Source organism: Xenia sp. Carnegie-2017, unplaced genomic scaffold (assembly GCF_021976095.1).
Source record: "Xenia sp. Carnegie-2017 unplaced genomic scaffold, XeniaSp_v1 HiC_scaffold_23, whole genome shotgun sequence".
Lineage (NCBI taxonomy): Eukaryota > Metazoa > Cnidaria > Anthozoa > Malacalcyonacea > Xeniidae > Xenia > Xenia sp. Carnegie-2017.
Window position 1 is genome coordinate 14,726,997 of NW_025813486.1, and position 72,089 is coordinate 14,799,085.

Consider the following 72,089-nt stretch of genomic DNA (forward strand, 5'->3'; position numbering starts at 1 on the left):
ATAAACTTCCTATATATATATATATATATATATATATATATATATATATATATATATATAGTAAAAGCTGTGAATAGAAAATTGTGTTTTTCATACTTCTCTCCTTTTTCTCTTTTTTATGTCTTTCTTTTTGGGGATGAAAGTGCACATTTTTAATGTTAGCTATATAAAATTTTCACCTGAATAATAAAATCATACCTTAATTAACATCAGTTGTCATTTGCTTTTTTTCCTTAGAGTATCCAAAATCTGACTTAAAGTTTTTATTCCTGCATCTTTATACGACATTTATAGACCATATTAGAAATTACACTCAATAATTTGCACATGTTGAAGTTACGCATTTGGTGTGTGGCATCATTAGTCCCAGTACCAATATTCGCATAAATACAAACTTTCTGACCATTCCATTTTATATATTTATGAATTGACATTACATCACGGCTAGGTTCTCCATCAAGCCTCAATGATCAAGCCTCCATGTACACGCAATACCCTTGCCATCTCTTTTTGTCGCTTGAAAGTAATCAGGCCATCTTTAGTGAATCCAATTTCTCTATCCATAGAATTAGACCATAATCAAAAAAGTCTTGGAGAGGTAATTCTATGTATAAAGTTCGATAATAAATTACCTTTATGTTCAGCTTAACATTTTGTTATAAGACATTTTCTGGTCAATAGACATTTTCTGGTCATTTTCTGGACATTTTCTGGTCAAAGTCTTGGAGAAGTAAATTCTATGTATAAAGTTCGATAATAAATTACCTTTATGTTCAGCTTAACATTTTGTTATAAGACATTTTCTGGTCAATAGCATCTTCAAAATGTCTTTATAGTTGCATATAAGTAGTCTTGGTACTTCTATTTCAGGTATACTTCGATACCTGATCTTTTCTTCACAGTACCAGAAAATAAATCAAAACAAAACTCCACTTTGTAGCTACTGTTTTGGGTGAACGCTTCTTTGCGTTGTGTATTAACCGAGTAGAATGTGGAGGGTGTTTTGCGTCGGAAATTTATTTTGCGAATAGATGAGTAATTGTACCATTTTCTACATCGACAGTTAAGCAGAAAAAATTGATGGGTTCTGGAAACAAAAACTGGAGACCTGTTTTTGTTTCTGGAAAACTGTTTTTTTTAGTTAATGAAACAGAGACTTTGTCGTGGTGACAAACTTAAAGATGGATTTCAAGATAGCAAATACCATGGTGAATGGTGATAATAACAATGTAATAATTCTTAAAAGAACTGTTTTAACCAGAACACTAACCCAACAATTCAAAGGAACCGTTATTTACAGCTAGAAAGAGACACTATGCATTTCGGCAGACATATCGTCAGGTGTCAACGTCTGCTAAATGAGAACCTCCAAACCATGCTATATTTATAACGTTACAAAAGGTCAATGTCATCCCTATTTTTAGAGATGACATTTAAAACAGAGACAGATTAAACACGTAATCCTTTTGTCGGACATGTCTGAGAATGCCTTTAGAGAATTAATGATGGCTGCCACAAAGGCGTAGAGTTTAGTTTTGATGTCAACATGTATAAACAAATTGACGGGGTGGCTATGGGTTCTCCACTTAGACCGGTTCTTGCGAATATTTTTGTTGGCTATCATGAATGCAAAATGCTTGCATCTTCAGATTGTCCGGATGTGCTGTGGTATAAGCGTTATGTGGATGACACCTTTTCTTTGTTTCATAACGATAAAAATCGTGAACTTTTTGTTAATAAACTTTGCTCTCTTCATCCTGCACTAAATTACACATCTCAACTAGAGTCAAGCAATCAATTAGCTTTCTTAGATGTTCTTGTACACAAACGCAATGGTCAGTTCTTAACAAGCATTCATCCCAAGGCAACTTTCACTGGTTTGTACACACGCTTTGCCTCTTTCTCTTCGCATAGAGAAAAGATTTCTTTAGTGAAGTATTTGATAAAGCGAACGCATAGATTGTCCTCAAAAGAGTTTATTGATAGTGATCTTATCTCACTGTAGAATATTTTTGTGTTAGATATACGGAGAAGTTGAATTGAATTGTTGCGTTAGTGTTCTGGTTAAAACAGTTCTTTTAAGAACTATTATATTGTTATTATCACCATTCACCATGGTATTTGCTATTTTGGAATCCATCTTTATGTTTTTTAGTATTCAAATCATTCTTTTATAATGCGGTCTTACGGATTTTATGGCTTTTTAAGATTGATTGCTTTCAATCAAAACAAAACGAGCAATTATCTCATATTACTCAAGCTGATATTCAACAGTTGAGCAACTGAAGTGTAGAACTTATCGTAGAAATCCCAAAACTTCATCTTCTTTGTTTTTTAAGAAGATCTTTACATAACTAACTAGACTTCAATAGACATAGACACCGGAGGGACATCGAGAATATTATTTTTTCTGCAAAGCAGTAATTTCAGCGTTTTTAGTCATTTCTCTAAAGCATGCATTGAAAAATGTGTTAAGGTATCTTCCTTATTGATTGTTCTTCGTGTACCACCTGTTTTGAAGCGTTCTATTCAATTTGAGCGTAATGTCGTAGAGCCCTTGTTTGCAAGAATACTTTTTGCTCTAGCAAACTTTATTTTATGGAATAAATTCTCTCATGTTGTTTCGTACTATAAGCGTTCTGCCACTGTAAGCACATAGTTGCAATAAAAGTAAAATCAAAAACAATCAGTATTCCATAGCAAGCTTAATAAATGAGTCGCATTTGTACAATAATTTTATAAATTGTATAACAAAGGAAATTTTGAATTTTTTAGCACACGGAAAACTGGTGGAACTTCGCTTATTCAACAAACCATCGAGGTAAGTCAAAATTTTAATTATTATATAACCAAATATCAATAATTAAATTGGAAAAGATCAAAATGAATTATGTCTAATCACCACTTTGCGAATAGGAAGCACGTGTAGTATTTTGCATGTCACGAGATACAAACTGTAAGCAGTACGTACATTGTAGTTAACTCCACATTATAACAGCTTCATCATATATTCCTATACGGCGTTACTGTCTGTGTTTGAAAAATTTCGAACTTTTTAAGTGTTCTTTTGGAAGTTTTATGATGCAATTGATTGATTGATTGATTAAACTTTATTAAAAAGAGGGTAACACGTGACACAACAAGTGTGAAAAACTTGTGGCCCTCAAGTTTCTAAATCATTTATAAATAACAGTGGTTCTGTTAGTGATATATGTGGTTTCTATAGTCAATGAAATCGACGGTAAAAATGTGAACAGACGAATCAATTGTCCGAAACTATGGCTCAAGCCTGATGTGTTTGTTGTATTTGTTTCAACGATTCTCGCTATCCAAACTTGATAAAAAAGAACGAAAATGCTATCGAGTTAATTTTCATTGGTTCTCAGCGGCAAAGTGCGTGTCATCGTGGGATAACTTTATATGGTGAAAAGACAGCTACATTTTCCATTTGCAATTTGGAGTCAATGCATTACAAACATTTGTATGGCAAACTCTTTGGCGTTGAGAACTAATAAAAATATACTGAATCAGTATTTTGATATTATTTCTTCAGATTTGGAGTGCAATTATTCGTTTTACGAGTACCCGAATCGCATTGCTTTATATACACAATTCAGACACCGTTACACCATACCGGATTGCTTTCGTACCGGATTGTTTTATTATCTGAAAAAAATTATATAATTTTGTGTTCACACTGTACGGTCACTTGGCTTTTTCCAATGCTTTTGATTTTGGGTAACAGATAGTTTCGGTTTGAGTCTTGCGCCAAAATGGATAGACTCTGAGATAAAACTACCTCTCCCAGCAGTTTCGAATTTTCAAACATAAAAACTCAAACCTCGCACCAAATCAAAGTTTCTATCTGATTGCACTGTTTACACAAGCTACGCCGTCTGCCGTCACATAGCTAATCCAATGCTTTCCATGTTACTTCAAGATCATTCTCTACGAAATAACTAGAAAGTACTTATGAATCTTACGGAATCACCATTATTAACAGCCGATTTAAAAACATAAATATCTTTTCAGCACATGATCCAACGCAAACATTTCTTTCGCAAGCGTTTTGGCGTTGACAAATGATGAAAATAAGCTTGATCCACATTTTCCTTCTTTTTTATCAAGTTTGGATAGCGAGAATCGTTGTTACAAACACAATACTATAGAAGCAACACATATTACAAACAGAACTACTGTTATTTACATAAGATTTTTAAACATATTTGCATCATAAAACTGCCAAAAGAACACATTTATTGTCAATATTTTTCAAGTGAAAACAGTCAACACGGTATAAGAATATATGATAAAGCTGTTGCAATGTACGAAATGCTTACAGTTTGTATCACGTGGCATGCCAAAATACTACACGTACATACATATTGGTGAAGTGGTGGATTGAGTTTACAATATTTTGTGGCAAACTCACTTTGATCGATGTTATTGATTAATGTTAATGTGGATTATTGCAAATGAAAATTTGTTAATTGATCATTGAAAATGTCGTTTTTGGACGCTTTAGCGTCCTTGACAATCAGAAGCAAGTAAGCAGCAACTCGCAAAAGGGTAGTTTATTTTATTAAACAATCGAAGAGACGAAACTTTGTTAGGCTACATATTTACCTTCAGAAGATTTTATTTAACGATTTCAAGGACTTAAACAGAAAAATGGAATCTTGTGCAAAACAACGTTATGCAAATCTCAGATGAAAATTTCATTACAACTGATTACTGTCTGCTAAAATAAGATTAATCTAAAACAACTGTGCTGCCAGCACGCACATTGGTTTCTGCTATGCAAAATTTTCGTGCGCAATCACTCCAAAAACAAATGGGTCATGGGCCAAGTGTTAAAAATATCCATAGAATTTGATTTTGAATACGCACCCCGGGGAACTAGATGAGTTTTATAAAGTAGTAAGTCTATATATTGTTTACTATATGTATACAATATTTTATGTCCGAAACCAGCACATTAAGTCATAAATCGACTAAATGCGTGGCATATATTTTCAGCCTTTGGTGGCCATCTTGGATTGTGCAATTTGACAATCAACCCCTCTTCTGAATTCAATACAACGTAAATCAATCTGGGATACCATTTATTTACGATGTTACTTGATAAAAACTAAACTTGTCAATATTCTATTGTTCCATTGTCCTTTAACCACTTGGTCTCCACAAATTGCACTGAGTAGATCATGCATTGTGCGCTTTGAACAGTAATACAGGTTTTGAGATAATATTGCGTTTTTTTATGGATAAGTTTGTAATAACTGATTGTTGACGGCTACTAAATGTCATTACACAACACCAGAATCGAGGATTACGAAAAAAATGAAAGAAATGCCTTTACGTGGAACTTACGAAATTTGATTCCGTATGGTGATTGTTGTGCTGAACTGCTTTTGATATAAGGTTCAATCAACTGACTCAAGTAGAAAACCATTTTTGGTCCAAATAACATTGCAAAGTTCGTGCTAATACAGTTTCAACAGTTTTCTTACTCCAAAGCTTGTTTTTTAATCGAAGATGATTTCTCATTATGTTCTGAAGTTGGTCAATCTACAAACCTCTCAATTCTCAGCCACTTCCACACTAAAACAAACAAATACACCAAATCACAGAAACTCTTATGATTTTCTATGTTGTATTTTGTATTTTTAGTTAATAATTTTAAAATGAAGTAATTATAATTAAGATATTCACTGAAACAGCTGAGTACAATATATTTTTTGTAATGAATTGTACAAATGTACCCTACTTCTGTAGCTCAAAGTAGAACACTACTTCTCTTCTAGACTTGTCAATGATGTTTTAATTCTAGGTTTTGGTTTATAAGATCACAGAGGCATATCTCCATAATTTCAGCAATTTGGGCTCTTTAATGTATATTACAACTGTTGCTGCCTTTCTCATATATATTAAAATATTGCAGGCTTTCTGATATACATTCAAGTGCTGCTAGTTTTTGATATATATATTTCACTGGCAATACAAGGCATAGAATTTGAACAAACGGGGCTGAGCCCCCTCCAACACACCGCTGTTTGATCAATCAACACATACAGAAGTTATGTCATTCCTCAACTAATAAATTTAACTCTTTGCTAAATTAAAGATTGGATCAGACTCATATGCTGTATAAAAGACTACAGACAGTAGCACTTATAGCAAACAGACTGTTTTTCAACAACAGAAATGTTTCATGTTATAGAAATAATATATTAATTTTAAAGAAATGCTTCACCTAAATTTCAGCAGAAACATTAACAAACTTTATTAGAAATAAACTTTAATACTTTATAAAGTGTTAAAGGCGAAATAAATTCATATAAAGGAATAAAACGTTTAACGCCAGATGCATCTTGGTCAAATCATTGCATATTTCAATAACTAAAAAGTAAAAAAGTCTGTCATTTTCTGCTGAGCAAGAAAATTTTCTTATCTTTCAGAATAAAAAATGTCATGCTTGGATGATATTGGAGGGCATAAACAAGTCACTACCATTAATTTGTTACAAATCTTGAACAAAAATCTCTCAGGACCAAAACTGCATGATTACTATGATTCGAAGTTTCGAACAAAGTCTTGTCCAACTATTTGATAACACTAATGCCAGGATAGCATTGCCGCTTGCCATCAAGCTTTAAGATCTTGAAAACTTGTTACAAAGTCAGAACATAAGCCGAGAAAACACGTTCACGTACGAAAAATACTTCTTACAATGGGTCACGATCAATTTGAAGCACGAACTAGTAAACCGCAAACGAAGCTCAAACCAATGAAATTAAATCATTAAAAAAACGCAAAGAGCTTGCTATCATTTCTAATATATTTGATACTACTATGGAATAAGCTTAAATTGCTTTCTTCTTTTGCATATAAACCCAATTTCCAATAGTCTTATTATAGTTTCACTTTGCAAGTAGAAACCAAAATGGCGGCTCCGCGCTTGCCCCAGACCGTTTGTCCAAACTCTTACGAATAGAGGGCTCTGCTCAACACAACACTCAACATATATTTGAGTGAATTCGTTGACAAGTCGGGAAAATATCCGCCGATAACAGTTTGAGTAAAATGGTCACTTGGTCAATCTGGTCAATTTTTGGATCATACTAATTTTAATGTTTACTCCACGATATAGATGGATCAATAATAGGAATGTATTTTCTTCTATTCTTTCAAGCGCTACACCTCAGCTGTACTTAGATGTTTTCTTCAGTTACAGGAAATCATTCGAGAGACAAATATTAACATAGCACAATATTTCTGACCAAGTGACCGTTTCACGAAACCATTTATCGGTGAATAAATTCGCGACTTTTCATCGATATCACTCAAATATAAGCTCAAAATGATCGCTGTATGTTTCTCCTTCTTATAAAACTTGATTAGATACATTACAAAACAATATGTTGGCAAGAACTGCGAAAAACCTCATTTTTCTAATAAAAACCCCATATCTTTTGACCTCTTGTTCCGCCACCTTGGATTATTCACGATGGCGCCAGCCGCTATTCATACGTCAGCAATCTAGGTTTAATATATCTATGGTAATAACCAAGGTAAGAGACAAGGAGCGGCGCGCAGACCTGAGCACAAGTCTCCCTGCGGTTGGCACGTAGTATTAGAAAATAAGAGACAGTAAGGTGCGCGTCAGTAGCGAAAAACGTTTGCAGAGTAAACAGCATTATTTTTTTCGTCGTTGTTTGATAAACAATAGAAATACAAAAGAATAACTCCTGGCAAAATATTGATGAAAATCTCGACCACGAACACATTGAAACCCTTCCTGCGGATTGGACACAAGCGTTTCAATCAAATGAGTTTTGTGCTGGAATTCAATCTATCGTGGCCGAGGTTCTGGAAAAGGCGTTGGCTGTAAGTAAAGACAGCAATCAAAGAGCAACGCTTTCAAGATTAGATTTTCTGGCCTACATGGCTTTGATTATTCGCATTGCTAAGCAAATTCCTAGACGGTACGGGCACAATTACGATTGCGCTTTTCGTCTTGAGGTGGCCATCACAGGTTTAAGCAATTGGAGTCATATCAACTCCGACCTCTGTCATTATCATACCGCATCTTCTGGGCAAGCAATTTTACATCGTGAGTCTCCGTGCGGGGGCTTATAGGAGTAATCCAGAGGCATCAATTATATGTAAATAATGGAATAACGAGCGTTGTATTAGTCCATACGAAAACGGTCGATTTCGCCATACATGCGACAAATTCGGATGTGAAGGTATGCACAGGAGAATCAACCGTCGCGAATTCCTACAAAAGCGTGGGAGAAGTCCTGCCATCAAACCAGATCTCCAGAGAGAAAAACGCAATTAATCATGTTTGTGACAGTTCTGAGGACAACTTGTTCCTGAGAGCGACAACTAATAAAAATAGATTTCCTGTTATTTTTGGTATTTCGCCTGTCAATGTAAATAAGTTTGCATTTTATTTATATAACCATCCCGACTAGAAAAATGTTATTATGCTCTGACAGGTTTTTTGGAGAGGTTTCGGCTTGGTTTTAGAAAACCACGCCAAATTCTTAAATCTGCGCAAAGCAATTGTCAATCTACTGCTGGCCATTCGACTCTTATAGACAAATATTTAGTAAAAGAAGTTAAGTTGGGGAGGATCTACAGTCCAACTCAGCAACCTGTGTTGGATAATTTGCACGTGAGCCGTTTTGGCGTTATGCCATAAAAGGATGGCGGTTGGTTGACGTCTTATCCTTAATTTATTATTTCCAAACGATTGCAGCATTAACAATGGATTAAGTAAAGACGACTTTTCTTTTACCTATAGTAAAGTGCCTGATTTAATATCGTTAATTATAAAAATTTGGCTATCAGGGGAAAGGTTGATATAAAAAGCGCTTATCGCATCATCCATGTGCATCCGAGTGAGCGCCATCTTCTTGGCATGCATTTTCGTGACAAATTTTACGTTGACCTCCCTTTTCCCTTCGGTCTACTCTCCACCCCGCATTTTTTAAAGTGCGGCAGAACTTTTTCACTGGTGTTTAGGGCACAACTGTGATGTCGGCGATTTACTTCATTATCTCGACGACATTTTCACCTTGGGTCCCACAAATACGAATGTGTGCTCTTCACGGCTTCCTGATATACATCAAGCGGCTGCTGAGAAATGTGTGGGTCCTAAAAAGTGTTGAGCTTCTTGGGAATCGAATTGGACTCCAGCGTGATTTTTCTTCGGGTAAAGTGATCCAAGACAGAACCGTTTCATAAAGGCCGCATTGTACAGCTGGAAAATTCTGGTCGAAAGGTTTGTGCCATGCAGGCGTTGTTGTAATATTTGCATATGCTAGGTGGAAAAACCGGCTCCCTATTTTGTCATCGTAATGAGAAGCCTTTGAGAAAAACTACGTTGACTAGCTCTTTGCGCAGTGCAGCGGCGAGAGCGGGATTATGTGGTAACTTTTCAGGCCATAGCTTTTGGATTGGAGCGGAGACATCAGCTGCAGCTGCTGGCATACCAGACCACGTGATCGAGACGATGGGAAGGTTGCTAAGCAACGCTTATCAGCTACATTTACGTACACCAGTGGCTATTCTGGATGCCATTCCGCAACGCATCACATACCAGATAAATGAAGTTATAGAAAGCCTTGGGTTTGGCCCCATTCATGTTTTCTCTTAATGCAAGATAAGCGATGGCAAAAAAACCATTGGGTGCCGACCGCAGTGCTGTCTACCGATGCCAAATAAATGAAGGCAAGCAACTGGTTTCAAGCATTAAGGTTTGGACCAATTGCTGTTCTCGTTTATTTGAGAAATTTAACAGCAAAGAAGGCATTGGGTTCTGAACTAATTCCAGCCTTTTACTTTTATATGTATACATGCCAGAGAAATGACGGATATGGCGAGAGATATATGACCGCAAAGAAAGCCTTTGTTTTGGCCCCATTGCTGGTTTTTACCTTGATTTAAAATTCTCTCTGACTTCATCAAACGAAACACTTACAAACACAATGAACTCAACGACAATAGCAACGATACCTTACATTAAAGGTACGTCTGAGACTATCTCACGTATCTTACGACCATACAAGATACGTGTCGCGCGTAAACCAATCACAACGTTACGACAACTACTAACAAACAAAGAGGACAAAGAACAACCAAACGAACGACAGGATGCAGTTTACAAAATAAACTGCTCCAACTGCCACGCCTCCTATATCGGGGAAACTGGAAGGAACTCAAACATAAGACTTACTGAACACAAACGAGCTACTAAGAAACAAAACAAAACTAATCACATTACCGAGCATCACCGACTGATAAAGCAAAACATTGACTGGGATTCGGCAAAATGCAATACTCACAGCACTGACTATAGACAACGGCTTGCCTTAGAATGTTGGTATACCAACTTGGAACTAAACCCTCTTAATAGATCATAGCAGTTACCGGCACCTTACAAACGACTTACGAACAATGCGGACAAACCATCGAGTTCTATAATAACTGGAGCGGCTATCACAAGCGCGGCTTTAGATATCTGATGACGCCAAAAAAATGGCGGATTTCGTCCTTTGCCGCTGAGATTTACCGAAATTGACCGCTTGTCCGAAAATTTCACAATATTCCACTCCCTCCTTAGGAAAGAGTGAGGAAAATGTATGTGTGTATTTGGTAATTCGGCAAGCAATTTTTTGATGAAAATCAAAGTAAAAACCTTAAATTCATAACAGCGACTCAACTGTGGTTGTCAGTTATCTGCTCCTACGAGGATGCATTTATAACTATCGACGAAAGACCTATATGTCGGCTACACATGTATGAATGCAGATGTGCGTCGTTTTCTTACCATCGTCAAACTTGTTTGATCGATTAAACTCTTTAGTCTATACAAAAAAGTATATCATAGTTCATCTCCACGGTTCATGAGAGAGGAGTTAGCTTATTTGTTATCATTGCTATTTTGCTTCTTTTCATGCAATGGGCAATGGCGTTTTTCGCCACAATTGTAGGATTTTTACTTGTTTCTTTAAAAAAGTACATATTAAATCTCTGGATATTTACGGATTTTCTGTAATTGAGTTTCATATGAAATTTCAAAAAGACTCAAGTCTGCATAGGTTTGGTAAATGAAAACAAACAATATTGTATAGAAATTACTTTAAGTAACCTTTTTGTGATGTTCTGAAGTGCAACTGCATCAAATACTTGTAAAGTTGTAGCACATTTTGATTTTGTTGTATTGATATATGAATTGGGCAAAATGCAAATAATCATCGAAACACTTAAGCTTCCTATGGTGTTTATAATTCATTTGTAGTTTTAATACTTCTACCTTTCTTTTTCACTTTGTTTTGTTTTTCCTATACTTGCAATAAAAGTGCACTATAATTTGTATGATTAACACAGTTTTCACCTCAATAATACATTTCATAAGCAGTTGGTAGTGCATTTTGTTCTCTGAGTACCCGCATCTGGTGTTTTGTTCATACAAGAATGATGAAGTGCAAGTAGATATGTCATAGCAAGGCAATAAAACCAAATGAATTGCATACCTATAGTGTACTTTTATGCTAGAAGCTTAAAAGCTCTTTAGAAATTAGAAAGTTATTGGATTATATTACCTCTATATGATCAATCTCATGATAAGAAATAAGAAGCAAAAAATTTGTTGAAAAGTTATGAAAAGTGAAAAACTTCTCTTTAAAAAAGCTGCAATAATACATATGATAAATCTCCATTCTGTACTCTAGTAGGTAAATAAGCTCAAATTTTTCTTAAAGAAATATAAGAAATATATAAGAAATATACAGTACAGTAACTTTAAAGGTTTCATCATTGAATCTTTAATGCTTCAGTATAGTGCATTAGATATTAGTAACATTCAAACAACACTTAACTAAAATATTTTGATAAAGATATGACATGATTTAAACATTAAGTTACATAAAACCCAATGGCTTATACAGTTTGAAGCTTCAGATATGCATCGAGTCATCATCAATCTCAGTACAAATGTTTACATAGACACAAACTTTATGGCCTTCGATTTTACATGTTTGTGAATTGTCATTTCATTAAGCATCAAAACACACACAACCTTCTTGCCATTTTCTTTGGATCATGAACTTTAACTCAAAGCATTCAAGGCATCCATAGTGAATCCATTGTCTCCATCCATGGAATTTGACCACGTTCAAATTGAATAACTCTGGATAGGGCAGGCAATAAATCAATTATCTTTACAGCATTATCATTTTTTAAGACTCTGCCTGGTCAATAATATCTTCCAGTCATCTTTACTCCTTGATCTTCCCTGCATGTTGTCAGCAAATAGAACATAACAAGCTCTGCTCCAAATCATGGGTACCGTTGGGGCTGATCATTTCTTTCTGATACTTCCTCACAGAGCAAAATGTGTGCAGGGTCTTTTTTGCTTTAGGGAAACTATTTTGCAAATAAATGGGTAAATTTACGATTTCATGCATTAGCAATTGACAGAAAAGTATGCAGAATTTTATAAACAAAAACAGGAAAACATCAGTATATTTGGCGTTCAAGTCAGTCTTAAAAGATACGATCTTTAATATGTATTTTATGGCTTTTCAAGTGCATGTATAATTGCTTTTCAATCGTTGACGGACTAACAAAACAAACAACTACCGCTCCTGTGAGAAGCGATATGTTCCTTTTTGTGGAAACTACGACATCCAACAATTGAACGATTGAAGTGTTGGCATTATAAAAGAAATGCCAAAAAAGAATCTTCGTAGAATATGGAACTAACGATATCCATATTCTGTGATATCGTGTTTGTTTTTGAAAAATTCTTTATAATTTACTATAGACACCAGGGGGAGGTCGAGAATATTATTTTTCTGCAAAGCGATCATTTCAGCGGAAATACGTCCTTTGGCCGCCATTTTTTTGGCGTCCTCGCCCCAGTAAAGTTAGCCGCTCTAGTTATTATAGAACTCAATGGGACAAACGACAATACGAACAAACGAGCAACTAAAAACATTGCACTTTACACTAATCACGATGTTCATATACAATTTACATATACACCCACATATACACCCACATATACACCCACACATTTCCTGTACACACAATACAATGACGTAATAATCAGATAGCAAATACGGCTAATAACCTGACGTTTACTCCTCATTGACGATGAAGATGACTAAGTTTGTCGAAACGTCAGTCAACAACAACAAAAACAGTCCTTCTCATGACTCTACTAATCTGGACGATCTAAATCTACAAACATGTAATGATACTACCGGGTTCAAACCTTTTACTTTAAACGTTAGCTGTGTGTCAGATATGTGTTCCAATGACTTCAATGAGATTAAACAGGGTCTTTCTTGATGAGTTTTTCTGCTAATGTAGTGTGTTGTGTTAAGATTGGGACCATTCAGTGAGATTATAGTCAAGGGTTTCAGAAAATCTTTTTCTTTGACTCATTGAACTTGACTTCTCCGTCTTTACTGAAATAAATTCAGAATTATTTTCTGCGAGTAAAGAAGGATTCTTCTCAACACGTGCATTAAAAAAATCGTACAAACGAACCAACCACGAAGTAATCTTTTTATCATACGAGTATTGAAATTTATAGATTATAGTGAAATTTTCGCCCAAGATATAGCACAATTTCAAACGCTTCAAAAATATCACATAATTTACATAAAAAATACAATAACACAAATAAATTGTTGATCAGGAGTAACTAGTTTTTTCGCCGTTTCTGTCTTAACATTATTAAAGGCAATTCCTTTGTTACGAAGAAAATAGGTTTGTTTTTATTCTTTTATTCTTTGGGAAGGGATTGTTATAGACTTACTTAGATATTTATTAAGTTGCTTGACGGGAATATTGTCCATGCTTTGAAAGTCATGTTTCGACGATGAACAGAAAATCACCGAAGAAATCAAAGATTCTGCTGTTTGTATGATTTTCGTAACATTTATATTGAATAAGCTCGCGGATAGTGTCTTGGCAAACTGCAAAACATTGATATATGAAGTCAAAAAGATTCTTTTTGTTTTCTTTAATTTTCAAACTGTTCACTGTTCGTGATAAAGCTTGATAGGCATTTTGTCACTAGTGAAAAAAACCCGATTTAACCAATCAGAATGCAGATACGACGTTTATCACAAGTGAAGGAATAATAAGCTTGAATTCAATTAATCTTGCTCTTTTTCCTCTTGCTCGTTTTGTTATGAGTAATGATAAGTAAAATAAGAAATTTAATGATTGTTACTGAAAATATCAAAAAAAGGAGGAGGACCAATGAAAAAACAGAAAATTAGGTACAACAATGAAATTGATATGAAAAATGAATATACGCGTGATCGGTTAATATTTAACAGTGATACAAATAATATTAAGAGACAGTTTTCTATCCACTCTTTTGTTGATTATTCAAGAATAATTTACTGAATAGCCTTTAAAACCGACTTTTGTTGAATTTTGGTGTATTTTAAAGCCCACGCATCACATAAATTTTGAAGATATAACACGCAAGGCAAATGTCCCTCTTTTCTTTTGCTGTCAACAAACTAAAGTAAAACAAAATTTAGACCATGTTTGCAAAATTTGCAAAACAAACCCAAAAACATAAGTCTATGTTAGCTTTCTAAGCCAAACCATAATTTTAAATTGGAAGTACTGCAGTAGTTCACTTTGACGTACCCTAAATCCGCCACTCAGTACCAAAGAAAAACAATTATTCAAAGATTAGTTCTCTCAGCGTAATAAAACATATATTTACTTGGACTTTCAAGTATCTTTCATGTTATGCATGCTAATTTATCTCAGAAAACAGCTAAATAAGTAAAATAATATCGAATAAGTTTTCCACAAGCTCATTTGAACTGTAGTAGTGAACTTAACAATTCCCCATCTTAAATCTAAAACGCTGCTGCTCAAGAGTAGTCGGATAGTTTATGTGAAAATAATCTTAATTGCAAAGTGTTTAAGACAAATTTAAAAGCATAAAAAAAGAATATTTTTAATATCAGTTATGTTAGCGTATCCTGTTCACAAACATAATTCTTTCTGTACAGGTTAGTCCAGGCGATTATGTAAAAGTACGCCCAGAAGATCCTAAAATCCCACCATACATCTGCAAAGTTATCTCAACTTGGAAAAATGACAAAGAAGAAAAGTACTTCCATGGAAGATGGCTAAGGTTTTTATCCATAAATTAAATAATAAAGGACTCGATAGGAGTACTAATATGTCGTAAGTCTGTAAAAATTCCTGTAGCTTGTCGTTTTCGATTAGATTTTCCATAACCCCAACTTTAACCATATCCCGAACCCTAACACTAACTTCATTGAAACCCTCAATAATAGCTGGGTAGTAAGTAAGCAGTCTTAAGTAGTTTATTATGTATATGGATATAGATCGTGATAATGAAAGGCACACTTATAGTAGCAAAGTTTAATCAATAAACTTTATTCTTCTTCCACCAACTTAACTTACATGGTAGGAAGAGTGATGGCTCACGTTTCATTCGATAGAAACGTTGCACAAAATTTAGAAAAAATTACTCAAGATTATGACATACTTACAGCAACGGCACACATTGGGAAATCAAAGAAAGTGCAAGCATATATCTTTTAAAATATCGCGGGAAACAAAGCAATTGAAAAAAGGTCGTGACGGTAAGAATAAAGAAGATCCCTAACGCCTCAAAGCTAAATATCTTGGGATATGCAGCCTGCAGACAAATATCACTATAGAAAGACACAAATTAAATATAACAGTTAAAAACGGGCAGTCCTTTTAAGAGTTCTTGGCAGACTTGAAACGAAAAGCAAGTACGTGTTAATTTGGTAGTTAAAAAGAGGAAATTAGTTTCTGGAATAACAAATAACGTCATTGGAAAATTGCTTTTGCAGCTTTGCTTGAAGAAAAATTATTATTTGTAAAAGCTATTTAAATTGATACATTAAAGAATCAGAAAACTTTCAAGCCAGTTGGAATGAGCCGACTCGGAAATACTAGTCTTATTACCACCCCGTTTGCACGAGCCCGGATTGATATTTATCCCTGGTCAGACTGCAATAGGCATTTATGTTTACAAGGACCCGGGATAGATCTGATTTTTTTCAATTTGTTGGCAATTTTCATCCTTGGCTGGCTTGAAAATATAATACAGTAACAGCAGGATTTACGTGACCTTAATAGAAGCCAATCTAGGTATACACGAAGAAATAGACTAAATTTTAACACCCTAACACTTTGTCGAATTGGGTCAACCCCGATCTCGAGAAGTGTCCCCCGGGTTGGTAAATTGATCCAACTATTGGGTAGACGTTAATAGGAATTTGTTAGTAAACGGGCTGACCCAGGCTGGCTGTCAACACAGGCTTATTTAATCAGAAACTAGGAAAAGACAACGATGTTTCAAAAGAAGAGAAGCAAGCCAAACGAAGCAGAACACAATTAAATGTTCTAACAGCGGTAAAGTGCATGCTAGTCAACAATGCCAAGTTTATGGTTTGAACCCGGAGTATCGTTACATGTTTGTAAATGTAGATCGTCTAGGTTGGTATAGTCCGGAGAAAGACTGTTTTTGTTGTTGTTGACTGACGTTTGCTGTTGACACCAATTCACAATGACAATACTCAATTGACACCCACACATTACAACTGAAATCATCACACATAAATCACACATCACAACTAAAAACATTACACTTCACACTAATTCACAATAACAATATACATTTCCTGTACACACAATACAATGACGTAAGAACCAGATAACAAATACGGCTAACCTGACTTTTACTCCTCATTTGACTCTGAAGATGACTACCGCTAAGGTTGTCGAAACGTCAACAACAACAAAAACAGTCCTTTTCAGGACTATACCAACCTGGACGATCTACATTTACAAACATATAATGCCAAGTTTATTATAAATAGTGGTGAAAATGTGAAAAGCTTGTGTGAAAACCCAATCTACTAGATTTCTGAGTCCGCCGAAATTCTATAGTAATGAGTAAGGCAAGCAACCATCTTGCCAAATCTGACTGTGGCAAAACTGACGATATTTACCACTAATATCTGCTTTTGCCGAGTTGATTTAGAGTGGAAAAATTTATAGTCTAGGTTTGATTCTGAAAATATTTGATAGGATGGGCTTTTCATTTTGAGTTTTGCTTTTTGCCCCTTTTAAGATGACGTCTTTGCCACAGCTTAAGACGATACTTAGACGTATAGAGGATTAGGTTCTAAATCATTGGTTAAAAGTGGTATCATTTTCAGCAAGTATGGAAGTATTCAAAAAAATCTTCACAAGACCAAGACAAAAACAATCAGTTATCAAGGTCACAGACATTGATGACAGTTACAAAGGATCACATAAGCTAGACCAATATTTTAATTAAAATCAACATCACATGACTAATGAGAAGCAGGCAGTCGTCTTTGGTCTAGTAGCTTGAGCAAAACGCCAGTAATTAAAGAAATTAAATTCTACTATTCCAATAAGTGATTATAATGTAAAATTTGAATTGGACACAGCTGCTCATTATAAGTTAAGACGCTAAACTTTTTAAAAAAAATTTCAATGCATGTAAAACATTGATAATAGTCGTGCAGTGCCGTTAGTGATTGTGATTTTATTGAAAGATTAGGAGAAACATTGTTTAGTTGGAACAACCAAAGTTTGAAATTTCATGTCATCGAGAAAGAGCAAAGCCCTTCTTTTGCAAGATAGTTTCAAATTTTATTTAAATTAAGTTAATTCTATACAAAAAGTTAAGACAGTTAACAAAGCAGAGCACAGACATCAAAGTTTAACGTGGAATCTATATGTGGAAGTTATTTTTTCAAACGCTTGCCCTATAGAACTATGTCGGCTCCAGAAAGCTATGGATCAGATGTTTAGTGATTGTCCTTGCAAAATCATAGTTGACAATATCCTTGTTTGGGCAAAGACAGAAGAACATGATCGTAATTTTTCTTCAAGTTTTGATTGAGCCCAAGAGGCCAACTATAGTTTAAGAAGAAAAAGTTTCAATTTAAGATAGTGTAGCTGATTTATGTTGGTCACTTTGTTATAAGAAGTGGCATGAAAACGGATCCTGATAAAGTTCGTGCTGTAGTGGAGATTCATACATCAGATGAGCCGAACGCCTTTCGACGTTTCCTGTGTATGGTCACACATTTAAGAAAGTTTTTTTCCACAATTGAGTGAAATGTCGGCACCATTACGTAAATTAATTAATATTGATGTAATTTAGGTTTGGAATGATCAGCAACATGAAGCGTTTGGTTTGTTTTAAGTTGCTATTACTTCCGCCCAATTCTTCCAATTTTACGATATAAATAAACAAGTTACTGTGACGTGTGATGGTTAAAGTCTAGGTGTAGCATGTTAACAAGATGGTAAGCCACACAGTGCCTGAAACGATATTATGATAGCTGGTTTGCTCTGCTTTATTTCAAAATAAAAACTTGTTGCAACGTGATACGTGTAACATTGGAGGATGCTCAATGGTGAATACAAATACAAAATTTTAAAATGTACAATTTTCTCTCTGTTTAATCATTGAAGTATATACATATTGCACTGGGTAAAAGTATTATGCCAATGATTTAAATTTGCATATGCAGGTAAACGTAGAGTTTGAAATGTAATTGGTGAAGGAATACTGAATAAAAAGGGTAGAAGTCGCTCTATAAAAGAAAATGAGAAGGCAAAATTTGTAAAAATGTTAGCTGTAAATGTTGAAACTGTGGATAAAGCGCAAAAGTTAAAAAGAGAGCACAGAACTATATAAAATTTTTAATGATATCAATGCCAAAAGGTAGAGGAGGTCAGATGCAGGAAAAGCAAGACAACTTCAAGGAAAATGAGGAAACTTAAGTTTGCACTTGCTAAAATTCCATTGGCATCCGGTTAAACAGTCTTCGAAAAAGCTGGCATTCTCCCATTTCCTCGTTTTATTCATTTCCGATGCAGGTAAACCAGCTGCAATATTCTCAATAGCATTGACAGAGGTACTAACCCAATTATACGCTCCACTATCTGAAAAAAAAACAAGGCAAAACGAATGAAATGGGCAACAGACTACTTAGATTGTGATTTTTCAAAAGTAGTCTTCACCGAGGAATGCAAGCAACACTGGATGGTCCAGATGGATTTAGCAGAGGATGGATTGGTCATGAGAATTGATTCAGGCTAAGAAGACAGCAAGGAGTTTGATGGATAATGTTTTGTGAAGGCATCTATAAAGAAACAATATTTGGACCCATTATTGTCGAGGAAAGGGTCAAGATGAATACTGAAGCTTGTGCTGATTTCCTTGCACAACTTCTCTTTAACTGATACAAGCATCAACCACGTTCCTTGTATTTAAATGAATGATAATGCTCATCACATGCTTTAAAATACACAAGAGATTTTTTTTACTTTAAAAGGGATCAAAGAGGCTAAGCTTACGGTATGGCCACTATCGTCGCCTGACATCAGCCCAATTGAAAACAATATCATAGCAAACATGAAAGTAAGGAGGCTGTAAAATACTGCTGTAAGACTAATGCATCAGAAATAGTAAAGAAATTAACAACCTCCATCGATGAGAGGCTTGTAAAGATCCTTGAAGGAAAGAGAAGATATAATAATAAGAAACTCTTGTTTCGATGTCTTTCTATGCTATTTACGTTCATCTGAACCATGTCAACGTTGTGTCTGTGTTGTTGCATATCATCGTTACACGCAGTGTAGCTTATGCATCTCCAACGTTTTCGGAGTATCAGAAAAGATATGCTCAAATGGAAAAGGAACTATTTGCAGAAGTGTTTGTTTATATTTCATATTTATATTTATGAAACACAAGTAGCATAGAAGCACATCACTAGACGTTTTCAAGCATCTCCATTCTACAATTTCTCAACGAGTGCAGAAAATGGTGATACAACTTGAATGCTATGATCTGAATGTTGTTAATAAAAAATGGAAGGAATCATACATCGCTGATGCGTTTTCCAGTGCTCGTTTGAAAGAAAGTTTGGCCGATGAGAAAGAAGAATATAAACTACTGATTTATACGACAACTGCACCTAGAAAAATGGATAAATTAAAAAATGAAACAGTATCTGATAGGAAATTTGTAAAATTGACTAACATCATTTACAATGGGCTTAACTAAATCATTAAAAGAGACAAATTTAGATTTAAAGCTATAGTTCTACTTCAGGGAGTAACTGAATGTGCAAAATGATATGGTTTTTGAAGGCGAAAAGATAGTGATTCCACGTCCTTTGTGACTGGACTGTCTTAATCAAATTCACCACAGACGTCCTGGGGTAAAAGCAATGAAAGGCAGAGTGTAAAACATATTATATTGGCCATCATTATCCAGAGAAGATGAATACCTTTGCTGGCAACGTTTAAGTTTTAATGCCTTACCACGACATCAACAAAAACAGCTTGGATTTCACCTTGATACATAATGTTTGGGTTTTACCTTGGTTTATGTTGCATTTTATTGACTCACTTTGAATAAAATAGATTATCTTATAACTGATCATTTATAAGATAAATGGTTTGAACCCGGGAGCATCAGTACATGTTTGTAAATGTATATCGTCCAGGTTGGTATAGTCCTGAGAAGGACTGTTTTTGTTGTTGCTGACAGACGTTTCGACAACCTTAGCGGTAGTCAACAACAACAAAAACAGTCCTTCTCAGGACTACACCAACCTGGACGATCTACGTCTACAAACATGTTCATTTATAGTCCAGCTTGTTTGAGCTGAATAATTTGGGCACAGAAAATAATCATAGATCTTAATGCGGAAATAAAGGCGCATTTTTCAAGATTGGTAATGCCAGAAAAATGTTTACAGAGAATGTTACATTCGAGTTCAGAACTCAACACTTTTTTAAAGAATGGGGTTTTATACATAAAACCAGCAGCCCTGGATATTCTCAAAGCAATGGCCTTAACGAGAGAGCTGTTGAAACCGCAAAGAGAATGCTGGAGTAATGCAAATGGATGGAAATGAGCCTTATATGCCGTAGTTCTTAACTTTAGAAGTACACCTCTTAATCTAATTCTTAATTCATCAGCGCAAAATGCCAACGAAGAAGATTTAATCCAAGTTACCTAAATTCATCTTCTTCTTTATTGGTTCTTAATGTCACTAAGCTCCACTCAGTAAGTTAGCAGTTGCGATAATTTTACTATAAAAATATTAGAAAATTATATTAAAATATAGGTAGTTATGGGCTTAAGTTTTTGTTATATATAAATCGATGGGAAAAAGGGATAAAACAGATAATAGTAGTAAGTAGTTTATTAACATGTATTTAAGTATGGTAATGATGCATCCTTATAAATAACCAAAATTATTCAATAAAGTTCATTGTTCTTTAAGAAAAATAATTTACATCTTGGACGTTTGCTTTAAGGTTTCTGATTATGTTGTCTTTAGTCATTGCTGGGATACAGTCCTTGGAACTCACGGTGATCCCTTTGAGCTTTACCCAATTGATGCGTGTGATGACAATCCTGTCGGTTGTGTTATTGAAAAATGTAAGGTATGAGCATTGTATCCTTGCACGGAATGAGAGTTCTGTAATCAGTACTGGGCGTATAAACGTACATGCGTTCTTCTTATTATTCAATTACAAATTGTATTATGCGTCGTTTCGATGCAATTTCATGATTCAATTTTTAATCACACGTTTATCTGGTTGTTTAAGATCAAAAAAACTATTTCAAAATCATAGTTGAACAACATATGTAAAGTTTTTTTTGTAATTAATTACAAATTAATTAATTTCAATTAGTCATAAACATATAATGTATTTTACATTAAAATATTTACAACCGAGAACATTGAAAAGATTTTACCCACTCTTCTTTTGTAAATGGTGTTAAATGATAGGCATTCCGAAGTATGAATGTTGAAGAAGCATGCGACAAACACGCTGGCTGCTTCAAAATTCACTGGTCTTACTAAATTGACACAATCTCAAAATGTTCAAAATGTTGTTGAATATGTTATTTAAAATTTTATTGAAATGGTATTGATGTTTCCTATCGACAAATGTTTCAATAGAAAAATGGAGACTTTATAAACTTATATGCTTATGTTAATGAATATAATGGGAAGGACTGGAGTTTGTTTCCAATGAAAAACGGTTTCTTAATTAACGTTAAAATAATTGTTATTACGTAGGTTGAATATCAAGATCCTTTCAAAAAGGACTACTCTGGTAATATCCACCCAAACAGCCCAATAAAGAAGAACAAATATTTCTTTCAAATGTGGTATGAAAGCACATCCTACAGAAATAAGCCAAAACTTAGTTTCAGTAGAACAATCAGTGTGTAAAATGTATGACTCAGTAAGCACGTGCTAATTATTTGAAAGTGCTCGCAGCAATTGATTAGAAGAAATACCAAGTCATAACCAGTTGGTAAACACTACACCTTTTTGCGGTGATAGATTACTCGGTTAGATCAAAGACAGAAGCACACATTCCTTCCATTTATCATAATTGTAAAATAGAGACTTTGTCATGGTAACGCAAATACCATGGGGAATAGCAAAAGTAATAATTTAATGGTTCTTAAAAGAACTGTTTTAAGCACAGAACACTAACCCAATAGTTACAAAAGAACTGTTTTGAAACTAACAGACACAATGCATTACGGCAGACTATTCCTCGGGTGTCAATATCTCCCAAGTGAAAATTTAAAATCTACCGATATTTAAAATGTCAAGAAGAGTGTATGTCATCTCCAAATGGGAAGATGACGCTAAAAACAGGGATAAATTGAAAACATAGTCCTTATGTCGGCAGAGGACGGGATTAGTTAACTTAATTAAAACAAACTCCATGATGCGTAACTGATAGAATGAATGGCATTGCTTAATGATTCTAAAGTTATCTTCCGAATAAGAATCAGCACAATGAGAGATGTTACTCAAGAGATGTTTGCCTATCGCAGAGTAATATGAAACTAAAGTATTTGCTTACAATCACGATTTGGCTGTTGTCGTAAAGGAGCCGTTCTGTTTCTGATGGAAGTTGGTATATGCTGTTTGATCGTATCACTTAAACTTCGAGACGTTCTACCTACATAGGGAGCATCACACTCTCATTTACATTCTATAATATAAACTATATTGCTTAAAAGTTCCGCCGGTAGATATTTACTGGTGGTAGAAATTCTTTTGGGGTGGGTGGACTGTTTAGCTTACACGTCACGTGTTTACAACTCCGTTATTTAAGTCGCCAAACTTTACTGTTGCACTGAGTTGTATAGTAATTTTGATCTGTGTATGATTTATGTCAAACTTTTTTGATTTTAAACGTTTTTATTGATAGTAGTACGCAAAGGGCTCTTTTTTATCAGGCATTTGTCTTTAAAATGCAGACAAAAATGTCTGATCGCCATCAATGCAGATGACCTTACAGACAAATATAAGTTTGGAACAGAACTGATAATAAGAGATTTATCTACTGTGAATCAGAAACCCACAGGTACAAAGCAGAAACACAAACACAATTACAGTGAACACCAGTAAGGATACTAAAAAGTACGAATAGAGCTTCACAAGTCTCCATGGAATTGGAAACACATAAAACACCCAAAAGCTTGTGGATAAATTAGCGCTCATTAACAAAACATGTATTAAAATAGGCAAAATTCATTCACTTACTTTCACAAAATGCCTTATGTGATATCATTATTGAAAAGACGACTTTGTTGGCGGCATTTCTTCATTGAATAATAAATCATAGAAAAAGGACAAAAAACAGCTTTCTTTAACAACTAAAAATATTTACATCACGAAGCTGATAGAAGTTTACTGTGGTGGATTTTTTGTGCTTTTCGAGTTTGCGTAGCGACTAAATTTCGGATGCTTTGTACACAATGGGGATGCGCAAGGTGAATATTTTTCAGCACAAGTGGAAAACGGGGTTTTGTTTTCCTTCAAATCACTCTTGAAGCAAATATTGAAAAAATATAAGAAAGTCATTGAATCGAGGACATCACGATACCATATTGTGGCAGACAAGCCAAAGCAAGTATCATTTTTGAATATTGCCTAAAATCGTTTAAAAAAGGTTTAAAAGAGTGCTCGATAAATAAACCTATTATTGATCATTGCATTTACCAGGAGTACATTTTATACAGTTATTGTATATGGAGACAAGCTGTTGCTCAGAAGCGTCAGGTGCTTTATCTTTTTTATGAGTAGTACTTGCCAGTACACAGCTTAAGCAAGACCTTTCGCTGGCAAAACGGAGTTGTTTTCATAAAAGAAGCTGAGTTTACAGAAATAAATCATCGCTATCTGTAGTTTTCTTTGCGTTGTCCTTCTTTGCAATTAACGACTTTATTCTTATAGTAATAATAATAATGGACTCCGTCGATTTCGACGTATGAGGGTTCCACAAAGTGGAACATCTGGTTACTGAAATTATAGTGAAGGCAGCTGACCAGACTACAATCACTCGTACCTTTCACGCAACTACAACGCTGATATCAGCGTGACACAGTGTGATAAGGCTGCAACATTGCAGATGCAGATACAGTCCATCCGAGGACATAGTTTCCTCTACCAAATTTCCCTCACATGGCTTTGGTCAACCCGGGCTAGGTTTACAGACACATTGCCAGATGTGCCACGAGCCGGGATTGAACCTGCGCCGTCTGGCTTACAGCTCACGCAATTAGCCATTCAGCCACCCGCCCCGTCCCATTCAAATATCAGTTAAATTCAGTTAATAATTTTACCAAACAAATTCATCATGTCAGTACTATCTTAAATTGTGTTAGATGTCTATTCTTATAGTACAGAATAGACATCTAACAGAAGGCCCACTCGGCTAAAATCGTGGCGTATTTTTTCACTACGCATGCGTGACTTCCCAGCAAGATACTTTCGCGAAATAAATATGGAATAGTAATTCACAAAATGTTGTTCTACTAATAATTCACGTTTCAAGCAAAAGTTTGTAGAATTTTTGCCAAGAGTTATCATCTTAGGAAGGAGATAAGCAAAACGCTATATTTGTAAAAATATCTATATTTTCTTTTGCAATCTTGCTGAAGTATCTTGCTTGAAGGCATGTCTGCTTAGAATTTGCTTTAGAAAAGTGGGGGACACAAACATCAAACGTTCCGACACAAGTGGACCATCTGTTAAGATATCTATTCTGTGCTTATAGTTTTCACATGATTGCGAGTTAGCATATGCTTGTTCGTATAAAATTGTTTGTTTAAATTTTGTTTATTATGTGTTATTGGTACAACTAAGTCGTGACAGTGTTTATATAATTTTTTCAGGTACGATTTTGATAATGCTCGTTTTGAACATCAGTCGGAGTATTGTGGCAATGTCAGAGAACCAGTGTGTATTAGTTGCATCAGACAAGAAAGAAACAGAAAAGTACGTTGCATCCAGTAAAGCACATGTACCGTGCAGTTTATTATGAATAAATATCTTAGAATTTAAGTACTATTTGTAGATTTCGAATGTTCTGTGATTATTGAAAATAGACAAACTATGTTTTTACAAAATCGCTAAAATCAGATTTAAGAATGACGTCTGGAACAAATCTTTCCACAATCATCAACACTTTGAGCAATTTACTATAAGCTTGCGTTTGTGTCAGTTGGATGTTTTCTAATGATATTTTTTACTTATTTTCATGATTACTCAAGTTAATATGTTCTTTAAAATAATTACTACATGTGTAAAACTTTCAAAAGAAAATTTAAGTAGTTTGTTGGCTTGATCCCGCATTAAAGTTTTCCTCAACATATTTTATTATAAAAGTATTTATTTTAGTTTGAAACACCAACGGCAGAAAGTCCTGTGATGACGGATTTTAATACTTTTAGTCGAAAAGTTCAGGTATTTTTAAAGACAAAAAATGAAAAAGACAGCAAATCGATGAAAATCTTCCCAGTGGGCGCACGACGTGTTTTGACGTCGAAAAGGCATCGTAATTGCTTGAATTGTCGTCGCGACAATAATCGACGTTATTTTGACGTTTATTCTGACGTCGAAGTTACATTATCAAATGAACGCCTATATTTCGACATTATTTCGACGTTCTTTGACGTTGAAGTTACAACGCTGAATCAAGGTCGTGGTTTCGACTTTGTTTTGACGTCCATAATTCAATGTCAATATGATTTGCGTTTTCGACCTTTTTCCCCACTGAGTTATTTATGATACTTCTTTCAATGTAGTTCTAATCATGTTCGAAACATACATATTTATACAAGCTTTTATTGCAAATACTCGCTCACAACACGCTCACTGAGAGGGCCGGATTCAAAAGTACGCTATATGTATTCCAAGACGGTTAGGTCTGGTCAAGCCAAATCTCAAAAATGCTTTAATATCTATTAAATTCGTTTAGCCCAATTTATGAAAACAAATTTTATAGATCAACAACCGCTAATTAACGCCATAGATACCTACGTTGAACTGTTGAATTACGGTGACATGGCATTAATTTAATGCCGTTTATACGCACCTTCTACTTTTACTATGAGAGTGAAGGGATTGTCGTTCAAAAGCATATTAAAAAAGTCATTAAAAAAATCAACAACACACAGACAGGCTATCAACGCAACCTAAACGAATTTATTGACATTCTAAAACGTAACACATACTCCTTGGATTTCATAAGCTAAGTAATAAAAACATATAACAATGACACTAAATCTAACACAACTGAGAATGAACAAGACTACACACAAGCCAAACCCCAAATTCATTACTTCTTACATTGGCCACTACTCACAAACCACAAAACGAGAACTACATAAACTACATAACTTGGTCAGACGTTACTGCACAAATTTAGACATGAAACTAGTATTCTCTTCTTATAAAATCAAACTTATTCCGCTTCTAAGACCCCATTCCTTTCCCTTAAAATCCAATGTGGTTTACGAATTCTCTTGTGCGGGATGTAATTCTCGCTGCATTGGCGAAACCAGCCGCCACCTCTCCACACGGATTAAAGAGTGCACCATTTCCGATGAAAACTCTCACATATTCAAACACCTCCTCTTATCACCTCATTGCAAATCTAAATACTCACAATCCTGCTTTCGTATATTAGACAGTACCCACACTCCTTCTTCTTTAAAAGTAAAAGAAGCACTGTAAATCAAAAAACTCAAGCCTAATTTTAACAAACAAATTCATCATGTCAATACTATCTTTAATTTGTAAATACTTAACACCTCTAATCACAACATAATTGTAAATAGCTTCCACTTCATCCCCTTTTTCAATGCAGATGTCTAGTATCATATTTCTTTATATATTAACTGCATTCTACTATTCATTTATTATACGCACTGAATATGGCATAAGTTTGCCGAAACATGTTTGCAGTAAAAATTTTTAAAAAAGTTGTCGTTTACGTTAAATGTTATCTATTTGTTAAATATATTATGCACCAAATGTCGTGGGACTTTAATGTTATGCTGCGTTCTAAGTTTATGATTTAAAGCCCGATATCCCAAGCATTTACCAGGACCCTTCACTTCTTTAGAAACTACATCGGTTACATCTTTCAAATAAGTTTCATAATTGATATACTTAATACCAAAGTGCTTAAGCCGTCGACTAAGCGTTGCCATGCCACATGGATATTGGGGATAGTCACGTTTAACGAAGTCCAGAATTTCACATTTTTTAAACTCTCGTTGTTTTCCCATTTGAAACTGCACGCCATTGATACCGATATTCAAAATATCCGCCTTTACATATCGCAAAGGACTATGTGACGGTTTTATGATACTGATATCCATGGGCCACGTTAAAGTTTCACTATTGTTTTCTTGTCCGCATTGAAACAAAATAAAAATTTCAAAATTTAACTGATATCAGAATGGAAATATAAATTAAAATCAATTTTAAGTAGGATCTGAACTAGACCTTGTTTCGTACGATTAAATATAATTAAGTTGAAGTTAACATTGAGAACAATGTGATCTTTAAATAAAAGCAATATTAGCGATATTAGCAATATTAGTGCTAGGTTTTACGCTTCTGCTAAAATTTGTAGTTGACCTAATATGACACGACTTATTATATGAGAGTGAAGTCCCTAAATGATGCAATGCATGCCTTCCGTGTTCACTTAAGCACCGACATTTTTAAAATTGCCTTATGTCTAAGGCACATTTTGTAATTAGGCCACAATATGTTTCAAATTTTTTTGCATCTTAGCTTGTATATTAAAAACATGCGTTGCTTTGTTACAATAGAAGATAAGCTTTTAATCTATTCTCGTCATCCTACGTGCAAAATTAGAATATCGCTCAAAGGGGCCTAAAATGTAAATAAATCGTCGGACAGTTTACGTAAAAGTATTTGGATAGCACAGGCCCTATTTGCACTGTGTTTTGTTTCATTATCGCTTTGTTATGTTCGTTTGTTGGCAGTTACCATTTGATCAACTCTAATAATTCTGATATCTTTTTTGCAAGCTCAGGCTGCTCCATGTTTAGACCGAATGCACTAGCTCCCGATCCCGTCTTAGGGTTAAATGCAGCAAAACTGCCACTAGGGGTAATGGGAACCGACTGCGACACAACAAAAATTTATCTGTAACTCGGCTATAAAATGTACTCTTAATATTACCGCTACACGCAACAAATATAACGATATGCCACAACACAATGATATTAATACAAGATAAGCAAACGCAGTAATAACTATTACCTTTAGAAAAGTTGCTACTTACAGGGGGGAAAAAAAGGGACACGAGACGCTAGTTCTTCGTCTGTTTAATTTCGATGAAAATAGGGTAGAAAATATGGTACAGTTTAACGTCTTCGGCTAATAATCCTTCTTAGTTTTTGCGTTCCCCAACAGTCTGCTGCCTCTCTCCACTGGATGAATTTCTGCCTTCGTCTATAAGTTTGCCTGTGTTCTCCATCAAAGTTCCCTTGCCGTACTGTAAACGCAGTGGGATCGTTGCGTCGTGAGGGAATAAGATCACGTTTATTCTTAATTATAATATTATAATCTTGAATAACACAAAATGATAACTTTTTCTAATTACAATCGTGAATCTATCTTATAGCGTGTCTTCGTCTTCCCTTTGTCAAACTTCTGCACATATGTTTCTCTACTCATCTTTCCTGTATTTATATTCATATGATAATTAGTGAAAATTAGGTGTTTATCACGTGGAATACTCGTGAAGAGCTTATAAAGTTCTATTGTGTATCACCAATTTACAGCTACATAACAGTACTTTGGTGGGGCCATTTCATTGAAGCCAGTTCAATCCTGCGAAGTTAGGGGTTTTACTCACTTTACACATGAATAAATGCACCCCCCCCTCTCTCTCTCTTTTCATTAAACGTTTTTAACTAAAATGTTGTTTCTGGGGTACAAAATATTTTTGAAACCTCTTCCGTGAGCAATTATTCTTTTTTGTAAGTTTCTGGGAAAACATGTAATTTTTCCTTCGAAGCTCAGTTGGTGTGCTAATGAAATTTGTGTGCTAATCAACTCTTTTAAACTTGTTCACACATACTGATTACCAGGCAACTTATAAACTGCCTCCTTTAAAAGATTTCGCACGTATTGAAAGTAGCATCTCTCTTGTTCTCCTCGGCCTCTAAAGCACAACCAAATTTCATTATCAGCACTTTTATAAAACATTATTGGAAACATTTCCTTTCGTTAGGTATTCAATACGCAAGTTTCAATTTTTTTCGTTTTAGCAACAAAATATTTTCAATCACTTTTCATTTTCACATGAGATTTACAAATCTTACACCCCAGCTAGGCGGTTGGTTGGTGAGGGCTGCAATCCACTACAGTTGCGGATGTGTGCGAGTTTACGCCACTACGACAATCGCCAAACGAAATGTGTACAAACGTTTGAAAAAGTCCGGGCTCGGCACTTAGAAATGCTCTTTTCTCCTCGAGCAGCAATTGACGCAAAAATTGCTGCAGCTGTGGACTATTTCAAGTAGAGATGCATGCACCCAATTTTTTATGTTCTCATACAGCAATCATCAATTAGGGTTGTTTTTGTTATATATAAAATGTGCTTAGTATTCTTTTGCATTTTTTAGATCACTAAAGTTTCGTGGAGTGAAGTACGAAGTTGGAGATCGTATCTGCATCAAGCCATCTGCATTTCATTTTAACTACAAGTAAGTCAAACATAAAATTATTTGGACGGCTTTGTTTTTTGGAAATAATGAGTTGACTTGTGAAATGAATGAAGCTTTAAGAATGCTTTGACAACCTAAAAAATTCCTTATCTCATTTCAAAGATAGAATCAAATCTTGATCGATGGAATTTCAGTACATTCAACTTTTAGAAAAATTAAACCCCTTCATTAAAACTGTCAAAATTTCAATCTAAAAATGGTTGATTGAAAATTAAATAATTATTATATCAATAAATTATTCTTGATATTATCTCCAAATACAAATGTGAAACTGAAATATATCGTAGTGTTGCTCACCAAGATGTTTAAGGCAGCCTTTATAAAATTGGTGAATTTTTCGAAATTTTAAATAATGCCAGTAATATGAAAAACAGTGCTTCTTTTTGTGGAGCATTTTCATGTAATATAGCTCATTTAATATATCAAAATATGTATTTATTAAATTACTTTCTCTCTTAGGAATGCGCACGATAGAGAAAAATTCGAAAAAAATTGTTATCAAAGGGTATGTTTTGTAAGCATTTTATCATCAAAAATATCATTATTTGTATCGAAATATGCAAAATTATTTGCTGCTATGGTGCTAGCCAGAAATAAAAAGTGTTTACCTAAACATATCTTTTAAAGGCTGGTGGAGACATGTAGTTGCTATTTTTATTGATTTTCAATTTTTATATTTGAACAAATGTTAAAAAATTTTTTCTTAATGGCGTAAGTACAAAGTATTTATAGCAACATGAGAATTGTGTTGAATTCCCAACCTTCTCAATATCTTGTCGAAAATAATAGACATATTTTCTATATAAATATTGATTTTCCTGCTCATTTTTATCACTGCCAAAGATATCTCTTGTTAGGAAGCCGGTAGGGTTCGAGTAGGTTTAATTCAATTGTGATGTCAGAACAATAACCATGAAAACAAAATATCTGGGTCGGATCATTAGCCACGACATTTTATAAATTGAGGGATTTCTTTTTATTTGAATTTCAGATGAATTATGTTTAAAACAATGACATCTTATACATCAAAAAGATCAGAATGAATTAATCATTAAATTTTACCACATTTTTATAAAATGCAAGTACTAACAATACTTTATTATTATTATTATTGAAAGCTATTTTACTTTTATTAGTGACTTAAATATCATGAATGGGATAATCCTACCTGCACATAATAATTGATGCTCGTAGCTTGATAATTCTAAAATGGTTCATCATGTTTGTGCTAAATCTATACCTGTGACATTATTTATACAGGTACAGAGCACATCATTTTTTATTTTATTTCATAAGTGCTGGAGAGTCAAAAAGAGTTCAAACAATAACTATTCGCGCTTTTACTCTCAAACACTGAACACAAGCGATTGACATAGTATTTATGCCATTTTACAAAATCTACTATGTCAATCGAATGTATACAGTTGAAATGTAACAATGTAAGCTTTATGTACGCCTTGTTCTGAAATAAATTCAATGGAAATTGCTTTGCATTTAAAATCTGCGATGTTCTATATAAACATTACCATTGACATAAATAGCGACATAAAGTCAATGAACTCAAACATCGCGTGTTTACTACATTTCCGTCGCTTGCCAAACATTGCTTACAATGCTACTTTATCTATTTAAAGGTCTGAAATGGCAAAATCACATTTTATTCGTTTTATCGAAATAGTAACTATTTCATTTTAAAATGATGGCAAAAAGCTCGAGAATCTAAAGATATTTACAGATGAGGTGTATAAGCTTTCTACGTGAATCGTCTGAATAAAGTATATGAATGCACTTGCTGTCACACAGAGACATACTTAGGAAACTGAGAGCTAAAGAGTGTTTTTTTTTCGATGGACCTTGTTCATCGAAAGCCTGAGCCAAGCTAAATCAGTTGGCACAAAATTTTGTATTGGCAAGTCTCTTGAGTACGCCACAAAAAACTAGTTTTCCCTGACTTTTCTGTCCACAATTCTTAAGAATTTTCTTCAAGGATACGCTAAGAATTGCTCTTGGTTTAATAACGCCTATTAAACCTATTGCTGGTAGAGGTACTTTAATACGTTTGACAATCACATTCTTAAATGGTTTTCCCACACTTGCATAGTTTAATTACTTTGGGGTTTTGGCTGTCGTCTTTGTTTTCACTAAATTAGAATCTTTTCCATGTTCAACTGAAACGTACTTTGAACGATATCCTTATCTAAAAACATATTAATGTCATTAAAACAGATGATATTTGTATCGTTTTATGTTTATGATTGATTTACAATTTTATGAATATTATATTATTTAGTTCTTCGCATTTAATAAAAATGACAAGTTTTTTTAAAATAAACATGTTTCAACAGGCCATGATGCTATTTTCAGTATTATAAGGAATATTATGTATATGATGAATATATATAAGAGTAATATGATACTGTGATACAATTTATGCACTTATGAATGAATTAATTTATTACAATGAAATAGTGGTTAGAATTAACGATGAAAGTATTTACAGGCTGACTATAGTGTTAAAACGAAAAACTTGAACGTTGAGATTAGGATCAGTTTAGTTAATGTGAAGTGCTTCTTTGATTTTGAGTGTGAATGTAGTATCTAGCATACATCACTCGCTCTTCTTTTTTTTTTCTGCCGCTCTCTTTTTTCTTTAATTCTTCTTCTTTTATAAATTTTTTCATTTCAAACTTTTCCGATAATTAATCAAATGTTGCTTCTCCAGATGTTCTTGTTTTCTTTGCGGCCTTTCTTCTTCTATATTATTTCTCTTTCTAGATTTCCCAATTAATTTCATTGCTTTTTGTGAGAGTTCTATTACGTTTAACCTCTCCTTTTCTACACCAACTTTTCGTGACTCATTCCCTATTTCAACTCTTTATTCTGTAAAATCACTCATCTATATATTAGCTCTTTAAGTTACTCATCTGGTTTTGTAAACTCTTCTCTTGCAATATACCTGATGCTCTTTCCTCCTCTCTCTCCATGGCAGGAGACGACACTGAGAGAAGTCACTGTAGCCCCTTATCACTATAAGCTGAACGATAACAGATTTTAAAAAGCTATAGACTCTTGTTCGACATAAGAAATCTCAAAATCAAACCAAGTATTTTTCGAGGCCGTTGGAAGATCTATAAATAAATGGGGATAAGAGTCCATGCATTCATTTTGCATGTTGTATTCAACACAAAACAAAATTTTTGAAAGGTACCTGATTTGGCATATTATTGCAAATATCAAAATGAGTCCCTCCCCCCTTAATTATTGATCTGTCGAAACTTCTTTTGTAGCATCAATTTCATTGCTTTAACATCAAAAATTGAATGACATAGTCATGCAGAGCTGCTTTTAAAACAAAATTTAGAGCCATTGATGAAAATCGACAAATCGTCTTATAAACACTACTGTCAAAATATTTTTGTAGCTTATAATGAATGTAAAATGATGGCCTATTGTGAGTCTTCGGATGTGCCATGTAAAACGTGTATTGTACAATTTTTCTTTTTTTTCGTGACGATAAATGTCGCCCATTACTTTTACAAACATTTTTTCTTTTTATCCTGTTTTAAATTACAACTCTGAACACGAGTAAAGCAATCAGTTGGCTTTTTAGATTGTTCTTATCCATAAACCCCATGGTCAATTCTTAACTAGCATTTATTGGAAAGCAAATTCCATCAGTTTGTTCACGCGCTTTGACTATTTCTCTTCATGTCGTTTGTAAGATGTTAAGTAAAGCAGCTCATAGATTGCAGTTGAAGGGGGTTTATTAAAAATTATCTTGACGCATTAACCAAGATATTCCTTTCAAATTAATATCCAAAATATTGCTACATAACAACTCTTTTTTATTTACACTAAGCCAGAAAATCCTTTTGGACCTGTCAAGTGCCTGTTTTTATCAAACTGCGCTGGGTCGTGGGTAATGCCTTAAACAAAATCCAGAAGGAACTAAGAATATTGCTCAGCGTTTTTTAGCTTAAAGTGTTGCCTTTATGTTTTTGAAAGAACTGTTCTACCAAATATGTTTGTCTACGCAAATGCAAAGCAAAGTAGTTTGAATGTGAATATTATGTGTTCTCTTTGTAGATAGAATTTCTCAAAGCTTGATTGATAAGATAAAGCAGCATACAAGTTCAAAAAGGAATAAAACTGTTTTTATACGACAACACCCAAAGCGTGACTGTAAGAGGTGCAAATTTCACTTGGAGTAACTCAGAAAATTGAAAGCATGTTTTAAGTAACACAGGCTGTGCAAGTTCTAACTCTGACAACTACATAAGAAATATTAAAAAATTGCTCGTAATTTCAGTTACACGTGATGGAGTCTGCATTAATTAGGTTTGCTGATCCCATCCTCAGCACAGGATGGGATCGAAGGAAACGACGGACAATGTGGTCAAAGGAAACGACGGACAATGTGGTCAAAGGAAACGACGGACAATGTGGTCGAACATATTAGTTGGAAAGCAATTGAGTTTGAATAGTTTTCTAGTGGTTGCAATTTGGGCATGAAAAGTCTCATAACTAGAACAGAGGTTGAAAAGCGTTGTAATAGGTCAGAGATTAAGTTGCGTTTGTAAGAAAGTGGGATAAAGCTGTGAAAGATTGTGAAAAGACCGGTGAATGCGGGTTTACGATATACAGAGGTGGTGAATTTGTCGTTTGAGTGGTAAATGTCAATGTCTAAAATCTGAGGAGATAAGGAGGCTTTCGTGGATCATGAGGTCAAATATGTCATCCCGACAAAACGCTATACTAACCCATTTATGTCAAGTATTCTTTTTTATAGTAACTCCTCCAACCACCCAACTTCACCAGACGAATTTAAGATCATCTCATCCTGCTCCAACACATTCAAAGTGATCCACGAAAGCCTCTTTATCTCCAAACTAAAACCTTCACTTAACACCCAAGGCAGCTCATTCCCTCTTAAGCTTTTCTTGTCCCAACACCACACCCTAACAATACATCGCATCACACTTACACAGCCACAGTAATCTGACCCCTCAAATTATGTCAATAACTCTAAATATATCTATAATTCTTGTTAACTTCCTTATTAGTCTCAAGATGTTTTGAGTCAATAAGAAACGTCACTATTTTAGTAAATTTCACAAAGCCAAATTGTGTATGACTATGTTCAAAATTATTTGTTGGGCTCTAATATTATTTTGATAATCCGTTTCCCAACTGGCACTTCATTGGCAACAATATATATATATATAGATATGTCAACGACATCTTTGCCATAGTCAAGAAAGACAAAACTGAACAAATCCTATACACCATAAACAATACCACAAAGAACATTACCTTTACTAAAGACGAAGAACACGACAAACAACTTACCTTCCTCGACATCCTACTAACCAGAACAGATGACGGTACACTAAACACACAAGTATACCGCAAAACCACCCACACAGACCAAATACTCGATTTCAACAGCAATCATCCAACACAACACAAAATAAGCTGCATTCGAACACTTTTCAACAGGATAAACACTCATTGTAATACGGAAAAAGCCAAAAAAAAACAGAACGCAACTACTTATACTCCACATTTATTAAAAACAATTACCCTAGAAACTTCATAAACAAAACTATATACAAAATACAAAACAAAACACAAACCGACAAAAGCAACAAAAAACCGGACGAAACAGTAAAAATCGTCACATTACCATACATAAACGGAACATCAGAAATGACTGCCAGACTTCTTCGACCATTTAATATTAACGTCGCCCACAAACCTACACAAAAACTCAAATCATGTTTCACCAAACATAAAGACAAAACAACAATTCATGATACAACTGACGCGATCTACATGATACCATGTAAAGACTGTTCAAAGCAATACATAGGACAAACATCTAAGAAAATTGAAACAAGACTCACAGAACACAAAAACGCCATAAAACGACGAGATCCGAACTCACTACCTGCAGAACATACCCACGGAAACAACCACACATTCGACTAGACAGAAACTTAAGTACTCGGACGCGCACAGACTAAACACGCACGCGAATTTAAAGAAGCTTGGTACAGTAAAGACAACGACACAATAAACAGACATATCGACATACCCATCATATACTCACAACTAAAGAAAAAAGACATAAAAACTACAAACAACACCAAAACTAAAACACTACACTCTAATATTATTAACACCAACCATATTAACAACACACCAAAACCCATGGCAACGCATTTCACCCCATCCAATCACATTAATCCACCCACTAATCCAATTAGACGCTCTAAACGTCTCCAAGCTAAAAGCACGTGTAAATAAATATCCTCATTCTGATGAAGGCTCGAAGCAACGAGTCGAAAGCTCAATAAAAATCATTCAAAATTAGGAGAAACTTTTATCTTTTATGTATTCAATGCCTGGATTACAAATTTTCAAACTTATATATATATATATATATATATATGATGAGAAGAAGAAAATACACAAAAGTACAATTTCATCCCGACAAGCCTGTTTCGTGATTTCTCACTCTTCAGGGATAATATTGTATATATACAATTTGCATTTATATATATATATATATATATATATATACAAATTGTATATACAATGTGCCCTCCCGGCTATCACCATATTTAAATGGTGATTCCTGCACTTGGGACACAGGACGTACGGTTAAATATATATAAATGTTTCTCCGGATTGTATAAAAATATTTTATTAAGCTTTCGACTCGTTGCTTCGAGCCTTCTTTAGAATAAGTGTGTAATGTTGTAGTTTTGGTGTTGTTTGTAGTTTTTTTGTAATATTTCTTAAGTTGTGAATATATAATTGTGTGAATATGTCAATATGTCTGTTTATTGTGTCGTTGATACCTTTATTTCATGACTTATAATAGCTTGAATGTATAAACTATATTTATATTTATAAAACCTTGAATGTATAAACTTGAATTATATTTATAATACCTTAAATTATATTTATACATTGAATTATATTTATACCTTGAATTTATTTATATTACCTTGAATGTATAAACTATAATACCTCATAATTTAATAAACTATAATAACTATTGTGTCGTTAATACCTTTACTTAATGAATTATAATACCTTTCTATTTAGGACCTTACTGAAACAACTAGAAAGAACAACTTGGACAGACTTTTCATCCTTTGGAATAGGTAAGGTTAATTTTTTTTCTTAAGAATAAGTTAGAATTAATTTTTTCAATGTTGCTACTAAAATTGGAAACGCACTATTATTGACTTCTACATATAAAATAGAATTGCGCAAAATGACGTAAATTACAGCATAGGTGACTAAAGCAAGTGTACATTTTTCGAAATATGGTTTGCTGCATAAGCTTTATAGCTTTTATTTGTTTGTCATGCATGGTGCTGGGATTGATTTATTACTAATACAAAAACGTAAACTTTTCTCTCTACATCACACCAGAGCCCTCTACAAATATAAAGCTCTGCATCACACTGCTTCGTTGCTTAATGCTCAAACCGATACGCTCACGCAAATCTCTGACTTGGCTGTTTATTTTTTACACTCGACATCTCTGCCTCTTTATTTTTTGCGTTCAAAATTACCTGATGATAGTGTTAATCCTTGTTGCATTATGTATGCAAACCGAATTATTTTAGTTTTTCACCATTGACATTTTGCCGCTGTTGTGTTTAACTGTTACCATCATTTTCGTCTCAATTTACTATCATGTGCAATTATAAAATGCATGATGTATTTACAGTACTCAAAGATTGTTTGTCGTTTGCATGCTCTTACGTGAAAGAATCACTTGAGAATTGGTCTATGCCATATGTTAGAAAAAATGCGTGATCCAATATCAAGATTATACATAATGCGCTCAAATGTTGACTGATCTGATATTTTATCAAAGCAAGCTTTCGGCTGTCTACAGCCTTCGACGGGTTATAAGAGAAATGAATGGGATGGGATGTAACACTACAAATACATAAATAAAGAAGCAAAAATAAAATAATATTATACAATGTTCTATGTAGAAGGCATATACTGTTTTTATAAAAGAATTTTGTATTGTGCTGGAAGTGGTTTTGGATTATTATCGGCTGCTTTGGTCATTCCAGTGTCCAATGATTTTAAAGTTTTTCGCGTTCTGTAGTTTCCTGTGTCAATAATACAAATGTTTTCAAAATGAATTGTATGGTTGTGCTCCTTCTTTCTTGTTTGGAAACATCTGCCTGTTTCAAGGAAATAACCCCAACCACATTCTTTGCAGAGTATTTTTTAAATGACATCAGTTTGCTCTTCAATAGGTAGTCGGGTTTTTTTCTTTTTGTAATGTCTAATATTACTATATTTCCGCTTTTTTATTTATGTATTTATTGTGTTACATCCCATCCCATTTATTTCTTTTGTAACTCGTCGGAGGCTGTAGACAGACAGACAAAGCTTTATTTAATAAATCATTATATCAGTGAACATTTGAGCGCAATATGACATATGTTGTTATTATTACGTGACTGTGCTCAAGCCTCGTACAAAGAAAAGCAACGGCATTTAGATATTTTGAGACTTTTAAAAGTTTTTTCACCGAGAGCATTTTTGCTATGATTGTGTTTAAAAAGTTTTCTAACGTGTCTAAGATATAGTTCAGAGAACGAAATTCCCATAAACGATAAATGAAAACAACGCGCTTATGACTTGTATTAGATTACATTTGAAAGTAAACGCTTTGCGTTGAGCATTGCAAATGATCGCAAGTCTTTGTATTTCTGTTCATAGTTTGGCACGCATCATATTTCACTTAATGTAAAATTGTAAATCCATAAAAATAATACCTCTATTTTGTACAATGTTCGAAAACAAATAAATTTACTGTAAATCTGTATTAGTAAAGCGAAAAATGTATAAGAAATGTAAATACAACCAGACAATACATCTTGTGCCGCGTATGGCTGCGCATGCGTGCAATAAAATCATTAAATGGAAAACGAAAATTACTTTGAAAAAATGGTGGCAAAAAATTTGAAGAAAGTTCTTTTCCTTCATTCTTTGCAATTTGTGTTATTTTTATTGTTGTCAATTTAATATTACCATATGATAATTGCTTTCAAGTGCTTAAAGAGACGGCATTATTTGTTATTATGTATGTCAGCAAAAAAAAAAATAGCAGAGGAAAGTGAAAAACAGGCAACTACGACAACTTCGTCGAAAGAGTAGGTCATGTTAAGTCGTAAATAGAAGAACCGAAGAGTGGTGGAAAAATCTTTTGAATGGAGATGCTCCACATAATGTTTAGAAGAAAAACCTAAGAATGACTAAGGACTGCTTCTTTAATTTAGTAGTTAATTTAATTTAGTTATTGACTGAATCCTATCATTGCACCTAAACAGGCGCGGATCCAGCTCGTTAGCTGACCGATGCATTGCGAGCGCCGAAGGCGCGAGCCACCGCTAGGAGGGTCTGGGGGCATGCTCCCCCAGAAAATTTTTGAATTTTCACTATCCGAGAAGCATTTTCCAGCGATTTGGGAAAGGTGACAGAAAAATCTTAAGCATAAATTTTATCGAAAAAATAACATGAGCCGTCTTTTGTAAGATAACAGCATTGATAAAAGCAATGTTCAAAGGTGGTCTTCTTCCAACGGTAAAAAAGATGAAAAGTTTAATAAAAGCAATGTTCAAAGATGGTCTTCTTCTAACGGCAGCAATTATAAAAGCAATGTTGAAAGATCGTCTTCTTCCAAGCACAGCAAAGATGAAATGTTTAAGAAAATCAATGTTTAAACGTGGTCTTCGTCCTCTCAATAACGGCTGAAAACAAGATAACTCTCAAAGAAAATGTAGGTTGTTTATCAGCATTAAGAATTTCTCATGGAGCTCATCGTCAAGCATCTGTTTCTTTATCCTCCAGGATATCAAGAAATTGCATCCTCGTTGGGTTTTGTCTGGCAAAGGTATTAATCACTTCTTCGACATCACACTTAATATCATCATTAATATGCATTTGGGCTAATCCATTTAACCTTTCGTTGATCATTGTGCTACGTAACCAAGTTTTCATTCGACGAAGGGCAGAAACGGATCTTTCACACTCACATGTAGTGACTGGAACAACAGCGAGTATCTTAAGCGCTGTAAATATATTTGGAAACGCAAGTTTGTTACAAGTTTGAAGCGTGTCGGCAATTGAATCGTACTTAACTTTCTCAAAGCCCCCTTTCCAATTTGTTTCCCACAATCCTAATTCAGCATGTATTTTCCGAAAGTGTGGCATATCCTCTTTATATGCAACAGCAAACTTCATAAACTCTTCCTTCCAATTAACGTCCTTGCAATTGAGAAAAATACTAGGTATAATATAGAATCCACGATAAATATCGCACACCTCTGAAGAAAACCGAAATTCCATCTGTTCAATCAAGTGATCAAGAAGAGGGATGGTTAGTTTCATGCGGTAGTATTCACGTGCTGTATGTGCAGGATAGTTTTCACGAGTTGTCTGAACATTGCAAAGTCGAGGAATTTTTTCATCAACGTTTACTCTGTTTGCTAAATCCACTGCTTCTTCGTAGTATTGGTCATGAATTGTATCAGCCGAGCTGCGTAATATTTTTAATTGTGACTTCATAAGATTTATATGTTTAATTGATTCAGCGATATCGATCATCCTTTGCTGCAGTTGAACAGTCAACGACATTGTGTGATGCAGAACATTTGATGTAATCACAAGATTAACAATAAATTCGAAAGATTTTATGGAACGAAGATATCCCTCTGCGTCCCTACTTGAATTATCAAAATCTTTATTCATATTGAGCTTCATGTACTCTAAACTTTGACAAACAGGTACAAATGCTTCCACAAATCCATCAAGTGTACGTATCCGTTCAACCCAACGCGTTGTGGATGGAGCTCCTAGTTTTTTACGACGTAACCCAGACTTTTCCATATTCTGCCTCAAGCACTGCATTCGTAGGGGGGATGGGCTGAAGAAACTGAAGATCTTTTGAGCATGCCCCAACATGTTTTTGACAGTTTGCTCACCACATGCTTTAGCAACAACAAGGTTCAATCGATGACTAGCGCAATGGATATACAAAGCTTTTGGATTTTATTTTAAAATACGACCAGCAACTCCCTTTGATTTGCTTGACATTGCACTGGCACCATCATAGCACTGACCACGACAGTTGGAAAGTAGTAGCCCAACTTCGTTTAAAGTATCTTCGATATTCTTCGCTAGCGCTTCGCCAGTCATTCCTTCACACTCAACAAATTTAATAAATCGTTCATTAATTTCTTGCTTTGAGTCAACATACCTTACAACAATTGGCATCTGCTCGATACTGCTGCAGTCTGTTGCCTCATCACCAAGGACTGAGTAAATTGGGCATTCACTAGAATTGATGTCAGAAACAATCTTTTCTTTGATTTGTTCCCCGCAGATCTTTATCAGCTTGTTTTGAATTGTCTTCGAACGATAAGTTGCATTCTTACTTGCATTTTCAAAATGTTTTTCTAGTTTCGCGTCATCCGCGTCTACTCTAAAATTCAAAAAGGCTTGAAAGTTCCCAGGATTAGAAGATAGAAAATACTTTGAGTCGTCACGATGGCCTCGTAAGGGAAGATTCTGTCTGCCTGCCAGTATAATAGTTTTAATAATAGAGCCTAAAACGTCACGATTGTATTGAATGCGGGCACTTCTAAGATGATCGGCTTGTTCGTCGATGCCAATAGTTTTACCTTTCATCACACGTTGGAACTGCGACAAACGGAACTTGGAGTCACGGTGAATTAGGGAATATTTGTCATGCTGGTAAAATTTTGTTGCCGCACTCTGCCAGTTTCTTAAGGGTTCCTTAAATAATTTACTAAGCTTTGAACCATTATGTCCTGTTTGATGACCGAACAAAACGCAATAATAACAAAAGGCTCCATCAAATAATTTAGAGTAGCACAACCAGGACCAACGATCTAGCCAGCCAGCACAAAATTTTCTTGAAGATTTACCATTCTCAGAAAAGGAAAATTGAAAGAAGGGGAGGCTTCCAGTGATTTTTATAAGTCTTAGCTTTGTGTCGTCATCTAGGGCCGCCACAGATACAAAATGTCCAATATCCAAGGGATCAACATCTGTCATATCAGTTTTTACAGATTTTGACAAGGGACAAGAAGCATTTGATACTTTTCCATCTTCAAAGTCGCATGAAAGAGGTCCTAAATAAAACATTACTAAGATGTAGGTATACGACTACATTCAAAATAATAAAGCCTGAATGCGTTAACATGCAAGGTCATATATCATAGGTCATTGTTTTTGGTGCATTTGAGTGAAAGCTTGTTGCCAATTTGACGATCTCATGTTTAGAAGGACGGATTTATTCACATGTACAAAAAATATCCTCCATCCCACAACGAATACTTTATATTGCATGGTATGCTTTACTTATGTTCTTAGAAAAGCATGCTTACCTATAATTAAAATATATTTGCAAATGAACAATCACTAATTTAACCCACGTTTTAAGGAAGTCTTCAAGCAATCATAGCTGCTGCCATTTAAGTCTTCCCTTGGTGAGGATTTTGCAGGTGCTACCAAAGTTGTGTCTATTTGTTGCTCAAGTCCACTTTTATTTTTCTGTAAGACATCAACTTTAAAGTGGTCAGTAATTTTTTTTTATTATTAACTCTTGAGTTATTAGTTTGATTAAATTCAATTAGTGGTACAAAATGATTGGGTTGAAATTCTATATCTAATTCTGGAAGAGAATAAGCACCAGTAGTTGTCCACATTAAAATTAACTTAGAAGGCTGAACAAGTTGACTTGAAATATGTTGGTGTGCTTGCCGTGGAAGAATTTTACCATTTAGAAATTGTGAATATTTGGTCTCCTGGTCCAACTTTTCGGGATAAACTGAAATTATAGTCATTCCAGTGACAGAAGACAAACCAAATATACACATAAGTGAAGAATAAGTACCATTGCATGCATTATTTAGAGCTTCCTCTTTAACTACTATTACCTTTGTGCTTGGATTTTTCCTATCATAGCCATTGCCTAAAGCCACATCTGATACTGATGCAGAAAAGCAGTATTTTCTGACTTAAAAATGCAACTTATCTTTTAAGTAAGGGTGGTTAGCATAATACTCCTGGTGATTGAATAGCTCAATGCTTGTCAAGTCTCTCAGCAAATGACATAGGTCTTCCTTGCCACAAAGTAATTTTGAGCAGGCTCTGTACAGACAATTACCATCACCTCTAGTTCTAAATATAGCAGAGTTAAGAAAATTCTCATTGTGTGGCTAAAAATTAGAAATCAGAAGAATTCAAAACTTAAATGTCTGACAGGGTTATTTGGAAAAGAAAATGTTAGCTTCTACTGAAGTCATAAGTATATTGGAAGAAGGAATACAGTCATTACATTTTTAATGTAATCCATACAATACATAAACTAAAATGCAACTAAAATCGCACCTACCCTGCATATTACAGTTTGTATTATATTACATATGAATACAAGTATAAGTGCTGCATAAGTAATATGACATCGTGTATATTTTATGATGATTGTTCGTCGTTATCTACACGACTACACTCTGAGTCTGAAATGAGTACACTATTTACATTTAAAACATGCAAGCATAAAGGTAGATTTACTTACTTTAAAGCTCTTAGTTCTCCACTTTGCCAATGAACTGTCAAGGGCTTAGGTATTAACATTTCACTTGACATATCTCTCCCATTTTTACCCTTTGAAAAGGGATTCCAAGGAGAGGATTTTGAAATAAAAGTAGCAGCTCTCGTTTCATAGGTTCGACGCACTCCATTAATATCAAATGACTTCTCTTCTCGAAGCAGAGTACACAGATCTTGTTTGATATTCTCGACAGCCATGACTTCGATCGATGATTGCGAGTTATATCAAGTGATCAAATAACAATGCATTCAACTTTGAAGTTCAAAGTTGAATGCATCGGTGCCATGTGCCCACAATCACAAAATTATGGAAAATGCATCGCTCAGCGGCAAAATCTACCGTGACGTGAGGCCCTAAAACAATGGTTTTGCTGATGTCACAGTAGATTTCACGCGGAAAGGACTCGGGACCGATGCATCGACCGATGCATCGCAAATCTACTGTGACGTAGCGATGCCTCTTCCATCTACCGTGACGTGCTGGCAGAATACTATTAAATTACTTACTAATTATGTATTCACGACAAAATTTCGCTAAATTTTATCGACTTTTCTTTCGCTATTTGTGTCATGGAATACGACAAAATTATCGGAGAACACAAATGTTATTTCTAGAACAAATTTTAGCTTAAAACTGCTAAATCTATAAGTTAACTAAACAATATATCACTGTCAAATGTGCGTTTTAAATAATTCGAAAATAATATTTGCTATTTATTTCATTAAAATGCAAACTCGCAGATTTTAATATCTAAATATTTTGACCGATGCATTCGCATCGGTTGCATCGGTCTAGATCCGCCCCTGCACCTAAACCATACAGTCCAAGTTATCGGTCACTCACAACGGCAAAAAAGTAGCAGTGCCTCTTCATCATATTAAAGACAAGGGATCGTTGTCGATGACTGCCAATGCATTTGGTATACATCAATGTACTGTTACTAAAGTTGTGATCGAAGTATGCTCTGCCATAAACAAGCAAACGTAGCAAATGCATCCAAATTTGAAATAAAATTTGTTATATTTCAAACTTTTGGGTGTATTGATGGGACCCATATTCGTTTGAAAGCCCAGAGACAATTCACAGGAATTTTATAACTACAAACGATTTTTCTCCCTCAATGTCCAAGCTGTTTGTGATAGTAAAGGTTGTTTTATGGATGTGGAATGTAAATGGCAAGGTTCAGTTCACAATTCAAAGGTTTTTGCAAATTCTTCCATTTGTGAGATATTAAACAATTAGCATGATGCCCATAACATATATTAACTTTCTCCCTGGTCGTAAAAATGTGCCAAATTATCTTATTTGAGATCCGGCTTATCCCCTTACAAAATTTTGTTTGAAGGAGTACCAAACCTGTTCAAACAATGGCCAAGTAATGTTCAACAACCTGCTTCGATCAGCCAGACACCATGTTAAGTGTGCTTTTGGAAGAGTAAAAGCTCGTTGGAGGTTTTTTAGGGGACAGGTGACTCAAATTTAATTCCATCCCAACAGTTGTTTACAGTTGTTTTGTTTGGAACAATTGTTGTGAACGAAATGAAGGTAATGGTTTGGATGCAACAGTATTTGATGGTTAAGTGCAACAGCGCCTGGAAGATGAAAGAAATACTCTTCATGGTCCAGTTTACTCTCACAACAATCAAGGATGTGAAATTGCTCGTTTAGTTTGACGGACTATGTCACATATAACTTACCAGATCATTTGTATTAAAATCCTTTTAATTGAAGGACATTGAAGGGCTCATTTCATAAAATTTAAAGACCAGAGGATATTATGTTTCTAAACAAAATAAGAAATACTTACTTCGTGTAATATAAAAGAATTAATGTGTTCAAAATAATTTATTAACAAGTCTAATTTATCCAAACTGAACAATAACATTTTCTAGCAAAACAAAAAATGTTAAAAAATATAAATCAATATGATTTTAAGGTATCATAATACAAATGCATATCATAATACACATTTCATGTAAGTTTTGACAAAGGGAACCTACAGTGCATGGTAGCTTACCACATCATCATCATTGCCATAGCTAATACTCTCATTACCAGGACTAGGAATAGATTCACCAAAATTGAATTGATTGGTACCAAAATTATTATTTACAGCTCGACCAGAGTGATATGTGCGTGGAGGAAAAGCATTATGATTGTACTATTGCATGAAAGAATGACCCATTATTTCCATAGATTTTGCTAGACTTTGAGCTACTAATTACATGGACTAGCTCATCTCTTGCATTGAATTTGCAAACATTTGATCTGACTATTTCATAAATGTGACAATATCTTTCTTAAATTTCGAATCTTCTTTTGATTCTTGGAATAACAACTAATTACGCTGGGTCGCACTAAGCTGTCTTTCCATGTGCTTTCGCTTGTTGTCTATAAGCACAGGAACAACACTTGTTACGTTTCGCTTTCTCTTGCTCTTTCCACTGCTTTAGGATTATCTAAAGGATTAATAATGGCATCTTCAGTTCTCATCTGCTCAAATGAAGGCTGGTCAGGCTGGTTAAAAATTTCTTCGTAGTTTATTTCCAGCTCTTCAGTTGACTTTTGAGCATTGATTCCTTTTGCGCTTATTCAACACAACAGTAGTTTTATTGTTGCTGCATTACCCATATCTGCGCTAGTTGATCATAGTACTCCATGACAACTATACCACTTCCACTGCGACGACCATTGGTCACAGCTTCAGTAAAGTCTTACCATACTTCCTTCAACTTTTCTGAACACGTGTGTACCCCTTCTTTATCAGTGTCTTCTCCATTTCTTGTTGCTTTCTAACGCGTTGCTTTTCAATTTTCTCCTCATCAGTGAGTTCTTCCTCGCGTTTGTTCAATAATGGGTTACACTGGACGGATGATGGGCTAAATTGTGTAGAGTCACTCGCATATATATTAGCGAGGCCAAATCGAACAGCCTTGTATTGCCTCACTTTGTCTGCATTGAACTAGGAATTATTAAATCTTTACCCCAGCGAAATCTTTTTTTCTTTCTGCAACACGGACTTTAGCAATTTTTCTTCCATAGTTTTGTTAACTTGGATATCTTCGAGGATAAAAGCATTTTGTTGTCGTCATCATAAGCAATACGTACGCAAATAGGCAGTTATGCAATTACGCAATTATGCGTGAATATTCAGCACTGGCTGAAACGATTACATCACAAATTTTTAAACCCGGGATGACATTTCATCCCGGCCAGCCGGGCTAAAATTTAATCCGGGCTGAAATTTGTCCTTGTAATTTGCCCCCAAGTACAAGTTGGGTCGGGGTAAAACACGGAAACGGAATGGCGGAAGCGGAATTACTGAAGCAGAATGGCGAAAACTTAATATCGGAAGGGAAATATAGGGTAAGAGTTCGGCTCTTTGGTCAAGAGTCACCGGACATAACATGTGTCGCATAAATGAAATTAAATACATATTAAATCGTGACAATCGTGATTGCTGATTTATCGGTTGAGTGAACGACGTATCACATATCATAGACGCGAAAAAATATTTTTTGTAAAACAAACTGTTATAGATTTACTTTTTATATCAAAAACATGGATTTCAGTAACAATTTTAAATGATATATTTATAATTTCGTGTGAAATCAAATTTATTGCAACTATACAATATAAGAAAGTGAGCTAAGTCGCGTGCCATGTAATATACACATAAACGTTCTACAAATGGATTTGGGAAAAGTGAAACTCAATATCTTTTGTGAAATAAGTGAAAGTCGGTCCATTAACTAAAAGAGATTAAAAATATCGGTTACTTTAAGATTGTGGCCTTTTCTCGTGAAATATAGGCTCAAATATGTTGGTCCCAAGTCCTAGAACTTGGAACACGTCCCATTTTTTTAGTTTGTGCGCATCTGATTCAAAAGGGTTAGGTGCGTGGTCATTTTACAGCAGAGTGAGCTCAACAATCTCAGACATTATATAAACTTTCATGTTTATTAGATATAATAAACTACGCTCTTGATCTATTTCATTTTTGAGGGGCTAACAACATGTATGCTCTGCGTACCTGTTTTTAGTATTGTTGTTTCAACTTGAGACGATATTATTATAAACATTAACACTTCAAGATCTACTCGGATGTAGGTCTTAGCCAATACTATTTCCTGGAAATGATGCAACACTTGACACCGAGGAAGACTAGATTGAAGAGAATTTCATGCTGTATAATTCCTGTCCCATACGTTGAAAAATAAAACACTTTGTTGCTGTGGAAAAGCAACTTTCAAATCGTGGAAAAGTGCTAGTCATGCTTAAAATTTATACTTATGTTCCTTGATATATAGTTGGGTGCTCGAAATTTCCAAAGTATGGAAATTTTAAAGGCAATGCTGTCCAATATAATAATATCTAGCAAATTTGAATATTGATCTTTCGCTTACTTAATTTAATATGAAAAGCGTTTTATTAACATGCACGAACGTCATTGGATTACGGTAATACAAATAGTATTGAGCATAATAGTTATAAACTTAGTTACCCATAACATTTGCATTGAATTAATCTACGATACTAATGGATAAGTATGAAAACAGAATCTGTTATATTTGTAAATTACACTTTCCCTTCATTAATTCGTAATTTTCTTTTGAGCTTCAACTATAAGTGTTTTAAAGAATTGAAATTTTCCAGTAACAAGTCAATTCTCCTCAAACTAATATTATCTTACAAGTGTCTGTATTTTCAACGAGTTTTAACTGAGTATGATGGATGGTTAATTGATGCTTTGTGTCAATTAAACTACAGATATGTTCAAAAATAAATTTCCTAATTATGTTAAATATCATGATTAAATTCAATATTTGGATTGGTAGAACAAACCCACATCACCCAAAAGCATTTATGCTAATCAGGATGACATATTTCAGTGAGTTGTATAGTAATTTTGATCTGTGTATGATTTATGTCAAACTTTTTTGATTTTAAACGTTTTTATTGATAGTAGTACGCAAAGGGCTCTTTTTTATCAGGCATTTGTCTTTAAAATGCAGACAAAAATGTCTGATCGCCATCAATGCAGATGACCTTACAGACAAATATAAGTTTGGAACAGAACTGATAATAAGAGATTTATCTACTGTGAATCAGAAACCCACAGGTACAAAGCAGAAACACAAACACAATTACAGTGAACACCAGTAAGGATACTAAAAAGTACGAATAGAGCTTCACAAGTCTCCATGGAATTGGAAACACATAAAACACCCAAAAGCTTGTGGATAAATTAGCGCTCATTAACAAAACATGTATTAAAATAGGCAAAATTCATTCACTTACTTTCACAAAAATGCCTTATGTGATATCATTATTGAAAAAGACGACTTTGTTGGCGGCATTTCTTCATTGAATAATAAATCATAGAAAAAGGACAAAAAACAGCTTTCTTTAACAACTAAAAATATTTACATCACGAAGCTGATAGAAGTTTACTGTGGTGGATTTTTTGTGCTTTTCGAGTTTGCGTAGCGACTAAATTTCGGATGCTTTGTACACAATGGGGATGCGCAAGGTGAATATTTTTCAGCACAAGTGGAAAACGGGGTTTTGTTTTCCTTCAAATCACTCTTGAAGCAAATATTGAAAAAATATAAGAAAGTCATTGAATCGAGGACATCACGATACCATATTGTGGCAGACAAGCCAAAGCAAGTATCATTTTTGAATATTGCCTAAAATCGTTTAAAAAAGGTTTAAAAGAGTGCTCGATAAATAAACCTATTATTGATCATTGCATTTACCAGGAGTACATTTTATACAGTTATTGTATATGGAGACAAGCTGTTGCTCAGAAGCGTCAGGTGCTTTATCTTTTTTATGAGTAGTACTTGCCAGTACACAGCTTAAGCAAGACCTTTCGCTGGCAAAAACGGAGTTGTTTTCATAAAAGAAGCTGAGTTTACAGAAATAAATCATCGCTATCTGTAGTTTTCTTTGCGTTGTCCTTCTTTTGCAATTAACGACTTTATTCTTATAGTAATAATAATAATGGACTCCGTCGATTTCGACGTATGAGGGTTCCACAAAGTGGAACATCTGGTTACTGAAATTATAGTGAAGGCAGCTGACCAGACTACAATCACTCGTACCTTTCACGCAACTACAACGCTGATATCAGCGTGACACAGTGTGATAAGGCTGCAACATTGCAGATGCAGATACAGTCCATCCGAGGACATAGTTTCCTCTACCAAATTTCCCTCACATGGCTTTGGTCAACCCGGGCTAGGTTTACAGACACATTGCCAGATGTGCCACGAGCCGGGATTGAACCTGCGCCGTCTGGCTTACAGCTCACGCAATTAGCCATTCAGCCACCCGCCCCGTCCCATTCAAATATCAGTTAAATTCAGTTAATAATTTTACCAAACAAATTCATCATGTCAGTACTATCTTAAATTGTGTTAGATGTCTATTCTTATAGTACAGAATAGACATCTAACAGAAGGCCCACTCGGCTAAAATCGTGGCGTATTTTTTCACTACGCATGCGTGACTTCCCAGCAAGATACTTTCGCGAAATAAATATGGAATAGTAATTCACAAAATGTTGTTCTACTAATAATTCACGTTTCAAGCAAAAGTTTGTAGAATTTTTGCCAAGAGTTATCATCTTAGGAAGGAGATAAGCAAAACGCTATATTTGTAAAATATCTATATTTTCTTTGCAATCTTGCTGAAGTATCTTGCTTGAAGGCATGTCTGCTTAGAATTTGCTTTAGAAAAGTGGGGGACACAAACATCAAACGTTCCGACACAAGTGGACCATCTGTTAAGATATCTATTCTGTGCTTATAGTTTTCACATGATTGCGAGTTAGCATATGCTTGTTCGTATAAAATTGTTTGTTTAAATTTTGTTTATTATGTGTTATTGGTACAACTAAGTCGTGACAGTGTTTATATAATTTTTTCAGGTACGATTTTGATAATGCTCGTTTTGAACATCAGTCGGAGTATTGTGGCAATGTCAGAGAACCAGTGTGTATTAGTTGCATCAGACAAGAAAGAAACAGAAAAGTACGTTGCATCCAGTAAAGCACATGTACCGTGCAGTTTATTATGAATAAATATCTTAGAATTTAAGTACTATTTGTAGATTTCGAATGTTCTGTGATTATTGAAAATAGACAAACTATGTTTTTACAAAATCGCTAAAATCAGATTTAAGAATGACGTCTGGAACAAATCTTTCCACAATCATCAACACTTTGAGCAATTTACTATAAGCTTGCGTTTGTGTCAGTTGGATGTTTTCTAATGATATTTTTTACTTATTTTCATGATTACTCAAGTTAATATGTTCTTTAAAATAATTACTACATGTGTAAAACTTTCAAAAGAAAATTTAAGTAGTTTGTTGGCTTGATCCCGCATTAAAGTTTTCCTCAACATATTTTATTATAAAAGTATTTATTTTTAGTTTGAAACACCAACGGCAGAAAGTCCTGTGATGACGGATTTTAATACTTTTAGTCGAAAAAAGTTCAGGTATTTTTTAAAGACAAAAAATGAAAAAGACAGCAAATCGATGAAAATCTTCCCAGTGGGCGCACGACGTGTTTTGACGTCGAAAAGGCATCGTAATTGCTTGAATTGTCGTCGCGACAATAATCGACGTTATTTTGACGTTTATTCTGACGTCGAAGTTACATTATCAAATGAACGCCTATATTTCGACATTATTTCGACGTTCTTTGACGTTGAAGTTACAACGCTGAATCAAGGTCGTGGTTTCGACTTTGTTTTGACGTCCATAATTCAATGTCAATATGATTTGCGTTTTCGACCTTTTTCCCCACTGAGTTATTTATGATACTTCTTTCAATGTAGTTCTAATCATGTTCGAAACATACATATTTATACAAGCTTTTATTGCAAATACTCGCTCACAACACGCTCACTGAGAGGGCCGGATTCAAAAGTACGCTATATGTATTCCAAGACGGTTAGGTCTGGTCAAGCCAAATCTCAAAAATGCTTTAATATCTATTAAATTCGTTTAGCCCAATTTATGAAAACAAATTTTATAGATCAACAACCGCTAATTAACGCCATAGATACCTACGTTGAACTGTTGAATTACGGTGACATGGCATTAATTTAATGCCGTTTATACGCACCTTCTACTTTTACTATGAGAGTGAAGGGATTGTCGTTCAAAAGCATATTAAAAAAGTCATTAAAAAAATCAACAACACACAGACAGGCTATCAACGCAACCTAAACGAATTTATTGACATTCTAAAACGTAACACATACTCCTTGGATTTCATAAGCTAAGTAATAAAAACATATAACAATGACACTAAATCTAACACAACTGAGAATGAACAAGACTACACACAAGCCAAACCCCAAATTCATTACTTCTTACATTGGCCACTACTCACAAACCACAAAACGAGAACTACATAAACTACATAACTTGGTCAGACGTTACTGCACAAATTTAGACATGAAACTAGTATTCTCTTCTTATAAAATCAAACTTATTCCGCTTCTAAGACCCCATTCCTTTCCCTTAAAATCCAATGTGGTTTACGAATTCTCTTGTGCGGGATGTAATTCTCGCTGCATTGGCGAAACCAGCCGCCACCTCTCCACACGGATTAAAGAGTGCACCATTTCCGATGAAAACTCTCACATATTCAAACACCTCCTCTTATCACCTCATTGCAAATCTAAATACTCACAATCCTGCTTTCGTATATTAGACAGTACCCACACTCCTTCTTCTTTAAAAGTAAAAGAAGCACTGTAAATCAAAAAACTCAAGCCTAATTTTAACAAACAAATTCATCATGTCAATACTATCTTTAATTTGTAAATACTTAACACCTCTAATCACAACATAATTGTAAATAGCTTCCACTTCATCCCTTTTTCAATGCAGATGTCTAGTATCATATTTCTTTATATATTAACTGCATTCTACTATTCATTTATTATACGCACTGAATATGGCATAAGTTTGCCGAAACATGTTTGCAGTAAAAATTTTTAAAAAAGTTGTCGTTTACGTTAAATGTTATCTATTTGTTAAATATATTATGCACCAAATGTCGTGGGACTTTAATGTTATGCTGCGTTCTAAGTTTATGATTTAAAGCCCGATATCCCAAGCATTTACCAGGACCCTTCACTTCTTTAGAAACTACATCGGTTACATCTTTCAAATAAGTTTCATAATTGATATACTTAATACCAAAGTGCTTAAGCCGTCGACTAAGCGTTGCCATGCCACATGGATATTGGGGATAGTCACGTTTAACGAAGTCCAGAATTTCACATTTTTTAAACTCTCGTTGTTTTCCCATTTGAAACTGCACGCCATTGATACCGATATTCAAAATATCCGCCTTTACATATCGCAAAGGACTATGTGACGGTTTTATGATACTGATATCCATGGGCCACGTTAAAGTTTCACTATTGTTTTCTTGTCCGCATTGAAACAAAATAAAAATTTCAAAATTTAACTGATATCAGAATGGAAATATAAATTAAAATCAATTTTAAGTAGGATCTGAACTAGACCTTGTTTCGTACGATTAAATATAATTAAGTTGAAGTTAACATTGAGAACAATGTGATCTTTAAATAAAAGCAATATTAGCGATATTAGCAATATTAGTGCTAGGTTTTACGCTTCTGCTAAAATTTGTAGTTGACCTAATATGACACGACTTATTATATGAGAGTGAAGTCCCTAAATGATGCAATGCATGCCTTCCGTGTTCACTTAAGCACCGACATTTTTAAAATTGCCTTATGTCTAAGGCACATTTTGTAATTAGGCCACAATATGTTTCAAATTTTTTTGCATCTTAGCTTGTATATTAAAAACATGCGTTGCTTTGTTACAATAGAAGATAAGCTTTTAATCTATTCTCGTCATCCTACGTGCAAAAATTAGAATATCGCTCAAAGGGGCCTAAAATGTAAATAAATCGTCGGACAGTTTACGTAAAAGTATTTGGATAGCACAGGCCCTATTTGCACTGTGTTTTGTTTCATTATCGCTTTGTTATGTTCGTTTGTTGGCAGTTACCATTTGATCAACTCTAATAATTCTGATATCTTTTTTGCAAGCTCAGGCTGCTCCATGTTTAGACCGAATGCACTAGCTCCCGATCCCGTCTTAGGGTTAAATGCAGCAAAACTGCCACTAGGGGTAATGGGAACCGACTGCGACACAACAAAAATTTATCTGTAACTCGGCTATAAAATGTACTCTTAATATTACCGCTACACGCAACAAATATAACGATATGCCACAACACAATGATATTAATACAAGATAAGCAAACGCAGTAATAACTATTACCTTTAGAAAAGTTGCTACTTACAGGGGGGAAAAAAAGGGACACGAGACGCTAGTTCTTCGTCTGTTTAATTTCGATGAAAATAGGGTAGAAAATATGGTACAGTTTAACGTCTTCGGCTAATAATCCTTCTTAGTTTTTGCGTTCCCCAACAGTCTGCTGCCTCTCTCCACTGGATGAATTTCTGCCTTCGTCTATAAGTTTGCCTGTGTTCTCCATCAAAGTTCCCTTGCCGTACTGTAAACGCAGTGGGATCGTTGCGTCGTGAGGGAATAAGATCACGTTTATTCTTAATTATAATATTATAATCTTGAATAACACAAAATGATAACTTTTCTAATTACAATCGTGAATCTATCTTATAGCGTGTCTTCGTCTTCCCTTTGTCAAACTTCTGCACATATGTTTCTCTACTCATCTTTCCTGTATTTATATTCATATGATAATTAGTGAAAATTAGGTGTTTATCACGTGGAATACTCGTGAAGAGCTTATAAAGTTCTATTGTGTATCACCAATTTACAGCTACATAACAGTACTTTGGTGGGGCCATTTCATTGAAGCCAGTTCAATCCTGCGAAGTTAGGGGTTTTACTCACTTTACACATGAATAAATGCACCCCCCCCTCTCTCTCTCTTTTCATTAAACGTTTTTAACTAAAATGTTGTTTCTGGGGTACAAAATATTTTTGAAACCTCTTCCGTGAGCAATTATTCTTTTTTGTAAGTTTCTGGGAAAACATGTAATTTTTCCTTCGAAGCTCAGTTGGTGTGCTAATGAAATTTGTGTGCTAATCAACTCTTTTAAACTTGTTCACACATACTGATTACCAGGCAACTTATAAACTGCCTCCTTTTAAAAGATTTCGCACGTATTGAAAGTAGCATCTCTCTTGTTCTCCTCGGCCTCTAAAGCACAACCAAATTTCATTATCAGCACTTTTATAAAACATTATTGGAAACATTTCCTTTCGTTAGGTATTCAATACGCAAGTTTCAATTTTTTTTTCGTTTTTAGCAACAAAATATTTTCAATCACTTTTCATTTTCACATGAGATTTACAAATCTTACACCCCAGCTAGGCGGTTGGTTGGTGAGGGCTGCAATCCACTACAGTTGCGGATGTGTGCGAGTTTACGCCACTACGACAATCGCCAAACGAAATGTGTACAAACGTTTGAAAAAGTCCGGGCTCGGCACTTAGAAATGCTCTTTTCTCCTCGAGCAGCAATTGACGCAAAAATTGCTGCAGCTGTGGACTATTTCAAGTAGAGATGCATGCACCCAATTTTTTATGTTCTCATACAGCAATCATCAATTAGGGTTGTTTTTGTTATATATAAAATGTGCTTAGTATTCTTTTGCATTTTTTAGATCACTAAAGTTTCGTGGAGTGAAGTACGAAGTTGGAGATCGTATCTGCATCAAGCCATCTGCATTTCATTTTAACTACAAGTAAGTCAAACATAAAATTATTTGGACGGCTTTGTTTTTTGGAAATAATGAGTTGACTTGTGAAATGAATGAAGCTTTAAGAATGCTTTGACAACCTAAAAAATTCCTTATCTCATTTCAAAGATAGAATCAAATCTTGATCGATGGAATTTCAGTACATTCAACTTTTAGAAAAATTAAACCCCTTCATTAAAACTGTCAAAATTTCAATCTAAAAATGGTTGATTGAAAATTAAATAATTATTATATCAATAAATTATTCTTGATATTATCTCCAAATACAAATGTGAAACTGAAATATATCGTAGTGTTGCTCACCAAGATGTTTAAGGCAGCCTTTATAAAATTGGTGAATTTTTCGAAATTTTAAATAATGCCAGTAATATGAAAAACAGTGCTTCTTTTTGTGGAGCATTTTCATGTAATATAGCTCATTTAATATATCAAAATATGTATTTATTAAATTACTTTCTCTCTTAGGAATGCGCACGATAGAGAAAAATTCGAAAAAAATTGTTATCAAAGGGTATGTTTTGTAAGCATTTTATCATCAAAAATATCATTATTTGTATCGAAATATGCAAAATTATTTGCTGCTATGGTGCTAGCCAGAAATAAAAAGTGTTTACCTAAACATATCTTTTAAAGGCTGGTGGAGACATGTAGTTGCTATTTTTATTGATTTTCAATTTTTATATTTGAACAAATGTTAAAAAATTTTTTCTTAATGGCGTAAGTACAAAGTATTTATAGCAACATGAGAATTGTGTTGAATTCCCAACCTTCTCAATATCTTGTCGAAAATAATAGACATATTTTCTATATAAATATTGATTTTCCTGCTCATTTTTATCACTGCCAAAGATATCTCTTGTTAGGAAGCCGGTAGGGTTCGAGTAGGTTTAATTCAATTGTGATGTCAGAACAATAACCATGAAAACAAAATATCTGGGTCGGATCATTAGCCACGACATTTTATAAATTGAGGGATTTCTTTTTATTTGAATTTCAGATGAATTATGTTTAAAACAATGACATCTTATACATCAAAAAGATCAGAATGAATTAATCATTAAATTTTACCACATTTTTATAAAATGCAAGTACTAACAATACTTTATTATTATTATTATTGAAAGCTATTTTACTTTTATTAGTGACTTAAATATCATGAATGGGATAATCCTACCTGCACATAATAATTGATGCTCGTAGCTTGATAATTCTAAAATGGTTCATCATGTTTGTGCTAAATCTATACCTGTGACATTATTTATACAGGTACAGAGCACATCATTTTTTATTTTATTTCATAAGTGCTGGAGAGTCAAAAAGAGTTCAAACAATAACTATTCGCGCTTTTACTCTCAAACACTGAACACAAGCGATTGACATAGTATTTATGCCATTTTACAAAATCTACTATGTCAATCGAATGTATACAGTTGAAATGTAACAATGTAAGCTTTATGTACGCCTTGTTCTGAAATAAATTCAATGGAAATTGCTTTGCATTTAAAATCTGCGATGTTCTATATAAACATTACCATTGACATAAATAGCGACATAAAGTCAATGAACTCAAACATCGCGTGTTTACTACATTTCCGTCGCTTGCCAAACATTGCTTACAATGCTACTTTATCTATTTAAAGGTCTGAAATGGCAAAATCACATTTTATTCGTTTTTATCGAAATAGTAACTATTTCATTTTAAAATGATGGCAAAAAGCTCGAGAATCTAAAGATATTTACAGATGAGGTGTATAAGCTTTCTACGTGAATCGTCTGAATAAAGTATATGAATGCACTTGCTGTCACACAGAGACATACTTAGGAAACTGAGAGCTAAAGAGTGTTTTTTTTTCGATGGACCTTGTTCATCGAAAGCCTGAGCCAAGCTAAATCAGTTGGCACAAAATTTTGTATTGGCAAGTCTCTTGAGTACGCCACAAAAAACTAGTTTTCCCTGACTTTTCTGTCCACAATTCTTAAGAATTTTCTTCAAGGATACGCTAAGAATTGCTCTTGGTTTAATAACGCCTATTAAACCTATTGCTGGTAGAGGTACTTTAATACGTTTGACAATCACATTCTTAAATGGTTTTCCCACACTTGCATAGTTTAATTACTTTGGGGTTTTGGCTGTCGTCTTTGTTTTCACTAAATTAGAATCTTTTCCATGTTCAACTGAAACGTACTTTGAACGATATCCTTATCTAAAAACATATTAATGTCATTAAAACAGATGATATTTGTATCGTTTTATGTTTATGATTGATTTACAATTTTATGAATATTATATTATTTTCCATGTTCAACATGAAAGTGTATTATTATAAGAATATATGTATATGATTATAATGAAATTTATTACATAAATTAGATTATGATGAATTAAAACAATGAAATAGTGGTTGTTAACTGATTTTAGTGTGAATTAGTGTTGCATTTTCTTTTTTTCTGCCGCTCTCTTTTTTCTTTAATTCTTCTTCTTTTATAAATTTTTTCATTTCAAACTTTTCCGATAATTAATCAAATGTTGCTTCTCCAGATGTTCTTGTTTTCTTTGCGGCCTTTCTTCTTCTATATTATTTCTCTTTCTAGATTTCCCAATTAATTTCATTGCTTTTTGTGAGAGTTCTATTACGTTTAACCTCTCCTTTTCTACACCAACTTTTCGTGACTCATTCCCTATTTCAACTCTTTATTCTGTAAAATCACTCATCTATATATTAGCTCTTTAAGTTACTCATCTGGTTTTGTAAACTCTTCTCTTGCAATATACCTGATGCTCTTTCCTCCTCTCTCCATGGCAGGAGACGACACTGAGAGAAGTCACTGTAGCCCCTTATCACTATAAGCTGAACGATAACAGATTTTAAAAAGCTATAGACTCTTGTTCGACATAAGAAATCTCAAAATCAAACCAAGTATTTTTCGAGGCCGTTGGAAGATCTATAAATAAATGGGGATAAGAGTCCATGCATTCATTTTGCATGTTGTATTCAACACAAAACAAAATTTTTGAAAGGTACCTGATTTGGCATATTATTGCAAATATCAAAATGAGTCCCTCCCCCCTTAATTATTGATCTGTCGAAACTTCTTTTGTAGCATCAATTTCATTGCTTTAACATCAAAAATTGAATGACATAGTCATGCAGAGCTGCTTTTAAAACAAAATTTAGAGCCATTGATGAAAATCGACAAATCGTCTTATAAACACTACTGTCAAAATATTTTTGTAGCTTATAATGAATGTAAAATGATGGCCTATTGTGAGTCTTCGGATGTGCCATGTAAAACGTGTATTGTACAATTTTTCTTTTTTTTCGTGACGATAAATGTCGCCCATTACTTTTACAAACATTTTTTCTTTTTATCCTGTTTTAAATTACAACTCTGAACACGAGTAAAGCAATCAGTTGGCTTTTTAGATTGTTCTTATCCATAAACCCCATGGTCAATTCTTAACTAGCATTTATTGGAAAGCAAATTCCATCAGTTTGTTCACGCGCTTTGACTATTTCTCTTCATGTCGTTTGTAAGATGTTAAGTAAAGCAGCTCATAGATTGCAGTTGAAGGGGGTTTATTAAAAATTATCTTGACGCATTAACCAAGATATTCCTTTCAAATTAATATCCAAAATATTGCTACATAACAACTCTTTTTTATTTACACTAAGCCAGAAAATCCTTTTGGACCTGTCAAGTGCCTGTTTTTATCAAACTGCGCTGGGTCGTGGGTAATGCCTTAAACAAAATCCAGAAGGAACTAAGAATATTGCTCAGCGTTTTTTAGCTTAAAGTGTTGCCTTTATGTTTTGAAAGAACTGTTCTACCAAATATGTTTGTCTACGCAAATGCAAAGCAAAGTAGTTTGAATGTGAATATTATGTGTTCTCTTTGTAGATAGAATTTCTCAAAGCTTGATTGATAAGATAAAGCAGCATACAAGTTCAAAAAGGAATAAAACTGTTTTATACGACAACACCCAAAGCGTGACTGTAAGAGGTGCAAATTTCACTTGGAGTAACTCAGAAAATTGAAAGCATGTTTTAAGTAACACAGGCTGTGCAAGTTCTAACTCTGACAACTACATAAGAAATATTAAAAAATTGCTCGTAATTTCAGTTACACGTGATGGAGTCTGCATTAATTAGGTTTGCTGATCCCATCCTCAGCACAGGATGGGATCGAAGGAAACGACGGACAATGTGGTCAAAGGAAACGACGGACAATGTGGTCAAAGGAAACGACGGACAATGTGGTCGAACATATTAGTTGGAAAGCAATTGAGTTTGAATAGTTTTCTAGTGGTTGCAATTTGGGCATGAAAAGTCTCATAACTAGAACAGAGGTTGAAAAAGCGTTGTAATAGGTCAGAGATTAAGTTGCGTTTGTAAGAAAGTGGGATAAAGCTGTGAAAGATTGTGAAAAGACCGGTGAATGCGGGTTTACGATATACAGAGGTGGTGAATTTGTCGTTTGAGTGGTAAATGTCAATGTCTAAAAATCTGAGGAGATAAGGAGGCTTTCGTGGATCATGAGGTCAAATATGTCATCCCGACAAAACGCTATACTAACCCATTTATGTCAAGTATTCTTTTTTATAGTAACTCCTCCAACCACCCAACTTCACCAGACGAATTTAAGATCATCTCATCCTGCTCCAACACATTCAAAGTGATCCACGAAAGCCTCTTTATCTCCAAACTAAAACCTTCACTTAACACCCAAGGCAGCTCATTCCCTCTTAAGCTTTTCTTGTCCCAACACCACACCCTAACAATACATCGCATCACACTTACACAGCCACAGTAATCTGACCCTCAAATTATGTCAATAACTCTAAATATATCTATAATTCTTGTTAACTTCCTTATTAGTCTCAAGATGTTTTGAGTCAATAAGAAACGTCACTATTTTAGTAAATTTCACAAAGCCAAATTGTGTATGACTATGTTCAAAATTATTTGTTGGGCTCTAATATTATTTTGATAATCCGTTTCCCAACTGGCACTTCATTGGCAACAATATATATATATATAGATATGTCAACGACATCTTTGCCATAGTCAAGAAAGACAAAACTGAACAAATCCTATACACCATAAACAATACCACAAAGAACATTACCTTTACTAAAGACGAAGAACACGACAAACAACTTACCTTCCTCGACATCCTACTAACCAGAACAGATGACGGTACACTAAACACACAAGTATACCGCAAAACCACCCACACAGACCAAATACTCGATTTCAACAGCAATCATCCAACACAACACAAAATAAGCTGCATTCGAACACTTTTCAACAGGATAAACACTCATTGTAATACGGAAAAAGCCAAAAAAACAGAACGCAACTACTTATACTCCACATTTATTAAAAACAATTACCCTAGAAACTTCATAAACAAAACTATATACAAAATACAAAACAAAACACAAACCGACAAAAGCAACAAAAACCGGACGAAACAGTAAAATCGTCACATTACCATACATAAACGGAACATCAGAAATGACTGCCAGACTTCTTCGACCATTTAATATTAACGTCGCCCACAAACCTACACAAAACTCAAATCATGTTTCACCAAACATAAAGACAAAACAACAATTCATGATACAACTGACGCGATCTACATGATACCATGTAAAGACTGTTCAAAGCAATACATAGGACAAACATCTAAGAAAATTGAAACAAGACTCACAGAACACAAAAACGCCATAAAACGACGAGATCCGAACTCACTACCTGCAGAACATACCCACGGAAACAACCACACATTCGACTAGACAGAAACTTAAGTACTCGGACGCGCACAGACTAAACACGCACGCGAATTTAAAGAAGCTTGGTACAGTAAAGACAACGACACAATAAACAGACATATCGACATACCCATCATATACTCACAACTAAAGAAAAAGACATAAAACTATACACTCAATAATAACACAACCATATTAACAACACACCAAAACCCATGGCAACGCATTTCACCCCATCCAATCACATTAATCCACCCACTAATCCAATTAGACGCTCTAAACGTCTCCAAGCTAAAAGCACGTGTAAATAAATATCCTCATTCTGATGAAGGCTCGAAGCAACGAGTCGAAAGCTCATTCAAAATTAGGAGAAACTTTTATCTTTTATGTATTCAATGCCTGGATTACAAATTTTCAAACTTATATATATATATATATATATATTGATGAGAAGAAGAAAATACACAAAAGTACAATTTCATCCCGACAAGCCTGTTTCGTGATTTCTCACTCTTCAGGGGATAATATTGTATATATACAATTTGCATTTATATATATATATATATATATATATATACAAATTGTATATACAATGTGCCCTCCCGGCTATCACCATATTTAAATGGTGATTCCTGCACTTGGGACACAGGACGTACGGTTAAATATATATAAATGTTTCTCCGGATTGTATAAAAATATTTTATTAAGCTTTCGACTCGTTGCTTCGAGCCTTCTTTAGAATAAGTGTGTAATGTTGTTGGTGTTGTTTGTAGTTTTTTTGTAATATTTCTTAAGTTGTGAATATATAATTGTGTGAATATGTCAATATGTCTGTTTATTGTGTCGTTGATACCTTTATTTCATGACTTATAATAGCTTGAATGTATAAACTATATTTATATTTATAAAACCTTGAATGTATAAACTTGAATTATATTTATAATACCTTAAATTATATTTATACATTGAATTATATTTATACCTTGAATTTATTTATATTACCTTGAATGTATAAACTATAATACCTCATAATTTAATAAACTATAATAACTATTGTGTCGTTAATACCTTTACTTAATGAATTATAATACCTTTCTATTTAGGACCTTACTGAAACAACTAGAAAGAACAACTTGGACAGACTTTTTCATCCTTTTGGAATAGGTAAGGTTAATTTTTTTTCTTAAGAATAAGTTAGAATTAATTTTTTCAATGTTGCTACTAAAATTGGAAACGCACTATTATTGACTTCTACATATAAAATAGAATTGCGCAAAATGACGTAAATTACAGCATAGGTGACTAAAGCAAGTGTACATTTTTCGAAATATGGTTTGCTGCATAAGCTTTATAGCTTTTATTTGTTTGTCATGCATGGTGCTGGGATTGATTTATTACTAATACAAAAACGTAAACTTTTCTCTCTACATCACACCAGAGCCCTCTACAAATATAAAGCTCTGCATCACACTGCTTCGTTGCTTAATGCTCAAACCGATACGCTCACGCAAATCTCTGACTTGGCTGTTTATTTTTTACACTCGACATCTCTGCCTCTTTATTTTTTGCGTTCAAAATTACCTGATGATAGTGTTAATCCTTGTTGCATTATGTATGCAAACCGAATTATTTTAGTTTTTCACCATTGACATTTTGCCGCTGTTGTGTTTAACTGTTACCATCATTTTCGTCTCAATTTACTATCATGTGCAATTATAAAATGCATGATGTATTTACAGTACTCAAAGATTGTTTGTCGTTTGCATGCTCTTACGTGAAAGAATCACTTGAGAATTGGTCTATGCCATATGTTAGAAAAAATGCGTGATCCAATATCAAGATTATACATAATGCGCTCAAATGTTGACTGATCTGATATTTTATCAGCAAGCTTTCGGCTGTCTACAGCCTTCGACGGGTTATAAGAGAAATGAATGGGATGGGATGTAACACTACAAATACATAAATAAAGAAGCAAAAATAAAATAATATTATACAATGTTCTATGTAGAAGGCATATACTGTTTTTATAAAAGAATTTTGTATTGTGCTGGAAGTGGTTTTGGATTATTATCGGCTGCTTTGGTCATTCCAGTGTCCAATGATTTTAAAGTTTTTCGCGTTCTGTAGTTTCCTGTGTCAATAATACAAATGTTTTCAAAATGAATTGTATGGTTGTGCTCCTTCTTTCTTGTTTGGAAACATCTGCCTGTTTCAAGGAAATAACCCCAACCACATTCTTTGCAGAGTATTTTTTAAATGACATCAGTTTGCTCTTCAATAGGTAGTCGGGTTTTTTTCTTTTTGTAATGTCTAATATTACTATATTTCCGCTTTTTTATTTATGTATTTATTGTGTTACATCCCATCCCATTTATTTCTTTTGTAACTCGTCGGAGGCTGTAGACAGACAGACAAAGCTTTATTTAATAAATCATTATATCAGTGAACATTTGAGCGCAATATGACATATGTTGTTATTATTACGTGACTGTGCTCAAGCCTCGTACAAAGAAAAGCAACGGCATTTAGATATTTTGAGACTTTTAAAAGTTTTTTCACCGAGAGCATTTTTGCTATGATTGTGTTTAAAAAAAGTTTTCTAACGTGTCTAAGATATAGTTCAGAGAACGAAATTCCCATAAACGATAAATGAAAACAACGCGCTTATGACTTGTATTAGATTACATTTGAAAGTAAACGCTTTGCGTTGAGCATTGCAAATGATCGCAAGTCTTTTGTATTTCTGTTCATAGTTTGGCACGCATCATATTTCACTTAATGTAAAATTGTAAATCCATAAAAATAATACCTCTATTTTGTACAATGTTCGAAAACAAATAAATTTACTGTAAATCTGTATTAGTAAAGCGAAAAATGTATAAGAAATGTAAATACAACCAGACAATACATCCTACTACCGTACTGTAACGTATCAGCAACGATGATCTTTGATTACGCATATTTTAAAGGAAAAATGGTGGCAAAAATTTGAAGAAAGTTCTTTTCCTTCATTCTTTGCAATTTGTGTTATTTTTATTGTTGTCAATTTAATATTACCATATGATAATTGCTTTCAAGTGCTTAAAGAGACGGCATTATTTGTTATTATGTATGTCAGCAAAAAAAAAATAGCAGAGGAAAGTGAAAACAGGCAACTACGACAACTTCGTCGAAAGAGTAGGTCATGTTAAGTCGTAAATAGAAGAACCGAAGAGTGGTGGAAAAATCTTTTGAATGGAGATGCTCCACATAATGTTTAGAAGAAAAACCTAAGAATGACTAAGGACTGCTTCTTTAATTTAGTAGTTAATTTAATTTAGTTATTGACTGAATCCTATCATTGCACCTAAACAGGCGCGGATCCAGCTCGTTAGCTGACCGATGCATTGCGAGCGCCGAAGGCGCGAGCCACCGCTAGAGGGTCTGGGGCATGCTCCCCAGAAAATTTTGAATTTTCACTATCCGAGAAGCATTTTCCAGCGATTTGGGAAAGGTGACAGAAAAATCTTAAGCGTAAATTTTATCGAAAAATAACATGAGCCGTCTTTGTAAGATAACAGCATTGATAAAAGCAATGTTCAAAGGTGGTCTTCTTCCAACGGTAAAAAAGATGAAAAGTTTAATAAAAGCAATGTTCAAAGATGGTCTTCTTCTAACGGCAGCAATTATAAAAGCAATGTTGAAAGATCGTCTTCTTCCAACCACAGCAAAGATGAAATGTTTAAGAAAATCAATGTTTAAACGTGGTCTTCGTCCTCTCAATAACGGCTGAAAACAAGATAACTCTCAAAGAAAATGTAGGTTGTTTATCAGCATTAAGAATTTCTCATGGAGCTCATCGTCAAGCATCTGTTTCTTTATCCTCCAGGATATCAAGAAATTGCATCCTCGTTGGGTTTTGTCTAGCAAAGGTATTAATCACTTCTTCGACATCACACTTAATATCATCATTAATATGCATTTGGGCTAATCCATTTAACCTTTCGTTGATCATTGTGCTACGTAACCAAGTTTTCATTCGACGAAGGGCAGAAACGGATCTTTCACACTCACATGTAGTGACTGGAACAACAGCGAGTATCTTAAGCGCTGTAAATATATTTGGAAACGCAAGTTTGTTACAAGTTTGAAGCGTGTCGGCAATTGAATCGTACTTAACTTTCTCAAAGCCCCCTTTCCAATTTGTTTCCCACAATCCTAATTCAGCATGTATTTTCCGAAAGTGTGGCATATCCTCTTTATATGCAACAGCAAACTTCATAAACTCTTCCTTCCAATTAACGTCCTTGCAATTGAGAAAAATACTAGGTATAATATAGAATCCACGATAAATATCGCACACCTCTGAAGAAAACCGAAATTCCATCTGTTCAATCAAGTGATCAAGAAGAGGGATGGTTAGTTTCATGCGGTAGTATTCACGTGCTGTATGTGCAGGATAGTTTTCACGAGTTGTCTGAACATTGCAAAGTCGAGGAATTTTTCATCAACGTTTACTCTGTTTGCTAAATCCACTGCTTCTTCGTAGTATTGGTCATGAATTGTATCAGCCGAGCTGCGTAATATTTTTAATTGTGACTTCATAAGATTTATATGTTTAATTGATTCAGCGATATCGATCATCCTTTGCTGCAGTTGAACAGTCAACGACATTGTGTGATGCAGAACATTTGATGTAATCACAAGATTAACAATAAATTCGAAAGATTTTATGGAACGAAGATATCCCTCTGCGTCCCTACTTGAATTATCAAAATCTTTATTCATATTGAGCTTCATGTACTCTAAACTTTGACAAACAGGTACAAATGCTTCCACAAATCCATCAAGTGTACGTATCCGTTCAACCCAACGCGTTGTGGATGGAGCTCCTAGTTTTTTACGACGTAACCCAGACTTTTCCATATTCTGCCTCAAGCACTGCATTCGTAGGGGGGATGGGCTGAAGAAACTGAAGATCTTTTGAGCATGCCCCAACATGTTTTTGACAGTTTGCTCACCACATGCTTTAGCAACAACAAGGTTCAATCGATGACTAGCGCAATGGATATACAAAGCTTTTGGATTTTATTTTAAAATACGACCAGCAACTCCCTTTGATTTGCTTGACATTGCACTGGCACCATCATAGCACTGACCACGACAGTTGGAAAGTAGTAGCCCAACTTCGTTTAAAGTATCTTCGATATTCTTCGCTAGCGCTTCGCCAGTCATTCCTTCACACTCAACAAATTTAATAAATCGTTCATTAATTTCTTGCTTTGAGTCAACATACCTTACAACAATTGGCATCTGCTCGATACTGCTGCAGTCTGTTGCCTCATCACCAAGGACTGATTAAATTGGGCATTCACTAGAATTGATTTCAGAAACAATCTTTTCTTTGATTTGTTCCCCGCAGATCTTTATCAGCTTGTTTTGAATTGTCTTCGAACGATAAGTTGCATTCTTACTTGCATTTTCAAAATGTTTTTCTAGTTTCGCGTCATCCGCGTCTACTCTAAAATTCAAAAAGGCTTGAAAGTTCCCAGGATTAGAAGATAGAAAATACTTTGAGTCGTCACGATGGCCTCGTAAGGGAAGATTCTGTCTGCCTGCCAGTATAATAGTTTTAATAATAGAGCCTAAAACGTCACGATTGTATTGAATGCGGGCACTTCTAAGATGATCGGCTTGTTCGTCGATGCCAATAGTTTTACCTTTCATCACACGTTGGAACTGCGACAAACGTAACTTGGAGTCACGGTGAATTAGGGAATATTTGTCATGCTGGTAAAATTTTGTTGCCGCACTCTGCCAGTTTCTTAAGGGTTCCTTAAATAATTTACTAAGCTTTGAACCATTATGTCCTGTTTGATGACCGAACAAAACGCAATAATAACAAAAGGCTCCATCAAATAATTTAGAGTAGCACAACCAGGACCAACGATCTAGCCAGCCAGCACAAAATTTTCTTGAAGATTTACCATTCTCAGAAAAGGAAAATTGAAAGAAGGGGAGGCTTCCAGTGATTTTTATAAGTCTTAGCTTTGTGTCGTCATCTAGGGCCGCCACAGATACAAAATGTCCAATATCCAAGGGATCAACATCTGTCATATCAGTTTTTACAGATTTTGACAAGGGACAAGAAGCATTTGATACTTTTCCATCTTCAAAGTCGCATGAAAGAGGTCCTAAATAAAACATTACTAAGATGTAGGTATACGACTACATTCAAAATAATAAAGCCTGAATGCGTTAACATGCAAGGTCATATATCATAGGTCATTGTTTTGGTGCATTTGAGTGAAAGCTTGTTGCCAATTTGACGATCTCATGTTTAGAAGGAAGGATTTATTCACATGTACAAAAATATCCTCCATCCCACAACGAATACTTTATATTGCATGGTATGCTTTACTTATGTTCTTAGAAAAGCATGCTTACCTATAATTAAAATATATTTGCAAATGAACAATCACTAATTTAACCCACGTTTTAAGGAAGTCTTCAAGCAATCATAGCTGCTGCCATCTAAGTCTTCCCTTGGTGAGGATTTTGCAGGTGCTACCAAAGTTGTGTCTATTTGTTGCTCAAGTCCACTTTTATTTTTCTGTAAGACATCAACTTTAAAGTGGTCAGTAATTTTTTTTTTATTATTAACTCTTGAGTTATTAGTTTGATTAAATTCAATTAGTGGTACAAAATGATTGGGTTGAAATTCTATATCTAATTCTGGAAGAGAATAAGCACCAGTAGTTGTCCACATTAAAATTAACTTAGAAGGCTGAACAAGTTGACTTGAAATATGTTGGTGTGCTTGCCGTGGAAGAATTTTACCATTTAGAAATTGTGAATATTTGGTCTCCTGGTCCAACTTTTCGGGATAAACTGAAATTATAGTCATTCCAGTGACAGAAGACAAACCAAATATACACATAAGTGAAGAATAAGTACCATTGCATGCATTATTTAGAGCTTCCTCTTTAACTACTATTACCTTTGTGCTTGGATTTTTCCTATCATAGCCATTGCCTAAAGCCACATCTGATACTGATGCAGAAAAGCAGTATTTTCTGACTTAAAAAAATGCAACTTATCTTTTAAGTAAGGGTGGTTAGCATAATACTCCTGGTGATTGAATAGCTCAATGCTTGTCAAGTCTCTCAGCAAATGACATAGGTCTTCCTTGCCACAAAGTAATTTTGAGCAGGCTCTGTACAGACAATTACCATCACCTCTAGTTCTAAATATAGCAGAGTTAAGAAAATTCTCATTGTGTGGCTAAAAATTAGAAATCAGAAGAATTCAAAACTTAAATGTCTGACAGGGTTATTTGGAAAAGAAAATGTGAGCTTCTACTGAAGTCATAAGTATATTGGAAGAAGGAATACAGTCATTACATTTTTAATGTAATCCATACAATACATAAACTAAAATGCAACTAAAATCGCACCTACCCCTGCATATTACAGTTTGTATTATATTACATATGAATACAAGTATAAGTGCTGCATAAGTAATATGACATCGTGTATATTTTATGATGATTGTTCGTCGTTATCTACACGACTACACTCTGAGTCTGAAATGAGTACACTATTTACATTTAAAACATGCAAGCATAAAGGTAGATTTACTTACTTTAAAGCTCTTAGTTCTCCACTTTGCCAATGAACTGTCAAGGGCTTAGGTATTAACATTTCACTTGACATATCTCTCCCATTTTTACCCTTTGAAAAGGGATTCCAAGGAGAGGATTTTGAAATAAAAGTAGCAGCTCTCGTTTCATAGGTTCGACGCACTCCATTAATATCAAATGACTTCTCTTCTCGAAGCAGAGTACACAGATCTTGTTTGATATTCTCGACAGCCATGACTTCGATCGATGATTGCGAGTTATATCAAGTGATCAAATAACAATGCATTCAACTTTGAAGTTCAAAGTTGAATGCATCGGTGCCATGTGCCCACAATCACAAAATTATGGAAAATGCATCGCTCAGCGGCAAAATCTACCGTGACGTGAGGCCCTAAAACAATGGTTTTGCTGATGTCACAGTAGATTTCACGCGGAAAAGGACTCGGGACCGATGCATCGACCGATGCATCGCAAATCTACTGTGACGTAGCGATGCCTCTTCCATCTACCGTGACGTGCTGGCAGAATACTATTAAATTACTTACTAATTATGTATTCACGACAAAATTTCGCTAAATTTTATCGACTTTTCTTTCGCTATTTGTGTCATGGAATACGACAAAATTATCGGAGAACACAAATGTTATTTCTAGAACAAATTTTAGCTTAAAACTGCTAAATCTATAAGTTAACTAAACAATATATCACTGTCAAATGTGCGTTTTAAATAATTCGAAAATAATATTTGCTATTTATTTCATTAAAATGCAAACTCGCAGATTTTAATATCTAAATATTTTGACCGATGCATTCGCATCGGTTGCATCGGTCTAGATCCGCCCCTGCACCTAAACCATACAGTCCAAGTTATCGGTCACTCACAACGGCAAAAAAGTAGCAGTGCCTCTTCATCATATTAAAGACAAGGGATCGTTGTCGATGACTGCCAATGCATTTGGTATACATCAATGTACTGTTACTAAAGTTGTGATCGAAGTATGCTCTGCCATAAACAAGCAAACGTAGCAAATGCATCCAAATTTGAAATAAAATTTGTTATATTTCAAACTTTTGGGTGTATTGATGGGACCCATATTCGTTTGAAAGCCCAGAGACAATTCACAGGAATTTTATAACTACAAACGATTTTTCTCCCTCAATGTCCAAGCTGTTTGTGATAGTAAAGGTTGTTTTATGGATGTGGAATGTAAATGGCAAGGTTCAGTTCACAATTCAAAGGTTTTTGCAAATTCTTCCATTTGTGAGATATTAAACAATTAGCATGATGCCCATAACATATATTAACTTTCTCCCTGGTCGTAAAAATGTGCCAAATTATCTTATTTGAGATCCGGCTTATCCCCTTACAAAATTTTGTTTGAAGGAGTACCAAACCTGTTCAAACAATGGCCAAGTAATGTTCAACAACCTGCTTCGATCAGCCAGACACCATGTTAAGTGTGCTTTTGGAAGAGTAAAAGCTCGTTGGAGGTTTTTAGGGACAGGTGACTCAAATTTAATTCCATCCCAACAGTTGTTTACAGTTGTTTTGTTTGGAACAATTGTTGTGAACGAAATGAAGGTAATGGTTTGGATGCAACAGTATTTGATGGTTAAGTGCAACAGCGCCTGGAAGATGAAAGAAATACTCTTCATGGTCCAGTTTACTCTCACAACAATCAAGGATGTGAAATTGCTCGTTTAGTTTGACGGACTATGTCACATATAACTTACCAGATCATTTGTATTAAAATCCTTTTAATTGAAGGACATTGAAGGGCTCATTTCATAAAATTTAAAGACCAGAGGATATTATGTTTCTAAACAAAATAAGAAATACTTACTTCGTGTAATATAAAAGAATTAATGTGTTCAAAATAATTTATTAACAAGTCTAATTTATCCAAACTGAACAATAACATTTTCTAGCAAAACAAAAAATGTTAAAAAATATAAATCAATATGATTTTAAGGTATCATAATACAAATGCATATTCATAATACACATTTCATGTAAGTTTTGACAAAGGGAACCAACAGTGCATGATAGCTTACCACATCATCATCATTGCCATAGCTAATACTCTCATTACCAGGACTAGGAATAGATTCACCAAAATTGAATTGATTGGTACCAAAATTATTATTTACAGCTCGACCAGAGTGATATGTGCGTGGAGGAAAAGCATTATGATTGTACTATTGCATGAAAGAATGACCCATTATTTCCATAGATTTTGCTAGACTTTGAGCTACTAATTACATGGACTAGCTCATCTCTTGCATTGAATTTGCAAACATTTGATCTGACTATTTCATAAATGTGACAATATCTTTCTTAAATTTCGAATCTTCTTTTGATTCTTGGAATAACAACTAATTACGCTGGGTCGCACTAAGCTGTCTTTCCATGTGCTTTCGCTTGTTGTCTATAAGCACAGGAACAACACTTGTTACGTTTCGCTTTCTCTTGCTCTTTCCACTGCTTTAGGATTATCTAAAGGATTAATAATGGCATCTTCAGTTCTCATCTGCTCAAATGAAGGCTGGTCAGGCTGGTTAAAAATTTCTTCGTAGTTTATTTCCAGCTCTTCAGTTGACTTTTGAGCATTGATTCCTTTTGCGCTTATTCAACACAACAGTAGTTTTATTGTTGCTGCATTACCCATATCTGCGCTAGTTGATCATAGTACTCCATGACAACTATACCACTTCCACTGCGACGACCATTGGTCACAGCTTCAGTAAAGTCTTACCATACTTCCTTCAACTTTTCTGAACACGTGTACCCTTCTTTATCAGTGTCTTCTCCATTTCTTGTTGCTTTCTAACGCGTTGCTTTTCAATTTTCTCCTCATCAGTGAGTTCTTCCTCGCGTTTGTTCAATAATGGGTTACACTGGACGGATGATGGGCTAAATTGTGTAGAGTCACTCGCATATATATTAGCGAGGCCAAATCGAACAGCCT

General features: G+C 34.5%; 4 protein-coding genes across 4 annotated transcripts; all 4 read right to left on the reverse strand.

The window, feature by feature from the left end:
• Positions 1-40,084: 40,084 nt before the first annotated feature.
• LOC124449206 (52 kDa repressor of the inhibitor of the protein kinase-like) lies at positions 40,085-41,149 on the reverse strand. The gene has a single exon (XM_047000148.1). The coding sequence runs from the start codon at positions 41,147-41,149 to the stop codon at positions 40,085-40,087; it is 1,065 nt and encodes a 354-aa protein (XP_046856104.1).
• A 162-nt stretch (positions 41,150-41,311) lies between these two features.
• Positions 41,312-41,950, reverse strand: LOC124449207 (52 kDa repressor of the inhibitor of the protein kinase-like). The gene has a single exon (XM_047000149.1). It carries the CDS (start codon positions 41,948-41,950, stop codon positions 41,312-41,314), a length of 639 nt encoding a protein of 212 aa, XP_046856105.1.
• A 1,355-nt stretch (positions 41,951-43,305) lies between these two features.
• LOC124449208 lies at positions 43,306-44,291 on the reverse strand. Its single transcript, XM_047000150.1, has 2 exons — positions 43,866-44,291; positions 43,306-43,468 (listed from the first exon to the last, which is right to left on the reverse strand). Exons 1-2 carry the CDS (start codon positions 44,096-44,098, stop codon positions 43,306-43,308), a joined length of 396 nt encoding a protein of 131 aa, XP_046856106.1. The 5' UTR covers positions 44,099-44,291.
• A 21,049-nt stretch (positions 44,292-65,340) lies between these two features.
• LOC124449209 (52 kDa repressor of the inhibitor of the protein kinase-like) lies at positions 65,341-66,404 on the reverse strand. Its single transcript, XM_047000151.1, has 2 exons — positions 65,997-66,404; positions 65,341-65,955 (listed from the first exon to the last, which is right to left on the reverse strand). The coding sequence occupies exons 1-2, from the start codon at positions 66,402-66,404 to the stop codon at positions 65,341-65,343; spliced, it is 1,023 nt and encodes a 340-aa protein (XP_046856107.1).
• Between the last annotated feature and the right edge of the window lie 5,685 nt (positions 66,405-72,089).

Excerpts from the sequence above, each read along its gene's own strand:
- LOC124449206 (XM_047000148.1), bottom strand. The coding sequence starts at position 41,149 with ATGGAAAAGTCTGGGTTACGTCGTAAAAAACTAGGAGCTCCATCCACA.
- LOC124449207 (XM_047000149.1), bottom strand. The coding sequence starts at position 41,950 with ATGAAAGGTAAAACTATTGGCATCGACGAACAAGCCGATCATCTTAGA.
- LOC124449208 (XM_047000150.1), bottom strand. The coding sequence starts at position 44,098 with ATGGCTGTCGAGAATATCAAACAAGATCTGTGTACTCTGCTTCGAGAA. Across the intron at positions 43,469-43,865 it reads GGAGAACTAAGAGCTTTAAA|AACTAGAGGTGATGGTAATT; the intron begins GTAAGTAAATCT and ends TGCTATATTTAG.
- LOC124449209 (XM_047000151.1), bottom strand. The coding sequence starts at position 66,404 with ATGGAAAAGTCTGGGTTACGTCGTAAAAAACTAGGAGCTCCATCCACA. Across the intron at positions 65,956-65,996 it reads CAGTGGATTTAGCAAACAGA|ACAACTCGTGAAAACTATCC; the intron begins GTAAACGTTGAT and ends TGCAATGTTCAG.